General features: G+C 44.3%; 1 protein-coding gene across 1 annotated transcript; it reads right to left on the minus strand.

The window, feature by feature from the left end:
* Positions 1-26,934: 26,934 nt before the first annotated feature.
* On the minus strand, positions 26,935-36,085 carry LOC308358578 (ribonuclease P protein subunit p29-like; the record flags this gene model as incomplete). Its single annotated transcript, XM_080828815.1, has 7 exons — positions 26,935-27,029; positions 28,006-28,107; positions 30,457-30,518; positions 30,684-30,761; positions 31,444-31,664; positions 33,238-33,290; positions 36,079-36,085. 7 exons carry the CDS (start codon positions 36,083-36,085, stop codon positions 26,935-26,937), a joined length of 618 nt encoding a protein of 205 aa, XP_080684941.1.
* Between the last annotated feature and the right edge of the window lie 36,004 nt (positions 36,086-72,089).

Raw genomic sequence — 72,089 nt, forward strand, 5'->3', positions numbered from 1 at the left:
CTGGATCACCACAGTCAGGGTTCAGAACCTCTCTGCCATTCCTGAAGAGATAATTTAGTGTCCTGGACTCTGGCCCCTGCCATGTTCTAAATCAGTGATTCTCCATAAGTGCACCCAACTTCGGACAGCAAGACTCGAAGAGAGCATGACCCAGACATCTGACATCGGCTACTTGGCCTTTGAGTTCAGAAAGTGCAAACAAGCACCCCCCAAAAGTGTCTGTTTGACCATGTTGGGTGTAGAGGCCTTGAAGTGGCAGGCCCTGCAGGGGTGCTCAAGGGACTGAAGGAGAAGTCAGGAGTGTCTGCCCCCACTCTGGGACTGTGTGTCCCGGACCAGGCAGCACATCTCTGAGCTTCCTGCCCCTTTGCTCACTATTGGCAACCCCTTGCAGGGAATGGAATATCTGTCCATTATCCTGGGAAAAGGGGAGATGAAGCTCGGACCTGGAAAGGCCCCTCTGAGGGCTGTAGTGAGCTTCCTATTTCCAGGCACATGAAGACCCCAAGCATGGTCTTTAAGGCTGGTTCCCTGGCCAGGGCACTCTGCCCAGACACCACTCCTAAAACAGGGTTTCTGCACAATTACTGACCTGCACTTGGCAACACTTTCTGCAGGGCAAGAAAATGTGTGGAAAGGAAGCAGAAAACAGCCATGTCACCCTCTGGTCCATCAAAGAACCTAGCTTCCCACCTGCTCTGAATGACTTCATACAAACCCAGATGGGGAAATAAGGCTTCATCATGCAAAGACTACTTACTTCCAACCTCATCTCAGCCCAGGCAGACCAGCCCAAGGCAGGAGCCCAAGGCTCTGAGGACCCGGAGGGCCAGCAGGTGTCCTGGTGTGTGGGAGGGCAACATGAGAGGATGTGGCTCACATCTGGCTGGGAACAACAGCTTCACACCACAGCAAGACGTAGCACTGTGGCTGCCTCAATGCAAGACAGAGCTGGTTTACTTTCCATGTGAGAATCATTTTAGACTTTAGAGCATCAATAGACTCTTGTGGAAGAAAGGTTTGTCACCCCAACTCCTGAGTCCTTGCTGGAAAGCCCACCCTCCTGACTTCTCCAGGATTGCCAGATTGAGGAAGGAAGTGGGTCCTGCTTCCCCTCCCACTCCAAGCTCGCCTTTGTCTGTGAGCAACAAGGAAGCCAGGAAGGAGGGAGGAGGGAGAAAGAGTACTGTGATGGGGACAGACCTCAGAGGATGGGAATGGGGTCTCCCCTCCCCACTTCACACTTATTCAGTATCAGATTTTTCTACAACACGGGCTCTGGTCACAGAAATCCCATCTGCCAGCCACAGGGAAGGCAAATGCCAACTTGAAGCCCTGGATTCTTGCAAACACCAGGCTGGTCTGCTGATGACAGCAAGGTTCTAAGGAAGAGGGAGATGAGCCCATCCCTGGGACTGCAGCCTGGCTTCTTGAGATGGACCAGATTGTGAGAGAGCAGGGAGAGGAAGGCTTCAGAGCTAACAGAGACCCACATGCACCCAGTTAAAAAAAAAAAATTAGAAAAGCAGAGTCTCTTAAGGAGTCAGAGTGATCTTGCTCACGTGCCATCCTCAGTACTTTCTACTTCTCTGCTGGAATTTATGAAACTCCTCAGTGTGGCCTGACTCTTGCAAGCCTTGTGTGCCCACCTCTGTAGCCCTGGTGCAAAGGTCCCATGTGGACCCCACCAGCACTCTCAGATTAGCCCCCAGACTTTTTAATGAGTGAAGTGTTGCCAGTATTTAAAAATAAGATTTCACATCCATCTGATTCCTGATGTCTCTTGAAAAATCAAAAGAGCAAGTCCCCTGGACCATCTTCGTAGCCACAGAGGCCAAAGCTGAGCAGCTCCTGCCTTCTGTCTGTCATAGGCCTTGGCAGGGCAATCTTACCTGACCAGGGACCCATAAGTAGGTCATCTGCAACCTCTCAAAGTCCCCCTGCTTCCTCTTTTAAGGGCTAAAGAAGCCACCAGTTCCCACTGTAGGAATTGTCCCATCCAGAGATCCCTGACATCCATTCCTGATCATCTCTCAACTTTCCCCACAGGGTGAGGTCAGGGGTGCTGACTCACCGGGTATCCTAGGACTCTGTCCAGTATTTGTAATACCTGTTTCCCCACCCACGCATCTGGGATGCAGAGGAAGGTGACGCACACCCCGGGTTACTGAGGAAGGCAGGGACAGGCAGGTAACTGTGGAGCTCATACACGCACTGGAGTCCCAGGCCCTGGGTCCGGCTGCTTGAGTTGTAACCCCAGCTGGGCTGCTTCAGCTTACTTCTGGTGTGAGGTCAGCCTCTCCGTGCCTCGGTGTCTTCACATGGCAAATGAATACCTTAGCGACGTGGACTCGGCTCCCCAGCCCGCGGACCCCCAGGCACTGTGCCCCAGCACCCCGGCTCACCAGAGCCATGGGGGCACCGAGCCCTTCACCTGCTGGGACGTGGCCGAGGGCGCCAGGGAGACCTGAGCCTGCTCTTCCCTGGCCCCCGGCCCCTGCCCCGCCCAGGGTCTCCTGTCGGCGGGGCCACCCAGCGTGCAGGCTCTGCCCCACTGCCTTCAGCTTCACCTGCGCTGGAGGCCTTCAAGTCGCCACTCACCACCTGGCCCTCGCGGCCTTAGCTGGTGTCCCCGCCATCGCTGCCACCACCGCTGGTGACACCCTCACAGCCACAGCTGCCACGTCCTGCTGCTCGGGCTTCCGCTGTCTGGCCCGCTCTCGCTTTGCTGGGTTGGACCCCGAGGTGGACCGAAGTCCCCGTGGGACTCAGGCAGCGCTCCTGCACGTGCACCGCCAGCCCTCTACCACAGCCCGCACAGTTTTAATGGGCCTTCCCATGCGCCGTCCTCAGTTCCCGGGAGAGGCCTCTCTCCCTTTGCCCCTTGAGTCAGGATCTCTGACTTTTAGGCCTGCGGAAGCTCCTCCTTCCTTCAGTGGGCGTGGTAGGCAGCCCAGCAACCTGGGGAAATCCCTGGGGCAAAGTTAATGTGTCCTGAATGTATGGGCCAAATCCCATATAAACTGGCATAAGGTGGCTGCACCAGGTGCCCCTGGGTCAGTAGTTTGAAAGGCTGTGTGCTGGCTTTACTCCTTGCGTTCCAAGGAAATGGGGAGGCCCAGCTTCCAGGACAAAGCTGAGGTTGGGGAACCTCTTGGGAGGGGGCAGATGTGGGGATGAGGCAGGGAATATTTTAGAGGGAGTGTGGAGAAGATTCCCTCCACTCCCATCCCACCCCGACACACAGGCGCACACACACTAACACTCAAGGGCCTTGAACCATCTCAGATCTGAAAAAGGCTCTGGGGGCTTTCCATGGAGTGTCAGGGTCCAGACTCTAACCTGGGTTCGGCTGGCTCAAAGCCCTCGTTGTAACCAGTACTCCGCCTGGCTTTCCTGGATGTCGTGCGCACCCAGAGGATGGGCCTCTTTCAACTGCCAGAGTCATTGTTTCGTTTTCTTCTTTTCCTTTTTTGGAAGGGAAAGTACTTTGAGAGTATATATGCCACACACACACACACACCCACACACACACACACCATATATTTGTACATATATATACTACAGTATATGCATGCCCTAGTAATGTGGTTTTTTAAGATATATATTTGCTGACTTACAAAAAGTTGTACATATTTAATATATACAACTTGATGATGATGTGGGAAACAAAAGCAGGAGAAAAATTAGTAAATGTCATTACTACCTACAGCCCAGGCAGGCAGAATGTCTTTCCTCTAGAAAAGGAATGTCAGCACTTCACTAAGAGCAAAAAGCACCCTTAGCTCAACCCCAGGGCCCTGTAAGTCTACTTTAACATACAAAAATTCCTTGGGAAACTTCTTTTATCTCTACCCCTCAAGATATATGTTGTCAATCATCCCCCAAGCATAGGGCCCCGCATACCCATCTGAAGGGACTCATGACTGAGTTTTTACTAAATTGTAATAGAAGACATTTCCTCACAATAGCTAGCCCCCTCAGGATCATGGAAACCTTGTTTCTATATTACTTGGGAGGCTCACACTAACTCCCTCCCAACTTGAAAGTATATAATGAGCCACTCCTCATCACCCCAGTGAAGCTCTTCCTGCTCATGAGTCCTGTCCCCATGCTTCAATAAAACCACCTTCTTGCACCAAAGATGTCTCAAGAATTCTTTCATGGCCATTAGCTTCCAACCCTAATGTCTTGTCCTACATCGATGAGTTTGGAGATAAGTATACACCTGTGAGACCATCAACACAATTTACACCATAATCATCTCCATCATTCCAGAAGTTTCTTCCTGCCCTCTTTATTATCATTATTGCTTGTGGGTGTGTATGTGCGTGTGTGTGTGTGTGTGTGTGTGTGTGTTAAGAACATTTAACATAAGAGTTACCCTCTTTAATATGCATTTAGTATACAACAGTATTAGCTATAGGCAGTATGCTGTGTAGATACGCACTTATCTTCCAGAACTGGAACCAAAAGTATTAGCTATAGCTGTATGCTGTGTAGATAAGCACTTACTTATCTTCCAGAACTGAAACTTTGTACTCTTTAACTATCATCATTTTGTTACTTCCCTTTCCCTCCTGTCCTCATTGTGAGAAAGGGGCTCAAGCATTAACAAGGGTTCCCTGGGCACAGTGAATCACCTCATCCATTTCCAAATAGGAGTTTTGCTTCAGTTTGGGTGACAACCATCTCCAGCTCAGGCCTGGGGGAGATTTTCCCATTTCTCTGCGGGCAGCTCCTTCTGGAGGCTCATTAAAGAATTGGGCTGCTGACTCCCCCAGAGGTGGGAAGGGGAGCACTGGTAGACAGGAAAGATGCTGGAAAGGAGAGAAACTACAAAGTCAGGGCCCTCCAGAGAAGGGGAGCTGTAATAAGTACAGCAAATGTTGCAACCTGTCAACAACCTGGGACCTTCATTCTGATATGAATGATGTCATAAAATGGACGCATACACCAAAGCCCATGGATGTAACACATGATACCACAGTCTCCTAGTGACAGCCAGGCCTCTTGCAGCATGGTCCTGTGAATGACAGGTGCACAGTAGGGTCCCCATCATGGTGACTGTGCACTGACCCAGCATCCAGACAGTGCTCTCATGATGCTTACCGTCTTGAGGTCTGGCTGAGTGACCTCAGGAGTGTCATTCAGTTTCTCTAGGCCTCAGTTTGCTCATTTGGGAAATGACGACAACAATCGTGCCTTCCATAGGGTTATTCTGAAGATTAAAGGAGGTAATATGTAGGGATCTAGATTATTTTTGTTTATATCATAGTGTGTGAAAATGAAAAACATCTCCAGAGTCCCAAAAGTGAGCCTCATGTCCAGAGAGGCAGGAAATCAGATCCCACCCCCACTTTCACAACCCACCATCCATAATGCACCATTCTGGGGGACCAAGAATCCCGCAGCATGCGGGGCTGCGTTCACAGAGCCAGCGGGGACTTGGGCCCATACATTCACCAAACATTAACTTAGCACCTTGAGCTTCCCAAGGTCCCCGGGCTCTCTCCTGGGCCTGCTGAGGGGAGGGAGGAGCAGCCCTAGCCCTAAGGGTCAGAGATCCTGAATCAAAGGCCAAACGGAGACAGGGTCCCCAGGAAGCATCTGCAGGCTTGAGGAAGATTCTAGGTGAAATGTACATCTAAAATGTGTGTGGGCTGGGGTAGAGGGCAGAGGCTGGATGTGAAGAGTGTATCCTAGGGGCCATGGGGCCCTCTGAGGCCAGAGCCTGGTTCCCCCTCACCTTTTCCAGAGTTCCAGTCAGCAGCTCCTAACTTACATGGCTTTTTCAGGATAATCCCACTCAGCCCCAGGGCTGGATAATGCCACACATGGGTCACACACACAGAAACCCCTGTAACCTCTTAATTAAGAATATGAGTAAACTAGATACGACTTTGAAAACTAAAATCTTACAGTCTGTTCTTTTTACTTTAAATTACCTCTAAGAAGGCAACATAGTCTGGTGCTTAGGGGCCCCAGGAATCCGGATCCAGACTTGCAGCAGGTCATTTTTCCCCAAGGCAGCCAGAGAGCCAGGTTTGGGGGCTAGAGAGGCCCACCCATATAGTGGGCCTAGGACCCACTTCCTTCCTTGGTCCCAGGGTGGAGGAGGTCTCCGCAGCCCCCAGTCTCTTCTCCAGGATGCATGCCATCTTTTTGGTATGTGAAATGTTCAGTGCAGTGGGAGGCACCTATCGGGCTTCATTAGTTTGCTAGGGCCCTATAACCAAGGACCACAATGTGGGGGGCCTAAAACAGGACTTTATTGTCTTTATTGTCCAACAAGTCTGCAGGCCCCAGCTCCCTCTGAAATCTGCGGGGGAGAATCATTCCTTGCCTCTTCCTAGCTTCTGGGAGTGGCCGGCAGTCCTTGGCAATCCCTTGGCTTGCAGCTGTGTCTCTGCATCTGTCATCACATGCCATCACCCCATGTGTCTGTGTCTGTGCCCCAGATTCTCTCTGCTTATAAGGAGACCAGTCATACAGGATTGAATGCCCACCCTGCAGACCTCATCATAACTCGATTACACCTGCAGACTCTATTGTCAAATAAGGTCACATTTACAAGTACCAGGGGTTAGGACTATAAATATCCATTTGGGGTGACACAATTCAACGCAAAACACCAGGAAGTCAACAAATGCCAGCCATGATGATAAGCACGTGAGTATGCACACGGTCCATGCTGGCACAAGGAAACTAGCAGGCTCAGCACAGGCTTGTGTCAAAGTCGCTGTGCACAGAGGGACCCTCGGGACGCCTGCCTTTGGTCTTGGAGGAGCTTCATTCTGCAAGGACTGTTGCCAGACAAGCTGACTTTGGGAGTGGTAATGAGCCTGTTCCGGCTTCATTATTGTTCTTCTGAATGTTTAAGTTTTTCTCTTCCTTGGTGTTTACATCCTTCAGATATTTGTAGACAGCTATCCTGCCCCTTGGTCATCACTTAGTGCATCTCTGCATATTTGCCATGGTGTGTTGTTATTATTATTAATGTTGTTCCTATGTCCTCCCTGCATGCTCACTTGGTCCCTCAGCCACCATCACTGCTGCCTGAATTTCCTGCAGGTTCCCAGCCCTGCAAGCACCGAGTTACTGGGATGGAGCATCAGAAGTCAGAGTCAGGTGTCAGGGGACAGCTCAAAGGCCTTCTGGCCCCCTTCTCCTCTGTCATTTTTGTCAGTTTCCTTTACGAGCTAAGTAAAACACAGAGTGCTTACAGTGCCAATGCAGTTTCCAGACAAATCCCCTGTCCCTGCTTCCATCTGGACAGTCCCCAATTTCCTCAGCTATGAAATGAGGATAAGAACCCTTTCTCTCAACACCCTGGGATTGCTGTGAGGACAGATGAGACCAGAGTGGAAAGTGCCTTGTACACTACAAAGCAGAGAAAGTTGCAGTACCAGCAATGCCTTCAGTGCACGAGTGGATCTCTGCAGAATGTTCCAGGATCTGCTGCTCTAAAAGCTAGAGATTCCAAATTAGAATTTACAAAATGAACTTGATAGAACTGAGATTCACCCTAAAATCTGTTTGTTGAAAGAATAGAGAAGTGCCCTACTTCAAAATCTACCATCAGATTTTAGTATTCCAAATCAGTGTGGAACTCAGAGCTGGATGGGCCCTTAGAGACAACCTGGAGATGCCCTGAGGGGGCTCTGGAAGGTTATGCTGCTATAAAAGACTTGAAAAAAAAAAAAACCCACCTTGTCTTCCTTCTGAAATCTCACTGAAGAGTTCTCTGTATGTGGAAGACTTATTTCCAGTCTGACAAGAATGATTTTCAATTAGCAATAATCACGCCTCGGATAAACCTCATTGGCTACGATACTGCCACTGCGCAAAGCTAAGAATGATTTTCAATGGTTCGGTTGAACATGCAATTCTCACGCAGGTATTTCTATAATTATCCTATTTCAGTTAGAATACAGTTTCTGGAACAATGGGACTCTTATTGTATTGTCATTACTGTTATAATAGATGTTTTATTACAGAAAATGATGGTAGCGTCACTATTATGATTCTGGAGTTTTTATTTCAAACTGCTCATAGGATGGAAATTCCTTCTCCCCAGTAGTTTTCACTTTAATGCTGCTTTGGTTGTTTTTGTTTTCTGTGTTAAACTTTGGTGTGTCTGGAATTTTGTTCAATGGAACAATATGGGGTGTTGGTTGTTTTTCTGTTCGTTTGCTCCGTACAGACTGTGGCCGAGTCCCCCTGGTGTGTGTTTGTTTCCGTGTTGTTGGCATGTGGTGCACACAGTTTCTTTAACCTGCCAGCTGTGTTGTTGTACACGTGTGTGTGCTTCAGTCTGCTCAAGTTGCCATAGACTGGGGGGCTTAAACAACACAGATTCCCCACAGTTCGGGAGCCTGGAAGCCCAAGATCGAGGTGCTGGCAAGGCAGGATTCATTCAGAGACCTTCTGGCTCACAGCCTGCCATCCTGCGGTGGGCTCGCAGGACTCTTCTTTGTGTCTGTGTCAGAGAGGGAGGATCCAAGCCTCTGGTGTCTCTTCTGAGAACATGAATCCTATCACATCGGGCCCCACCTTAGGACCTTTTTGAACCTTAATTACCCCCTTATAGGTTCCATCCGCAAAGACAGTCACACTGGGTCTAGGGCCTCAACATGAATTTTGGGACACAATTTAGTGGATAGCACTGAATTTATTTATTTATTGTTGAAGAAATACCCAGAGATCTCGTATTGAATGAACCTGATAAACAATATTTCAGGAAGGAGTAAATAGTGTTAGTGAAGATAGAATAGAGACCTTGAAACTTGGGGCATAGTTCAGTTAAGTAATATCCTATTTCAGATGGTAGTCCACTGTGGGGAGAAGAGTGGAGGGGGGAGGGGCCTTAATTCACTGCTCTCAGACCCTCTGCTGTTGGAAGCCCAGCCTGGATCTGGAAGCATGTTCCTTGACTGCAGCGCAATGGTCTTAGCTGCCAGGAACTCACCACCTCCAGGAAGGCCCACAAATTTTGGACATCAAATCTAGCTTTAGACCCAGGGGACCTCTCCACAATGAAAAGATTTAAGGACCATGAAAATCCCCAAATACCTGCCCACACACTCCCACACTATCAGACCACCTCTGAGACCAGCAACCATTTCCACATGTCCCTGGTGAAACACTCTCAGCTTAGAGCTCAGAACTGCTGTTGGGGGCACAGGTCCTGGGCCCTTGGAAGAGCCGTGGCTCCCCAATCACAGTCTTTCACTAGACAGAGCTCAAATCTTCTAGGGGCCCTGGTTCCCAGATGATTTCTTGGGCTCCCCAAGAAATAGAGGGAGGAGAAGACTCTCCATGGTTAGTTACACTGTTAGTAACAGAAGCAGAACAAAACCCCAAACCTCTTGTCTTCTTGGCCTCTGTTCTCCCCATAGCACACTCTCCATCAGGGAGGATGGGGGACACTGTCATGGGGCTGTTGGGAGGGATGGAGCAGGGAAGCCGAGGTGGGTAAAACACAGGCACACATCATGAATATGGGCACAAGGAGACAGGAGAACATTCCGGGAATTCTCCAACATGAAAACAATCCCATATTTGGAGCTTCTAGAAGAGCACCCTGGAATTCACAGAGCATTCCCTTGAGGTTCAGCAGTGCTGGGAGGTACCCGGGCTATCACCTTCTCTTCCATATCCATTCCCATCTCACAGCTGGCTGTCCACCCCAAAATGTCAATTGTCTTGGGGGAGCACATGCCTGACATCAGGATGGAAACCAGAGGGGACTGGGTCTTCTTGGCACACATCCCTTTCCTTCTTTGAGAATGCAGACTCACCCTAATACCATGGGTGTCTATCCACTGGGATAAATGATGCCCCACTCTCCTCAGTGCTCAGGCCCTGATGACGGGAGTTTGGGGTGAAGGTCTGGGAAGATTAACAACTACCATCTCTGGCAGTTTCTGTGGGTCAGGAATTCCGTGATGCAGAGAGGGTGTCCAGCACCCCCAATAGCCATTTCTACCAGCTCCCCCTCCTCTGACCACAACCAAGCTTCCCACCTATACCAGGCCTCAAGCACTCGTTCCCCCTTCCTTGGTTGAAATTCTCACCCCAGGATTTTCTTTTTCAGTTGCCATCAGGCTTTGCTATGGAGTCCAAGGTTGGAGCCTGCCCAGGTCAGTGGACAGCGGGGCCCACAGAGTCCCGCCCTGGTAATCAGAGGCCCATGCCTTGGTGGCCTTGGTGGTGGCCCTGTCAGAGCCTGGGATGCATGGAGAGTGATCTGAGGAGCCAAGGGATTTCTCTCAGGTAAGCTCCTCAAAGCATCTCCAGGAACCTCAAAGACCAGAGCGCCCACACAATGGGACCAAAGCAGCTTCCAATAAGGAAGCAGACAATCTGTGGAAGGCACAGGAAGGGACCTCAGCTCCTGCACTCCCATGGTCCGGGGCTGGGGGACCCGCATTGCTTCATCCTAAAAACAAAGGCCCTGGGCCCATCTGCTCTGGGCCGGGGAGGGAGCTGCACTGGTTCCCACCTCAGCAAAGCAAGCAAGACAAAGGGTCCAGCCTGGCCAGTGTGCACCTGACAAGCAATGAAGACCCAGTGGAACGTTGTGTGTGGGATTGTAAAGGAATGTAACCTCACTCTCAAGGCCCCTCCTTTTCAAATAATTTGCATGCCATTTCACTAAAAATGAATTGTGGCTGAATTTTTATTTGATTTAGATGACATAAAGCCTTCCTTCCCTTTATTATTGAAATAATTCAGCCTGGAGCAGGATGCACAGTGGGCAAAGGGATGGTCTCCTCCCAGCCAGATCCCAGCTTCAGTTCTCTGAGCCAGATAGCCAACTCCTGCTGTCCACCTCGGCTGTGGGAATAAACTAGACCACCAAAGCTCTCACTTTGTTCAGCCTACCTTTCTTGCAGGGAAAGCTCCAGAATCTGTGTAGGCGGCTCGGGGGCAGCCATGTCCTGGGAAGGAGCTGGAGGCTGAGGAGCTTCTCTGAAGTGTATTTGCAAAGTGAGCGCACTGCCAAGGCTTGATGTTACAACTTTTAAAAAATGTAACACTTTCTAAAGTTCCTTTTCTAAATTATATACCAGACCAAGGAAATGTCAATAGTTGGATCAAGAATCGAAACCAACATCACCTTATCTGTGATTATTGCTGCGTGATGGGTTAATTCAAAACTTAGTGGCTTAAGACAATAATAAAGGGCTTATTCATCTCATGGTTTCTATGGCTCAATTATTTGGAAATGCCTTTCCTGGGCCGTTCCAGCTGGCATTCTGTCATGAGGCTGCTGTCATTTGAAGGCTTGACTGTGGCTGGAGGAGGGGCTTCCCCCATGGCACACTTACATGGCTGTTGGAGGCATCTGCTTCTCCACACAATGGGCCACTCCAGAGGGCTGCCTGAGCATCCTCATGATGAAGCAGTGGGCTTCCTCCAGAGCAGATAATCCAAGACTCAGAGAAGAAGCCACATCTCTTTATGATCTAGCTTTGAAAGTTTCACAATGTCACTTCCTCAACATCATGGTCATGCAGCCCAACATTTGTCAATACGGTAGCCTGCATTCCCATCACAAAGGTATGAATCCAGTATGTGAGGATCACTGAGAGCTCTCTTGGACACTGGTCACCACAAGTGATTATCGTTAATATGATTTTGCAGGGGCGTTTGGAGGCTCTGGAAAATAGTACTACATAGCTAAATCCACCATTCTTTTTTTTTAATTTAAATTCAGTTAATTAACATAGTGTGTATTATTAGTTTCAGAGGTAGAGTTCAGTGATTCATCAGTTGTTTATAACACCCAGTGCCCTCCTTAATGCCTGGTGCCAAGTTATCCCATCCTTCCCCCTGCCCTCACCTCCAGCAACCCTGTTTGTTTCCTACAATTAAGAGTCTTTTATGATTCGTCTTCCTTTATAATTTCATCTTTTATTTTTCCCTCCCTTCCTCTATGATCCTCTGTTTTGTTTCTTAAGTCTCACATATGGGTGAAATCATATGATAATTGTCTTCCTCAGATTGACTTATGTTGCTTGGCATAATACTCTTTTTTTTTTTTTTAGGAAGTGTTGGGTTTATTTTATTTTATTTTTTTAACTTTATTTTATGTTTTCAGTGTTCTAAGATTCATTATTTATGCATCACACCCAGTGCTCCATATAATACATGCCCTCCTTAATAACCACTACCAGGCTCACCCAACCCACCACCACCCTCCCCTCCAAAAACCTCAGTTTGTTTCTCAGAGTCCACAGTCTCTCATGGTTCATCTCCCTCTCTGATTTCCCCCAACTTCCTTCTCCTCTCCTTCTCCTGATGTCCTCCATGTTATTCCTTATGCTCCACAAGTAAGTGAAACCATATGATAATTGACTCTCTTTGCTTGACTTATTTCACTCAGCATAATCTCCTCCAGTCCCACCCATAATCCATAATACTCTTTAGTTCCACCCAGGTCATTAAAAATGGCAAGATTTCTTGTCTTTTCTTTTTGATGGCTGAGTAATATTCGATTATATATATCACATCTTCTATATCCATTCATCTGTCAGTGGACATCTGTGCTCTTTCCATAGTTGGACTATTGTGGACATTGCTGCTATAAACATTGGGGTGCAGTTGCCCCTTCCCATCACTACATTTGTTATCTTTGGGGTAAATAGTAGTGCAAGGGCTGAGTTGTAGGGTAGCTCTATTTTTAACTTTTTGAGGAACCCCCACGCTGTTTTCCAGATTGACTGTAGTAACCTGCATTCCCATCAACAGTGTAAGAAATTTCCACTTTCTCTGCGTTCTCACCAACATTTGTTGTTTCCTTTCTTAATTTTGGCCATTCTAACTGGTGTAAGGTGGTATTTCATTGTGGCTTTGAATGGCATTTCCTTGATGGCAAGTGAAGTTGAGCATATTTTCATGTGTCTGATGGCCACTTGTATGTCTTCCTTAGAGAAGTGTCTGTTCATGTCTTCTGCCCACTTCTTGACTGGATTATTTGTTCTTTCCATGTTGAGTTTGATAAGTTCTTTATAGATTTTGGATACTAGCCCTTTATCTGATATGTCATTTGCAAATATCTTCTCCCATTCTGTCCCTTGTCTTTTGGTTTTGTTGACTGTTTCCTTTGCTGTGCAAATCTTTTTATCTTGATGAAGTCCCAATAGTTCATTTTTGCCTTTGTTTCCCTTGACTTTAGAGACATGTATAGCAAGAAGTCACTGAGGCTGAGATCAGAGAGGTTCCTGCCTGTGTTCTCCTCTAGGATTTTGATGAATTCCTATCTCACATTTAGCTCTTTCATTCATTTTGAGTTTATCTTTGTGTAAGGTGTAAGAGAATTGTCCAGTTTCATTCTTGTATATGTATCTGTCCAATTTTCCCACCACCATTTATTGAAGAGATTTTTTTCAATTGGATAATCTTTCCTGCTTTGTTGAGATTGGTTGCCATAGAGTTCAGGGTCCATTTCTGGGCTCTTTATTCTATGCCTTTGATTTATGTGTTTGTTTTTGCGCCAGTACCATGCTGTCTTGATGATTACAGCTTTTTTTTTTTTTTTACCTGCACAGATAACTTTTATTTTATTTTATTTTTTTATTTTCAGCATAACAGTATTCATTGTTTTTTCACCACACCCAGTGCTCCATGCAATCCGTGCCCTCCCTAATACCCAACACCTGGTTCCCCCAACCTCCCACCCCCCCGCCCCTTCAAAACACTCAGGTTGTTTTTCAGAGTCTGTAGTCTCTCATGGTTCACTTCCCCTTCCAATTTCCCTCAACTCCCTTCTCCTCTCCATCTCCCCTTGTCCTCTATATTATTTGTTATGCTCCACAAATAAGTGAAACCATATGATACTTGACTCTCTCTGTTTGACTTATTTCACTCAGCATAATCTCTTCCAGTCCTGTCCATGTTGCTACAAAAGTTGGGTATTCATCCTTTCTGATGGAGGCATAATACTCCATAGTGTATATGGACCACATCTTCCTTATCTATTCATCCGTTGAAGGGCATCTTGGTTCTTTCCACAGTTTGGCGACCGTGGCCATTGCTGCTATAAACATTGGGGTACAGATGGCCCTTCTTTTCACTCCATCTGTATCTTTGGGGTAAATACCCAGCAGTGCAATTGCAGGGTCATAGGGAACTCTATTTTTAATTTCCTGAGGAATCTCCACACTGTTCTCCAAAGTGGCTGCACCAGCTTGCATTCCCACCAACAGTGTAAGAGGGTTCCCCTTTCTCCACATCCTCTCCAACACACGTTGTTTCCTGTCTTGCTAATTTTGGCCATTCTAACTGGTGTAAGGTGGTATCTCAATGTGGTTTTGATTTGAATCTCCCTGATGGCTAGTGATGATGAACATTTTTTCATGTGTCTGGTAGCCATTTGTATGTCTTCATTGGAGAAGTGTCTGTTCATATCTTCTGCCCATTTTTTAATATGGTTGTCTGTTTTGTGTGTGTTGAGTTTGAGGAGTTCTTTATAGATCCTGGATATCAACCTTTTGTCTGTACTGTCATTTGCAAATATCTTCTCCCATTCCGTGGGTTGCCTCTTTGTTTTGTTGACTGTTTCTTTTGCTGTGCAGAAGCTTTTGATCTTGATGAAGTCCCAAAAGTTCATTTTCGCTTTTGTTTCCTTCGCTTTTGGAGACATATCTTGAAAGAAGTTGCTGTGGCTGATATCAAAGAGGTTACTCCCTATGTTCTCCTCGAGGATTCTGATGGATTCCTGTCTCACGTTTAGGTCTGTTATCCATTTCGAGTTTATCTTTGTGTACAGTGTAAGAGAATGGTCGAGTTTCATTCTTCTACATGTGGCTGTCCAGTTTTCCCAGCACCATTTATTGAAGAGACTGTCTTTTTTCCACTGGATATTTTTTCCTGTTTTGTCAAAGATTATTTGACCATAGAGTTGACGGTCCATATCTGGGCTCTCTACTCTGTTCCACTGGTCCATGTGTCTGTTTTTATGCCAGTACCATGCTGTCTTGGTGATCACAGCTTTGTAGTAAAGCTTGAAATCAGGTAACGTGATGCCACCAATTTTATTTTTGTTTTTCAACATTTCCTTAGCAATTCGGGGTCTCTTCTGATTCCATACAAATTTTAGGATTATTTGCTCCAGCTCTTTGAAAAATACTGGTGGAATTTTGATTGGAATGGCATTAAAAGTATAGATTGCTCTGGGCAGTATAGACATTTTAACGACAGCTTTGTATCCTTACACCTTTTATAGCCTAAACTCAGGCATTGTGATTCCCCCAGATTTGGTTTTCTTTTTCAACATTCCTCTGGCTATTCAGGTTCCACACAAATTTTAAGATAGGTTTGTTCCAGCTCTGTGAAAAATGTCGATGGTATTTTGATAGGGATTGCACTGCATATATAGATTGCTTTGGGTAGCATAGACATTTTAACAATATTTATTCTTCCAATCCATAAGCATCAAATGTTTTTCCATATCTTTGTGCCTTCCTCAATTTCTTTCATAGGTTTTCTGTAATTTTTACAGTACAGATCCTTTACCTAATTGGTTGGGTTTATTCCTAGGGATCTTAATGGGTTTGTTGCAATTGTAAATGGGATCAATTCCTTCATTTCTCTTTCTTCAGTCACATTGTTAGTGTATAAAAATGCAACTGATTTCTGTGCATTGATTTGTATCCTGCCACATTGCTGAATTGCTGATGAGTTCTAACAATTTTAGACTGGAGTCTTTTGGGTTTTCCTCATAGAGAATCATGACATCTATGAAGAGTGAGTGTTTGATTTCTTCTCTGCCAATTTGAATGCATTTTATTTCTTCTTGGTGTCTGATTGCTGACACTAAGTTTTCTAGTACCACGTTGAACAGCCGGGTGACAATGGGCATCCCTGTCGAAAAGCTCTCAATTTTTCCCCATTGAGAATGATATTCACTGTGGGCTTTTCATAGATGGCTTTTATATTGAGGTATTACCTTCTATTCCTACCCTATGGAGAGTTTTCACCAAGAAAGAATGCTGTATTTTGTCAAGTGATTTTTCTGCATCAATCAAGAGCATCATAAGATTATTTTCCTTTCTTTGATTAATGTAGTGCATCACATTGATTGATTTGCAATTGTTGAACCACCTTTGCAGCCCAGGAATAACTCCCACTTGGTCATGGTGAATAATCTGTTTAATGTACCATTGCATACTATTAGCTAGTATCTTGATGAGAATTTTTGCATCCATGTTCATCAGGGATATTATAATGTGTAATTCTCCTTTTTAGGGGGGTCTTTGGTTTTGGGATCAAGGTAATGCTGGCCTCGTAGAATGAGTTTGGAAATTTTCCTTCCATTTCTACTTTTTGAAACAGCTTCAGAAGAATAGGTATTAATTCTTTAAATATTTCATAGAATTCCCCTGGAAAGCCATCTGGCCTTGGACTCTTATTTTGGGGAGATTTTTAATTACTCCTTCAATTTTCTATTTCTTCCTGTTTCAGTTTTGGATGTTTATAAGTTTCTAGGAATGCATCCATTTCTTCCAGATTGCCCAATTTGTTGGCATATAGTGGCTCATAATATGTTCTAATAATTCTTTGTATTTCCTCAGTGTTGGTTGTGATCTTTCCTTTTTCACTCATGATTTTATTAATTTGGATCCTTTCTCTTTTCCTTTTGCTATGTCTGGTTAGGGGTTTATCGATCTTATTTTTTTGCTACCCCAGCTTTCTTTTGAGGTCCATTAACATTATAAATGGTTTCCACCCCCTCATTCTCATGTGGGAAGGGTCTTTGGGTCTAAAATTAGTCTGTAGTAGACAGCATATCAATAACCCTTGTTTTTTTTAATCCAATCTGACACCCTGTGTCTTTTGATTGGATCATTTAGCTCACTTACTTCAGAGCAATTATTGAAAGATATTAAATTAGTGCCATTGTATTATGTGTAAAATCACTGATTCTGTATGTTGTCTCTGTTCCTTTCTGGCCTGTTACTTTTGGGCTTTCTCTTCACTTACAGGATCCCCTTTAATATTTCCTGCAGGGCTGGTTTAGTGATCACAAATTCTTTTAGTTTCTGTTTCTCTTGGAAGCTCTTTATCTCTTCTCCATTCTATTCTGAATGACAGCCTTGCTGGATGAAGTGTTCTTGGCTCCCTATTTTTCCCATTTTTCACCCTGAATATATCACGCCAATCCTTCCTGGCCTGCCAGGTTACTGTAGATAGGTCTGCTGCCAGCTTTATATTTCTATCCTTGTAGGTTAAAAACCCCTTGTTCTGAGCTTCTTTCAGGACTTTTGTCTCCGAAATTTGCAAGTTGCACTCTTACATGTTGAGGTGTTGACCTATTCTTATTGATTTTGTGGGTGTTCTCTGTACCTCATGGACTTGAATGCCTAAATCCTTACCCAGACCAAGGAAGTTCTTACCTATAACTTACTCAAATAAACTTTCCGCTGCCCCTTCCTCTGGGACCCCAGGTATTCTAATACTGTTTTGTTTTATGGTATCACTTACCTCTCAAATTCTTCCCTCATGATCCAGTACTTGTTTATCTCTCCTTTTCCCAGTTTATTCTCCATCATTTTGTCTTCTATATCACTCATTCTCTTCTGCCTCATTTATCCTAACAATTAAAAACTCCATTTTTTAAAAAAAGATTTTTACTTATTTATTTGACAGAGATCACAAGTATACAGAGAGGCAGGCAGAGAGAGAGGGGAGGAAGCAGGCTCCCTGCTGAGCAGAGAGCCCAATGCGGGGCTCAATCCCAGGACCCTGGGATCATGACCTGAGCCGAAGGCAGAGGCTTTAACACATTGAGCCACCCAGGCGCTCCTAGAACCTCCATTTTTGATTGCACCTCAGTACTAGACTTTTTTTATTTTGACCTGATTAGATTTTAATTCTTTTATTTCTCCAGAAAGGAATACTCTAGTGTCTTCCCTTTTTTTTTTTTCAAGTCAAGTCCAGCTAGTATCTTTATAATCATTGTTTTGAATTCTAGTTCTGACATCTTACTTATGCCATATTGATTAAATCCCTGGAAGTCATTATTGCCTCTTGTTCTTTTTATTGGGGGGCGGTGAGTTCTCCCATCTTGTCTTAATGTCCAGAGGAGAAGAGATGAGAGAACAAAATACAAAAATAACAACAATGACTCCAGAAATATATACACTGAACAGGAGACCAGAAACCAAAAAAAAAAAAAAAGAAAAGAAAGAAAAAAAAGGGGAGAATAAAATCAAACAGAAGGTGTTCAGAACAAAACAGTAAACAACATCTTTGGCGTATTTTAGTCTGTTTGTTAGAACATAGATACCAAAATTGTAAGGAAAGAAAAACTTATACATATACAAATATAAAATTGAATATTAAAGAAAACTAAATAAAAAGTTTATATGATAAAAAATTAGTTAAAAAAGAAAAAAAATTAAAACTGAAAGACCAAAGCATCGTGAGAGAAAAACAGGAATACTATATACTATTTTCCTCTAGTGTTGGAGTCTTATACTTCTGTGTCATTGGTAAACTTGGTCTTAGCTGGATATTCCTGCTGGTCTTCTGGGCAAGGGGCCTGTTCACCCATTCTCAGCTGTCTTTGCTGAGTTGTCCCACCCATGTCAGGGGGCTGGGTTCAGTGTAAATGGCTCTGGATTCCTCTATGTAGCTTCTGCTCCCTAAAGGATTTCAGCATGAATTTGGAGGATGAAAACGATAGCGCCCTGATCTCCAGACCCAAAGCTGAACATTTCTGCCCTCCACTCTTCAGTGAGCCCCCATAGAAAAGTAGTCAATCACTCTTTTCTCCCTGGATTCCTTCCACACTCTTCACCCAGCCTGTGACTGAACGTTATGTCAGGAATGCCACCCCGTCTTGAGTCTCCAAACTTTACAGGGCCCTGGGTCATGGACTCCTACCATTCTTCCCAACTGAAGGTGGGAGAGCTCTCACTGGGGTTCTGCCACTTGGTAGGCTCCTGCTTGGAGAGCAGTTGCCTAGCCATGGAGCTAAACATGGTTTATGGTGGTAACAGCAGAAAGCTCACACCTAGGGTCTCTGTGTGCATCCAGCATCCCTGATCTGATGCTTGGGGACACTGCTGTACTCAGGCACCCATGTTCTTTTTGTGACCTGGGGGATCATGAGACCACACTGTCCCACCTGGGATTTCACCCAGCTTCACCACCTGAGTTCATTTCAGGCAGGGACATTCCCCACTGGAACAGACTTCTAAGAGTTCCAGTTCTGCTTTCTGCTGTTGATATCACTTTCTGGTATGACGGTTACAGAAGCTCCCTTTCCCTGTGGGTTATCTTCCAATATATAGCCTTGGATTCACTTTTCCACACCTCCTCTTTGCAAAAAGTAGTCACTTTTCTATTTGTAGAATTGCAGCAATTCTTTTCTTAGATCTCTGGTTGAGTTCACAGGTGTTTAGAATGATTTGATAGCTATCTAGCTCAATTCCAGGGACCGGAAGAAATTAGGGTCCCTTACTCCTCTGCCATCTTACCTCTCTCAAGAAAGTAGCTATTTAAAGCAAAAAAACACAAACAAACAAACAAACAAACAAACAAACAAAAAAACAATAAGGCACTACAGAATTGTCCAGTTGGTAGTTTTTTATTTCTTACCTAGAACATCCCCTTTACATCCTCAGCAGGACAGGGCAGGACCCTATGAGTCTTGTTAATTCTCTGACTTTACAAGAGGATCTAACCATACCAGGTCTGAAAGCTGTTCCTGCTTAGGCCTGGGAGGAACAGGGACCGAGACACATCTCCTTTTCCATTACTGGTAATTGTAACTGGTGTTTGGATGCACAACTTTACAGAACAGAACCTGCTGAAAGCTTTAAAGCCCAGCACACCGAGGGCCCTCACAGCATGGACTGGAAACCAGCTGCTCTGTGGCCTAAGCAGTCATCAGGCACAGGACTCCAAGGTTCCAGTATGCTGGGCAGCGACAGCTGTGGGAAGGTAGAAGCAGCATAGGGAGACACAGCAGCAGGTGACCAAGCCTTGTCCTGGGCCAGCTGGAAGCAGAATGGAGGCTGGCCCCACCTGTAGTGGCTGGGGTCCTCAGGCCGAGGCTGGGCCTGCTCTGCAGGTGGTCCTGCTTGGCTCCTAGCATGTCCCTTTTTGCACATTTGTGTCACAGGGATGCCACCCTACACCTGCCTGCCTCACTGAGTCTGCCTGCCACTCAACTTTCAACAAAACACTGGAAACCCCTACTGTGCGCACAGCTTCAGGGTCCAAGGAGAAGAGTTTGGATGAAGGTTTCAAAGAAGTGCTCTGGCTTCCCCAGCACTTGACAGCAGCTGACTTGTGTCATGGATAGTCCCACCTTGTCACCATCAGTCTGTTCATGTACCCCAGACACGGAGCCCACTTAGGGGGCAGGGACTGAACACAGTTTGATCAACATGTGTCACTGCAAAGCCAGCACAGGGCCTAGCATAGGCTTACAGAGATCTTTCTCTTGTACAGGATAGTCAGTGTCACCAGATACAAAGGTGTTTGAGGATCAGGTCTGCTTTTTTTGCCCAGTGTCTGGTGAAGTGCTGCATTCCTAGGGGAGACCTGGGAGCTTGGGGAGAGAATGGAGGCTCTGATATGCCTCCTGGTACTGCATGACCAGATGGTCTGAATCAGTAAGTGGGCCCAGCAAATGGGTCACCTCTGATCACCAGCCTTAGGGCCTCTGCTGACAGGACTTAAAACCTCAGATTCTTTTCAGATTCCAAAGATTCTCTGAGATTCTTCCCCCTTCCCTGTCCAGAAAGACTCATTCCTGATGGTGTAGCCTTGTCTGCTCCCTACCAGGCAAGCTCTAGATCACGGTCACTCATGCAGCTCTCAGCCTCATCCCCCTGAATGAGGCTCACAGTTCCAGAAGGTCACTGTTCCTGGCCTCCAGTCTAGGCTCACCATAAATTATCAATTTTAATTTCATGATTTTAAAGATATCAAAAACCTGTATTTGTTTTTTTTTTTAAAGTCCTTTTGTGAGTCTCCTTGAAGATGTAACACATTTAGCAAGAGTATAAAAACAATATCTATAAACACAGAAAGACTCAAAAATGGATATGGTTAAAGATCTGATGAGAGGTTATAATATAGCTGGCAAGGAAATTCAGTTATTTCTGTGGCACACAACACTTCAATAATCACCATATCAAGTGAGGACCTTACACCAGAAGATGTTAAAACTTTAGGAATTGTATATAATCTCTAGCTTACGGTATTTACCCAAAAATAACCTAAAGTTTATTATTTGTTTGACAGTGCTCTCCAAGTAACTTAACATACCAAATAAATAAGCCCAGCTGGTCAAAAAGACTTTATTTACAATTTAAATCTGAGATGTGTGTTTAAAAAATCCTTAGAAAGTTTTTAAAGCACAAGCATAATAGGATTACAGATCTTTATAAAACTTAAAACTTAATTAATTTAACTAAGGTGACAGTAAGAGAGTCCAAAGGTAAATAGGTAGGGTTCTATAGTTGTTAGCAAAGCTTAGCTCCTTTAATATGGAGAAGTTTTAACTAAGTAAACAAAACCTGATGAAGATAAAACATAGAATCTGGTTTTCCTGAGCAGATAGAGAAAAAACCCTTGTTTGCATTTTATCAAGAGCAGACCAATAATCCACAAAGCTTGACTTCTGAACAGAGAGAAAAGCAGAATTTTAATCTTATACCAACATACTTTTAAAACCCATTAATTTAAACTTTAGTCCATCCTAATGGCATATGAACTTCCTTTCCAAATATTTCCCTTCACAAAACCTTCTACCACTTTCCTTGCATTCAGATTTTATCCCAAGCCATTTCTCTCTGAACAACCAGTCTCATTTTACAACAAAATTACTTTCTTTTTTCCTTCAATAAAAATATACTTCCATTCCTTACATCTTTCTTACACACACAGAGTTGCTTCCCTTATTACACTTAGCAGAATCTTAACTCTTAGAAGCCTTTGTCCCCAGGGAAAACTAAGTAGGAATGAATTGCGAACTGTTACACCAGAATCTTTAGATGGCAAACTTATGAATCAATTAAGCACAAATCATGTTTTCCAATAGACTTAAATATCCTTTGTTTCTCTATAATAATCAGCCAAAAATACAAACATACTTTCAGTGATCAGTGCTGTAACACTCCATTCCATTTGGAAAAGACCTAGATGTCCAAGAATTCAATCCCATTTATCATCTGTTCAAAACTTTAAAGTTTCGGGGCACCTGGATGGCTCAGTGGGTTGAGCCTCTTCCTTTCGCTCAGGTCATGATCTCAGGGTCCTGGGATCAAGCCCCACATCTGGGTCTCTGCTCGGCAGGGAGCCTGCTTCTCCCTTTCTCTCTGCCTTCCCTTTCTGCCTACTTGTGATCTCTCTCTATCAAATAAATAAATAAAATCTTTAAAAAAAAAACTTTAAAGTTTCACGTTACCAAAGACATTGAAAACCACCCTAACAATTATCCAGGAAAACTTTCAGGCAAAATTAACCATCATTGTAAGTCATCTTTTTTATTGACAAATTGCAACAGAGATAACACAAGCTTATTTGACCTTCAGCAAACCTGGGTACAATGTTTCATATTTAATGCTGAATATATATCTAACTTAATTAAACCAAAAAACTTAAATGAGTTTAAATGCTGCATGTTTCACCTAGGTCCACTTAAAGATAAATAATGAATCTTGGAACACTACACCAAAAGCTAATGACATACTGCATGGTGACTAACAGAATAAAAAATAATTTTTAAAAAGATAATCAATTTGTTCCCCATTGTCAATTTTCACCTGGGACATGTAGGAAATTGGAAGTGAGTGGTGTGAAGTCCAGGGGGTGGTCTGCACTCCTAGACAGCAAGGTGGGGGAGGAAGAGCCAATGGTGCCAGAGACACTGAGGATGGTACAGCAGCCAGGTAGGCAGGCCGCCGGGAGGTGATGCAGAATCCAGAGGTGGGGGAAAAGGCAGAAGAGGTGAAGTGGCCCATGGAAGGCTAGAGGCAGATAAAAATCTGGATAGCAGAGAAAAGGGTCTCCCAGTTCTAAAGTATGTCAGCCCTGGCAGAGGAGCAGATGCAGGTTTGGGGTTTTTATTTTTCCCCCAATGAGTGGAATTAGGACATCCATGTCAGTTCAGAGAAGACAAGGAATTTTCCTGAAACAGAGGGAGTTTTGGCAACTGCTTGGGAATATTCTTTAAAGTCCCTGTCCTGAGGTAAACTAAACACAGTTATTCCCATTAACCAGGGAAGTGAGGGAGAGGCCTCCACATCTACTAGGAGGAACAGTGAGAGAGACAGCCACTCTGACAGGGAGGCTAGTGTTTCCTCCCACAACCTGGGTTTATTTGGAGGAGGCCTGTTTACATAAATACCATCCAGTATGTCAGAGTGGAGTTTGATGTTCTGGTTACTAACCAAGCATATTCTGCAAAAGGCTCTTAGATCCAGGTCCTGATTTAGAACCCAGAAGACTTGGATGGACCTAGGGTAATTCCATCCATTTGCCCTGAAGCCTTACTCCCAGGAGACCTCAGAATGTGACTGTGTGTGGACACAGGCCTTTAATAAAGAGACGATTAAGTTAAATTGAGGCCATTGGGGGTTCTAATCCAATCCGACCGCTGTCCTTATGAGATTAGGTCACACAGAGAGAGAGACACCAGGGATGTGTGTGCACTGAGGAGTGACCATGTGCCTGATCTCAGAGTTCCAGCCTCCAGAACTGCAGGGACATAAATGTCTGGTGTTTAAGCCACTCACTCTGTGTGCGGAGGCTTGGTGGCCTGAGGTAATACAGTGACCATGTGTACACACACCAAGCCCCAACAACGACCCCCTTGCACACACGCACACACATTGAGACCCCAAACTCTCACTGGCCCTTCCATGCATACACACGCACATATGCACACTCACCACTTACACACACTCGGGCCCCTCTCCATTCTAACTGGATGCTGGGATTAGGTCAGTTTTAGGCCATCTCTCGATTCTTATTCATGGTTGGATCAGTGAACTCATCGCCACGTAATTGATGTGTCTTCATTTGTCCAACAGGAACCTAAGGTGCCTTCAGGGAAACAGCCACAATTCACAGTCTTGGAGTGTTGGGAGTACAAGAGCACACGTCTCCCCAAAGGAGCTGCTCTGGGCACCCACAGCTGCTGCATTAGCACAACTCTAGGGGGTCTGGACTGTGCGACCATTTTCAAAAACCAACTGACGAACCAGAGATATAAGCAATAGATTACTGAACTTATGTGGAACTTTTTAAATGTTATGTTGATAATTCAGCAGAAGCTCCACGAGCCTGCAGATCCCTGGGGTCACAAGGCCGTTAGCAGCAGCATGGACACTGAGAAGTGCTGGATAACTGGGAGTTCTGCTTACGGGCCTGTCAGATGAGCTCCTTTCCCAGGGTTTCATGCAACCAGATTAAACTAGGTATTAGCCAGAGGGAATCCAAAGATGAGGCATTCTTGATTCATACATCCACACCATCTTTTTTCCAGTAGCTGGGAAGTTAAAGTGTCGAAGTCACCAAAACTTGCATTGACATGTTTGATAGTCTCCAAATATTCCTTCAGGATCAGGCTGGGCACTTCTCATAGCAGCCACCCACAAGCAGGCCAGGTCCCACCCGGGTTGGTCATCCCACTCTCTGTAGATGACAAAATGTTCTGGAGCAGTGGCCTATATGGCTATAGACTGTGGGAGCTCAGAAACCAGGAGGGCTAGACCTCCTTTCCCAAACCAAGCTTAGGTCTTGACCTTTTTGCCTCTCAGGGTTGGGGGTGGTGGTGTGCTCTATTCAGGAGCTGGAACCTGACCCACATGAGACAATGGGGCCCAACCTCCAGATCAGATCTGTGGCTATGCCATGTCTGGCTGGGCCCTCTTACCAACCCTTCTCAACCAAACCCCTCCTCCATCCATCTGGGGCCCAAGACTCCACGGTGGGGTGACCTGAACCTCAGGGCTATTTCTGGACTCCCAGGATATATGGGATAAAAGAAGGAAATGGCCCCAACTGGAAGTCTTCTGTGACTAGGGGATCAAATTATTTGTAAAGACATTCTCCAAGCAAAACAAAAATGTCATAGCCAAGAAGAGTTCTCCCTGCCCATTATCCTGATGCTGGCATCTTTGGGGACATCTGCCCCAGCCTGATTTCAATGTTCCCACCTACATATGAGCCTGAGGAAGAGGCTCACATGAACACTGCACCTTGTCCCTGCTTTCCAGACTAGGACGAGTGTCACTGCTCCTTCCTCCCCTGCAGGAAGGGGGCTGTAGTGTGTCCAGCTGGTTTTTCACTGCGCACAGGGGTGAGCCTGCTACAGTGTCCATCCTTCGCACCTCATCGTACACAGGAGACAGTTCCTCCACACAAGCACCAAGAGGTGGTGAGGCCCTGGGCAAGCAAGCCCTGAGGCTGAGTCCCTTGTAGGAAATTCAGGTCGTCAGAGCACAGGGCTCAGTGGCTAGGCCTGGTGCCCTGTCCCAAGCGGGGGTGGGACCTGAGACCTGCAGCACAGGTAGTGATCGCTGCAGTGAGAGAGCAACTGAGTCGACCCTGGACCATCCTGACGAGCCAGGGACCCCACATGGATGGATGCAGGTGCACCGAGTGAGGGCTTCCTGCTCTCCCATCAGAGTCAGAGCTTACATTCCCCTCCCACGGCCTTTCTCCTCCAGTACAGGGGCCCAGCGGGACATACGGACAAAGCCAAGTGTCTGGCACCACTGCTTCTCCTGCAGTAAAAGAAAAATCTCATGGGTTTGCTGCCGGTTTGTTCCCAGCAACGTTTCTGCCCTCACCTGGTTGGTCGGCAAACACTGACTTCTCAAAGGAACGGGCTGTTGGTCCTTCCATGGCACGTGGCTTCCCCACCACCACGCAGTGGAAGGTGGCCCATGCCCTATCCCCACTCAAGCCTGCCTGTGAGAGCCTCACCTAGTGTCTGGTAGGCACACGGCACACAGGCCGAGTCAGACTGAAGAGCCAAGGTTTCCAGTGGCAGCACAGAGCGAGGGCCTGTTGGGGACCGGGACTCTCCCAGGATGTGAGAGCTTGGGAAGAGCTGCAGTCTTGTTCCCCTTCAGCCCACCCTGGAGCCTAAGAGCCACAGGGAGGAGCAGGCACTATAGGTCCAAGCTCCCTGTACTGAACAACCACTGCAAGCACCAGCTTACCTGGCATCCTGCATCCGGGCCCCAGTCCCGTACTACTTCTCAGAGCCAGTGAGCCCAAAGGCCCTCTGCGACTTCACCACTCACTCTCCAGCTTTCTGGAAACAGCAGTTAGGTCCAAGAGTGCCACAGGGGACGTGACTTAAACTAACATGTCAGATGCGCCAAGCCCCTACCCTTGGCAAGCAGGTACCTGAGGGCAGCTTCTGTCTACACTGCAGAAGTGGGGTCGCCTGCCAGGGACAGCCTCCAGCCCACCTCCCTTCTGGCCCAGTCAGGCTGGGCCACAGGGCTCGGTCCTTCATCAGGACCCTCTTACCGCTGACATGTGCATTTTATTATTACATAAACAATGGATTCATCACAGAACACTCAGGAGACAGAGAAAAGGATGAGAGAGAAACAAAAACCTAATAATGCCACCAGTCAGGTCAACCTGTGCTGATCCTGCCAGGATTTTCTCTCACAGGAGCAATGTACACCTGTCATCACCTAGAAAGACACCCCTCCGTTCCCTGACTTTGCTCAGTAAGGCACATTTCTTCCCGGATGACGAACTGTACTTAACTCCGGTGTTAACGGGCTGGGGGTGATCTAGAAGCAGAACCAGCTCAGCCGTGTCTCCGCTGAAAGGTGGGCACGCAGGTGTCCCCGGTCCTTGGGGTCCCAAACAGCCGTCTCCACAGCAGAGAGCTCACAGGTCAGCTGTTCCTTTTGCTTTGAATTTCTTGGCAGATCACTCACTTGACCGAAGCTGGAATTTGCTTCCATAAACGTAGGAAATGAAGCCATCGATTTCCACTGCAAACACACAGTTTAGCTTGGGGATGACTGAAAACAAAAACAAAAACAAAAACAAAAACAACAACTGGAGAAAAAGGACAAGGCAAAAAAAAAAAAAAAAATCCTGACAGTTAAGCTCACGCTGAAGCACAAGACCTTCCTTAAATGTCTGATTTAGAACGTAAGCTAGTAAGGAGCGGAGAGTCCGCAAAGTTCAGCAGCACCAGGACGACAGGGCGTTTTTCTGCCATAAGACCGATGTATTCAGATTTTAAATATAACAACACTAATTTTCAGAGTCAAAGGCTCTAAGCCAAACTCCCAGAAAAAGTGCAAAAAATGGGTCTCCCCACATAGTTTTCAGACGGATTCATGGCTTTATGCCGAGAGTGAGGGCACCCAGACACCACTTACTGAGGTTTAAAATGAGACAAGAACATACAAGGAAACAGAAGGAAGCAGCAAGAAAAAACAAAGTCTAAAATAAAGGAACGAAAACCTCCCACTGTGGTTTTGCAATCTCAGATTTGTGGGTAAGGGGTGTGGAAATGTCGACAGCGCAGGTGCTTATGCTTGTCTCTGCCAGAACAATTAGCTCTGGCACACCCAGTGGGTGAGGCTGCACCTGCTTTCCTGGAACCCAAAGGTTTACCGGAAGGGGCCAGAGCCTGGAACCCCAGGGACAAGCACTAAGCTGGCTCTCCTCAGGGTCTGCATAGCTCCACTCCTTGGGGCAGGGCAAGTTGGGGCAGGGGAGGGTCTCAGTCATGGAAAGAGACCCTCATATCTGGAAGCGCAGCCCAGCAGCCCTCCCTCCAGTCCTATCTGGCTGAGCTCCAGATGCCCTGGAGAGAGCCGTGAGGGCAGGGGCGTTCTCGGCAGGTGGCAGGTGTGGGATGCACGGTCAGCAGGGATCTGCAATCTGTGCTGACCTAAGAGGCCAAATGGACCCACTGAAGCCATGAGGAAAGGGCCGACGAAGCCAGGGAAGCCACAGGCCACACACCCTGAGACAATTCCATACCTTTCAGGGGGTCTTCTTTGGTGAGGATTTTGAAAACGTGCTTTGTTTCCTGTAAGAGGATTCCTGTAACACCCACATAGGACGGGCATTTGGATTTCGTGACTGCAAAGGAAAAGGGCATTCAATGCCTCAGCCTTGGGGGCGCTGGGCAGCCACAACCAGCTAGGTGGGGGGGGGCGCTGGGGAGTGTGGGGCTCCTCAGCTGGACAGGGACCAAGCTGGATGAGAGTCCGGGGTCCCAGTCCCTTGACTATGGCTCTGTAGCCTCTGGGCTGTTCTGACAAGACGTCCTTTGGAGGGCCTGCAGCCACAGGGGTATTGGGAAGGACTCTGGAGCCAAGAGGTCACGTGTGTGTCCAGCAACACCAAGATTCACAGGTTGCTGGGATGGGGCCACGTCTTGGTGATGGGATCTGAAGGAACAGCAGTGCATCACATCCTTCCCACGACCCACCAAACTCTGGCCAGAATGGGATCTTGCTACAGGTGGTGAAGCAGTGACTGAGGTGAACTGTCACCACAGGCAGCCGGCCCCTCGGCTCTCCTGACCCATGTCCCCGTGTAGCCTGTAGACAAGTCACTGAGCACCTGCCACGTGCCTGGCACCGTCCGAGGTTGGTGCTGGGCGCGAGGGTGAACAAGACTGTTCTCGGCTCTGCTCTCAAGGAGCTGATGTTCTAAAGGTAGGAGGGGAATGTGTGCCACATCAGACAACTGCATTTTCTGATCATGGTAACTGTTATGAAGAGAATACACAAGGTCATGGGAAGAAGGTTCACTGTTAGTCATGGTAGGTCCTTGAGGGAAGTGACTTGTGAGTAGGGACCTGAATACTGAGAAGCAGTCAGTCTGTGACACACAGAACTCTGGAAAGAGGGAAGGAACAAAGGCAGAGGCCTGACGTGGGGCCATGCCTGGTGTGTGAGAACCAGAAAGCAGGCCGATGTGGTTAGACCTAGTGCTCAGTAGAGCCAGAGGGGCCTTTTATTATTATTTTTTTATTTTTTTATTTTTTTTTAATTTTTTAATTTTAATAAACATATAATGTATTTTTATCCCCAAGGGTACAGGTCTGTGAATCGTCAGGTTTACACATTTCACAGCACTCATCATAGCCCATACCCTCCCCAATGTCCATTTCCCCACCACCCTCTCCCGTCCCCCCTCCCCCCTGCAACCCTCAGTCTGTTTCTTGAGATTGAGTCTTTTATGGTTTGTCTCCCTCCCAATCCCATCTTTTCATTTTTTCTTTTCCTACCTCCCCCCAACCCCCCCCCACTTGCATCTCCACTTCCTCATATCAAAGAGATCATATGATAGTTGTCTTTCTCCGATTGACTTATTTCGCTAAGCATGATACCCTCTAGTTCCATCCACGTCGTCGCAAATGGCAAGATTTCATGTCTTTTGATGGCTGCATAGTATTCCATTGTGTATATATACCACATCTTCTTTATCCGTTCATCTGTTGATGGACATCTAGGCTCTTTCCACAGTTTGGCTATTGTGGACATTGCTGCTATAAACATTTGGGTGCACGTGCCCCTTCGGAGCACCACGTTTGTATCTTTAGGATATATACCCAGGAGTGCAATTGCTGGGTCGTAGGGTAGCTCTATTTTCAGTTTTTTGAGGAACCTCCACACTGTTTTCCAGAGTGGTTGCACCAGCTTGCATTCCCACCAACAGTGTAGGAGGGTTCCCCAGAAGGGCCTTTTAGACCACAGTAAGGAAGCAGAAGACAAACATGGGCCGAGTTTTGTCCTAAAACCTACCCTCAGGTTGCCTGGTTGGGGAGAAGCAGTGTGTCAGCACAGAGAGGGCTAGGCAGCTTCTACCGGAATCCAGGGGTGATGGCGGTGGCTTGGATTCGGGTGCTAGGACATGCTGAAGGATGCTGCTGAGGGATCAGGGAAGAAGAAAGGTGTTACCACCCAGGTTTTGGGCCTGAACAACCACGGTAAACATTGGTACCATGAATGGAGCTGGGAACACCAGGGCAGGGGCTGATGTGAGGAGGCCAGTGTTGTTCTGGGTATGGAAAGGTTGTGATGCCTGCTGGACAGGGCGGCTGGATGAATGACGATGGTCAGGGGAAGGTCTGCCCTGGAGATGACACTGGGTTCTGGGAATCTGTAAGTGAGACTGGAAACTTTGGGGAAATGGGTGAAAGGGACTCTCCGCTCAGGGCTGGGGACACGTGCAGCAGCTGCTGTGCCCCCTGGGAGAGCAGCAGGGGTCCCTGTGTAGAAAGACACATGAAGACCATTGAGAGTGTATCCAAAAAGTGGCCAGAACTGGCTCGGGTAGCTAGTCATCTCCCACCCTCAACGTTGGTGATCTGGAAACATCCATGTGACAAGAGTGTGTCTAGCCCTGTGGCACAGAGCCATGCTGCCACTGAGTGATGCTGTGGGTGTTCAGGGGACTGTGGGCTCGTAGGCAAGGTACCTGAAACGAGAGCCCCGTGAAGATCTGCCTTCAACAGCTTGGCCTGAATCATGTGCGGCTGCCTAGAAGGTAAGCAGAAGGCCTCAGTGTTGACCATGAGCGAGAGTTCTGAAGGGGCACACAGGTCTATGAACTTCTGCAGCCAGCTGGCTCCAAAGGCTTCATTCACAGTCATCGTAAGCCTTGGGTTCTTCCCCAAAGGGCAGGGCTGCAGACATGCAACTCACGTGTCTGGCTTGAGACCACCACACAGGTCCCGGAGGTACTGCTTCCAGAGTTCATGCAGAGGGAGGAAAAGACTGTATCTGTAGCAAAGGTAGAAAGAAGTAAAGAGTTAGGCGACCTGAGCTTGGGATTGTGACATCAACAGGGCACAGAGGGCAGCCTGATGCCAAGGACCCCTACCTGGGTCATGGGGAACTGGGTGTGGATCCTAGTTCCACAGCTGATAACCCGACAGACTGACATCTGCTTCCCCTTCCTGAACCTGTTTCCGCTGCTAGAACCCTCCTGGTGCCGCTCCATCCTTCCTGCTGGCTACATGCAGCCTGGATGGCCGGCGCTCCAGCTGAACCCTCAGACCATGAGGTGCCCTACACAGATGGCGGAGCAGCCAGGTGCTCCCAGGGCAGCACCGCCCGAGTCTCTGCCACACCAGCCGGGGGCCCTGGGGGTGCTCATCTGGACGGCTTTTCACGAACTAAACTTAAGTCTTGCTTCACCATTGCTCCCTGAGGAGAAATTCAGGCTAGGTTTGTACTTGGTTTTCACAGCAAGGCACAGACAGTCAAACAGCAAGAGCCTGGCTGTGCCTTGCTGTGAAAGCCAAGTGCAAACCCAGCCTGAGTTGGTAAAGGGAGGCTGCCCCCTTGTGGCGGCAGTGGGAGAAGCTCCCTTAACTTCAGGGGAACTGGGTCTCCCAAAGCCACACCCACTCCAGGAGGAGGAAGCTGCCTCAGGGAGAAAGGCAGGAAACCCCTGGCATACCTCTGCTGCTCTGGCTTAATGTCAAAGAGGTGCAGCTCCCTCCTCTGCCTGGCAGAGAGGCCCTTGGATTTCTTTCTCTTCTTGTGCTTCTGGCGACTGGCGTACTCCAGGACTACAACCTTGCGTTGCAGCTGTTCCTCACGGGCTTGCTGGCTCATGTGGGGCGTGCTGCGCTTCAGGAAGGCCCTCATGAAGGCCTCGGCCTGCTGGGCTACCGGAAGCTACATGGGGACAGGGCGGCAGGGTGCCCACTGTTCTGGTGGGGGCAGTCCCAGACCCCAGGCCCTCCTAGACACGGCAGGTGGCATGCCTTCCCTGACCCATCTGCTTCCCAACTGAGCCTCACACAGCCTCTAGTCTGCTGAAGGTGAGCTCCCCACAGCTGTCCAGATGTGAAAGTCACCCTCAAATACCAATTCAGACGCTGCACAAACCAGCCACATCAAAATTCAACTTCCTACTCTACCTCTCTGAGGTTATTTTGAAGGGATTAAAAAAAAAATCCCCAAGACCCTTTATATTAGGAGGAAAAGACTTCTCTGATCCCTGGCAGGGTGGAAAGCTCAAGAAATGTATGCCAACAATATTTATTCAGTAACGAACAGATGAAGGCAAGCTATGGCCTCTGAAGTAATTATCCGTACACTTGTGAAAATGGTACCACCTTGTGCCCCAGGCTGGGCCACGCCTTGGGGAGCAGGAATCTGACATGATGCCCACGTGGCAATCCTCTTTACTTGGGTTTGACCGCATGGATGTGTCATGGCTACTTGCTAGGTCTGTCTCTGCAGCACTTGGGGAAAGGAAGTAGCAGTGCATCTCAGCGTCCTGGGCTCACTCTCTTCCAAGAGAAGAACAGCACTTGACGGTGACTCAGTACAGACTCCTAGGACATGTGGGCAAAAGAACTGCCTTGATTGTGTGTAATTCTTGAGAACTCCGAACATCACTGCCTGTCATGTGGGGAGTTCCACCGGTCTACTCCTCATTCAGCTGCCCACGTCCTAGGTCGGCCACAGCCCAGGCAGCACTGTCTACGTAGGTCCTGCCTCTTGGCTGGGGATTTCCTGACCCCCTGCTGCACTAAGCAGGCTGTAAACCCTGTGAAGCTAATGTGTCAATAATCACACTCTTCCTTATGGAGAAGTGGGGCCTGAGAAGGGATGATGTGATACACAATCTTCAAGGCAGCTCAGCCAGGAGGGCAGTCAGCTTCGACTTTGCACCTTAGATACTAACTAAAGATTCATTTTTGTCATTATTATTACTGTGACAGGACAATTACTTACTTTTTAAAAATACCTAAGTCGCCTTCTTCATGAAGAAACCAAATAAAAGTGTATCGGTCTTTCAAAATCTTGATTTCCTGTTAACTCCCTCATTAGGAGTCCCCAGTGGAGCTTCTGCCAAACGGACAAAGCATATTGGCAGCATCCAGATATAATCCAGAAAATCCACTTAGGAAATGTGATTGCCTGCCCTCTTCAACAGTGAAGTGGGCCCCGTGACAAAGCCAAATGACAGTGCTCACCAGGGCAGGTTTTAGGTGGGCACAGCCAGTGTCCCCTACACAGTGGGAGAGGACACAGGATCAAGAGGCCCCAGTTAACCAAACAAAATAGAGGCCAGCATCTGGAAACAGGCCATCAGAACAAGAGATCTCAACGGGGCCTAACACATCTACTGGAAGCATGAGGAGTAAGACATGGGAAGGACATCTAAAGCAGTGCTAGGGGATCGAGCCATCCTTGTCATCACCTCTGCTGCTCCCAGACTTCCTGCCATGCACTGTACCTGAATGTCGAGCTCTTTGGCCTCTTTCTGAGAAAAGGCATGGTAGATCACACCTGGGGAATTCAAACAAACAAGAAATGGCCAATTCAGGTTGGGCATGACTATAAGACTCATGACTTTTCTAACTATGAAACTATGGTTATTTAGAGATCAGAGAAGACAGGGATGCTACAGGGAGCACAGTCTTCTAAGCTTTCTTGGATGCCTCTTATTCTACCCTCTGGCCACCCATCCTAGGAGTTCCAAGAGTGTGCTTTCAAACAGTGCTTCTTGGGATGCCTGATTGGCTCAGTCAGTTGAGTGTCCAACTCTTGATTTCAACTCAGGTCATGATCTCAGGGTCCTGGGATTGAGCCCTGTGTCTGATTCTGCATTCTAGGTGAGTCTGCTTGAGAATCTCTCTCTCCTTCTGCCCCACCACTTTAAGGGCTCTCTCTCCATCAATTAAATAAAGAAATCTTTAGAAAGAAATAAAACCAAATCAATGCTTCCCATATATTAGTTAATGTAGGAAACTAATTTCTTATTAGACTGTAGATACCTAGGCCCCACACCCAGGTCTGGCATTTCTTTTTCTTTTTCTTTTTTAAGATTTTTAAAGATTTATTCATTTGAGAGAGAGAGAGAAGAGGACGTGTACACAAACAGGGTCAGATAGAGAAAGAGGAGCAGATCCCCCACAGAGTAGGGCTTCTGAGAATCAGACTCCCCACTGAGCAGGGCATCTGATGTGGGGCTCCATCCCAGGAACCTGGGACCATGACCTAAGCCGAAGGTGGAGGGTTAACCCACTGAGCTACCCAGACGCCCCCAGACCCTGCATCTCTAACAAGTTTCAGATGCTCCTGCAGGTCAGTAGACCACACAAGAATTCAACTGATTTAATCTGCCACAGGTTAGGGGCTTGAACAGTCGCTCTCTAAGTCCAGCCGAGTAACTCACATAAATGTTATATCACAGAGCTTCCCAGGATGCAGATGGTAGCAAATATTACATTTTGTTGACTGTTAAATGTTAAAAAAAAAGACTTTTCACATTTCAATATTTATGAAATGGGGGTTTATCATACAATAGATGGTGTCCCACACTGATGAAACACAGTAGGTCTTTCTTCAAGCTCAAAATATATATAGATCAATGTGGTTTCAACCTCTAAAAACTCCACATGCCTGTTTCTTACTTCATGTGTGTAAAGGAGAAAAACGTGGTTCTGGGGAGAGAGTATGGGTGTAAATAGAATAAGTATAAGACAAAGGCCTGGTATAAGGGTCAAAGGACTAGAAAATCTGGTTCACATGACACTCTGTAAATTCCATCCCAGCTCGCTTGTATTTCCTTGAGTACATCTGAACAAGCAGGCCAAAGTGTTTATATTATGTAATATACACAGTATATTGTATTATATACATATCATATTATTATATGATATACAGAGTCTTGTTCTCCTTCAAATGCAAGAGTGGCATTAAAATCTGTTTCTAAAGAGCAACCCCAGGAATGACTTTGCTTCACCTGTCACGGGTGCTTCGATTAGATTTGGAAGTCTTTTCTGGAACAATCCACATCTAACAGTTACTGAGCATTCATTACTTGCCATGCACTTGGCTAAAAGCTACACATTTTATCTCATTATATTTTCTGAACAATCTTTTAAAGCAGACATTATTCCTATAATGCACATGAGAAAACTGAAGCTCAGATTTGCTGAGACCCATAACTTGATTACAGAGAGAGGAAGTGGCAGAGGTGGAAATGAATGTACCGGTCCAAAAGCCAATTTTCATGGTGTCTACACTCCCCTGCTTATAACTTCCCCGGTTGCTTGCTCCCTTCCTAGGCATAGCTCTTCTCTGCTCAACTCCCAAAGTCCGGAGAGGAATACCATTCCTCAGCAGGCTCCCAGCGCTTTCCACCAGACAAGGGTCATTCACAGAACAGCTGCCGGGGCAGGAACCACCATCAGCACCTCACAGAAGGAGAAACCAGGTCAGAGAGAGGATCAGGGCCTTAACCACTGTCAGCAGGTGGCAGGCAGTGGCCAAATCGGCCCAAGGCCCTCGGCCCTCCTTTAGCACACTGAGTGGGCCGCATGGGGGCCTGCCACCGGCTCCAATATCAATCTTCAGTGCAGAGACTGTGCCAGGCCAACGGGGACTCCAGGCCTCGGTTTCACTTATGTCAGGGGGGACAATTCCCTTAGCAGTTTCAGTCAGTCTCTGCTGTGAACCAGTCTACCTACCAGCACCAAGTTCCTGACCCTTTACATTGTAAGGGCTTCTTTAGCCAGAGCAGCTCCATCCTGACCCTGCCCATCCCTCTTCAGGGCTTACTTAAAAACAAGTTCCGGAAACCAGTTCCAGGTAACAAAGTCCAAATACAAGGGTGGGTCAGGCCAGGTGGAGGTATTCAATCAGTGGGGTCGCATACTGTCTCCTAGCTACCAAGGAGTATGGGCCCCACCCTTTGGGTGCCCTTTGGGCACCAATTCTGACCAAGGTGATAGGCTAGTTCAAATATCTACTATAGGGTAAACTGTAATTCAATTGGTCACGTATGTGTGACCTAGCAGGATTGTGCAGCTTTCTCTGTGTTAAAATCTCATTGGCCACCTGTGCATGGCCAGGCCCAACCACATGACCTTTGCCCTTAAAAGCTAGTCTGTAAGGCAGAGGAATGTTGGCCTCTTTGCAAGAGACGGCCCTGGCCAGTCAGTTAGATTCTTGATGCTTGGCGCGAAATAAAGCTTTGCTTGACCTTCACTTTGTATCAGTCTGGCTCCTTTGACCATGGACCCAACAACATCCACCCCTCCCCTACTCACAGGCCTTCAACCTCGCTTACTCTTCATCCTCCAGCCGCTTCCAGTGCGTTCTGATGACGTTTCCGGTGGGCGACCCTCACTCTTTACCTCTCTTCACTTTTCTCAGCAGCGCTTGGCCATCAAAACTTCTCGTTAAAGTTTGGGCTGGAGGGAGGTACTGTGACCAATCTTGTGCACCATGCTAAGTCACCAGACTGAGACTCTGCAACTCTCACCTGGAGTCGCTGGTGCACTGGCTCACAGATGGCGTCGTCTGTGACGTCACTGACGCATGCCCTGGGTGGTGGCTCCGCTACACCAGAGGCAATGACAGTCTTCACGGTGTCTCTGCTTCGTGGGGCTTTCTCAGCTCCCGTGTACTGTAGGTGGGGGAAGGCCAGAAACCTCGGGTTATGGTTAGGGCGTGTGGACTGCTTGTGAAGAGCTGGAGTAGGGTGGGGCCAGCCAACCCAAAGAGGACTCCGGGGACTTGGGGTATCAGGGAAGTACGGAAATGGGACAAGGGTGGTGGGAATGAGGTCCATGGAGTCGATCATCAGCCTTCTCTACAGAGTAGCTGAGGCACTGAAGTTGGGATGGACGGCTTAGGCTCTAATTTTGTCCTGCTGCTAAACTAACTATGTGACCTTGCTTAAGGCACTTCCCATCTCCAGCGTCCCTTTTCCCATCACTGTGAGTGGGTTGGGCCTGATAGTCTGAACGTTTTCTTGAGACCCAGAATGCTAGTTTCTGTCAGGAAGTCAAAAGGCAAGCATCTGATGCCCATTGTTCTGGGGAAGGGTCAAGAATTGTGGCTGGAAGGCCAGAGCAAGTGCAGATGTCTCCAAAGTGACCTGGTGTGCTTCACTGTGCAGCCTTCATTTGTGCGGAGTGTGGGTCAGGAGAGCAGGATAGCCCCTCCACTTTAAGTCAGTGGGTCAAACATCCAGTAAGGTATAAAGTCCTTTTAAGGGAGCGAAAATTGTCTAGGAACCCTGAGGTTTTATGTCCACAGATCCTAGTTTGGGAAACATTGATTTAATTGTTTTTGGGTGGTGACCTTGAGCCATTTTGATGTTAAACATAGGACTGCAGGCCCTGGAATTCATTGGCTATCATGGGACTTGTCCCAGTGAACATGAACCTTGTATGTATATTAACATCAAAGTGGAATTACATTTAAATGATTGCATTTGGAGATGCCAGAGAATAGTTAGGAGTCTATGGGACTAAGCTTGAGAAACTGCTCTTGGGGACCCATACCATGTGAACTACCAAACGTGAGCTTTAAAAGAGCAGCATGAGACAGCAGAAGATAGTAAGAGCCAACTTCAGAGCTATAGTCTAAAGTGGGCCCTTTTGAGAGAACCTTTGTGATTATGACGACAAGAGGGAGGCAGACCTCTCCCTTCTTGAGAGCTGCTTTTTTAAGGGTTATTAGTACTCTTTATCTCCCAATGTACCCATTCTGAAATAGTCAAGTCAGCTTTGAGGACTGCCTGTCTTCCATGGAGTTCCCTGCTTGTGGTGGGGTGAGCACTGAAAACTGCAGTTACTTTACAATTTACTTTACTTTACAGTACTTTACAATTCCATGATCACTAAATGGTTTTTTAAAAAACAAACAAACCACTTTAGTATCCTTGGGAAATAAATGTATGAAGATTGGTACCTGTCCTTACAGATATTGGTATTATTGTGATTGTTATTTACAATAGTAAAAAGCTTGGAAACCACTCCAACACAAGACTGGATTAAATAAATGAACTATGTGCTAATTCATTAAGTAGGCTAATTAAATGCATTGCAATCACAGGGTAAGCTTCAAAAATTCAGATTCCTCAGCATCCCTGGAAATTCTTATTTAGCATTTGGGTTCTAAGAATCTTTATTAAAAAAAAATGTTCCCAGGTGATTTTGTGAGTAACTAGTTTTGGGAACTATTGTATGGTACATTTATAAAACAATATGGGACAGAGACAAGATGGCGGGGAAGTAGAAGGAGGCACCATTTCAACCTGTACACTAAAGTGAGCTGATTACCTAGTAAAGAACTCCAATCACCCATGAAATCAGCCTGAGATCAGAATTATACATGTCTGGATCTCTACAGGGGCAGAAGATGCCAGTGGGCAGTGTTTCTGTGTATTTGTGTTTGTCCTGATAGTATATATCTTATATTTGGGGTTCTTTTTGACGAGGTTCTTCTTTTTTTTTTTTGCTTATATATATATACATTTTTTTCTCTTGTCATATACTTTTATCAGTCCTTTTGTTTGTTTGTTTTTGTTTGTATACTTCATAAATCTTACCTTGGGGCCCATTTGGGCTGAGCCTTCTCTTTTAGCTTCCCTTTTTTTCCTGTCTCTCTCTCTCTCTATTTTTTCTTTTTCTTTTTTTTTCTCTCATTTGGGTGGGGAATCCTGATTGCTCAGAAACATTAAAGGGTGCACCTTGACTGCACCACGGTAGATACATCCAGCTACATACATTCAGCCATCTCTCACCAAAATGACTAGGAGGAGGAATGCCCAACAGAAGAAAAATACATAGGATGGGCCTTCTGCAACAGAGCTTATGGCTATTGACATAGACAATATGTCAGAAAGGGAATTCAGGCTAACAATTATCCAGGCAATAACTAGGTTGGAGAAAGCCATGGATGACCAAACGGAATTGATTAGGGCAGAACTGAAAGCCACCAGGGATGATGTTCACAATGTTAGGGCAGAACTGAAAGCCACCAAGGATGATGTTCACAATGCTCTCAATGAGTTCCAATCTAATCTAAATTCTCCAAAAGCTAGGGTAACTGAGACAGAAGATAGAATTAGTGATCTGGAGGACAAACAGATAGAAAGAAAGGATCAGGGGGAAGCCTGGAACAAACAGCTTAGAAGCCACAAAAACAGAATCAAGGAAATAAATGACTCCATGAAACGTTCCAACATCAGAATTATTGGAATCCCTGAAGGGGAGGAGAAAGAAAGAAGTCTAGAAGGTATAGTGGAATAAGTTCTACATGAAAATTTTCCCAATCTCGCGAATGGAACCAACGTTGATGTACTAGAGGCAGAACGGTTTCCCCCCAAGATTATAGATTCTCTAAAGTCCTCAAGACACCTAATAGTAAGAATGAAGAATTATAATTGTAAGCAGGACCTCTTGAAGGCAGCTAGGACAAAGAAGCTCCTTACATACAGAGGAAAGCCCATCAGAATAACGTCAGACCTGTCCATAGAAACCTGGCAAGCCAGAAGGGGATGGCAAGACGTATTCGGGGCACTAAATGAGAAAAACATGCAGCCAAGAATACTTTATCCAGGAAGACTGACATTCAAAATGGATGGAGAGATAAAGAGTTTCCAAGACCGGCAAGGCTTAAAAGACTATGCAACCACCAAGCCGACACTGCAGGAAATATTAAGGGGGGTTCTATAAAAGAGGAAAAATCCTAAGAATAGCATTGAACATAAATATAGAGACAATCCAAGAAAGAAAGACTTCAAAGGTAACACGATGTCCATAAAAACGTATCTCTCAATAATCACTCTCAATGTGAATGGCCTAAATGCGCCCATAAAATGACACAGGGTTGCAGATTGGATAAAACGACAGGACCCATCCATATGCTGTCTAAAAGAGACCCATTTTGAACCTAAGGATACACCCAGACAGAAAGTGAAGGGATGGAGAAGCATCTTTCATGCCAATGGACCTCAAAAGAAGGCCGGGGTAGTGATTCTCATATCAGATAAATTAGATTTTAAACTAAAGACTGTAGTCATAGATACAGAAGGACACTACATAATTCTTAAAGGGACTATCCACCAAAGTGGCTGCACCAGTTTGCATTCCCACCAACAGTCTAAGAGGGTTCCCCTTTCTCCACATCCTCTCCAACACACGTTGTTTCCTGTCTTGCTAATTTTGGCCATTCTAACTGGTGTAAGGTGGTATCTCAATGTGGGTTTTTTTTTTCTTTTCTTCTTTTTAATTAAATTTTTTATTTATTTTCAGCGTAACAGTATTCATTGTTTTTTCACCACACCCAGTGCTCCATGCAATCTGTGCCCTCCCCAATACCCACCACCTGGTTCCCCCACCCTCCTACCCCCCGCCCCTTCAAAACCCTCAGGTTGTTTTTCAGAGTCCATAGTCTCTCATGGTTCACCTCCCCTTCCAATTTCCCTCAACTCCCTTCTCCTCTCCATCTACCCTTGTCCTCTATATTATTTGTTATGATTTGAATCTCCCTGATGGCTAGTGATGATGAACATTTTTTCATGTGTCTGGTAGCCATTTGTATGTCTTCATTGGAGAAGTGTCTGTTCATATCTTCTGCCCATTTTTTAATATGATTGTCTGTTTCCTGTGTGTTGAGTTTGAGGAGTTCTTTATAGATCCTGGATATCAACCTTTTGTCTGTACTGTCATTTGCAAATATCTTCTCCCATTCCGTGGGTTGCCTCTTTGTTTTGTTGACTGTTTCTTTTGCTGTGCAGAAGCTTTTGATCTTGATGAAGTCCCAAAAGTTCATTTTCGCTTTTGTATCCTTCGCCTTTGGAGACATATCTTGAAAGAAGTTGCTGTGGCTGATATCAAAGAGGTTACTGCCTATGTTCTCCTCGAGGATTCTGATGGATTCCTGTCTCACGTTGAGGTCTTTTATCCATTTCGAGTTTATCTTTGTGTACGGTGTAAGAGAATGGTCGAGTTTCATTCTTCTACATATGGCTGTCCAGTTTTCCCAGCACCATTTATTGAAGAGATAGTGTGGAGATTCCTCAGGAAATTAAAAATAGAGCTTCCCTATCACCCTGCAATTGCACTACTGAGTATTTACCAAAAAGATACAGATGTAGTGAAAAGAAGGGCCATCTGTACCCCAATGTTTATAGCAGCAATGGCCACGGTCACCAAACTGTGGAAAGAACCAAGATGCCCTTCAACGGATGAATGGATAAGGAAGATGTGGTCCATATACACTATGGAGTATTATGCCTCCATCAGAAAGGACGAATACCCAACTTTTGTAGCAACATGGACAGGACTGGAAGAGATTATGCTGAGTGAAATAAGTCAAACAGGGAGAGTCAAGTATCATATGGTTTCACTTATTTGTGGAGCATAACAAATAATATAGAGGACAAGGGGAGATGGAGAGGAGAAGGAAGTTGAGGGAAATTGGAAGGGGAGGTGAACCATGAGAGACTACGGACTCTGAAAAACAACCTGAGTGTTTTGAAGGGGCGGGGGGTGGGAGGTTGGGGGAACCAGGTGGTGGGTATTAGGGAGGGCACAGATTGCATGGAGCACTGGGTGTGGTGCAAAAACAATGAATACTGTTACGCTGAAAATAAATTTTAAAAAAAAGGGATTATCCACCAAGATGATCTAACAATTATAAATATCCACGCCGCCAATATGGGAGCAGCCAATTACATAAGAAAACTATTAATCAAGATAAAGAGCCATATTGATATGAATATATTAATAGTAGGAGACCTTAACACGCCTCTCTCAGTAATAGATCATTGAAACAGAAAATCAATAAAGAAACAAGAGCATTGAAAGACACATTGGACCATATGGCCCTCATAAATATATAGAAAACATTCCACCCTAAAACAACAGAATACTCATTCTTCTCAAGTGCACATGGAACCTGCTCCAGCATAAACCCCATACTGGGTCACAAATCAGGACTCAACTGATACCAAAAAGCTGAGATTATTCCCTGCATATTCTCAGATGACAATGCTTTGAAACTGGAGCTCAATCACAAGGAAAAGTTCAGAAGGAACTCAAACACCTGGAAGCTAAAGACCACCTTGCTTAAGAATGCTTGGATCAACCAGGAGATCAAAGGAACTGAAACAATTCATGGAAACCAATGAGAATGAAGACACTTTGGTCCAAAACCTGTGGGATACAGCAAAGGCGGCCCTAAGGGGGAAATCCATAGCCATCCAAGCCTCCCTCAAAAAAATTGAAAAATCCAGAATACACAAGCTGTCTCTACACCTTAAAGAACTGGAGAATCAACAACAAATCAAACCAACTCCACACGTAAGAAGAGAAATAATCAAGATTAGAGCAGAGATCAATGAGGTAGAAACTAGAGATACAGTAGAACTTATCAATGAAACTAGAAGCTGTTTTTTTGAAAGAATCAATAAGATTGATAAACCACTGGCCACACTAATCCAAAAGAAAAGAGAGAAAGCTCAAATTAATAACATTATGAATGAAAAGGGAGAGATCACAACTAACACCAAGGAAGTAGAAACAATCATCAGAAGTTATTATCAACAGTTATATGCCAATAAGCTAAGCAACCTAGATGAAATGGATGCATTCCTGGAAAACTATAAACTCCCAAAATTGAGAGGCGCGTGGGTGGCTCAGTGGGTTAAAGCCTCTGCCTTTGGCTCAGGTCATGATCTCAGGGTGCTGGGATCCGGCCCTGCATCAGGCTCTCTGCTCAGCAGGGAGCCTGATTCCTACTCTCTCTCTGCCTGCCTCTCTGTCTACTTGTGAATTCTGTCTGTCAAATAAATAAATAAAATCTTAAAAAAAATAAAAAAATAAACTCCCAAAATTGAACCAGGAAGAAATTGACAACCTGAATAGACCGATATCTAGTAACGAGATTGAAGCAGTGATCAAAAGCCTCCCAAAAAACAAGAGCTCAGGACCTGACGGATTCCCTGGGGAATTCTACCAAACTTTCAAAGAAGAATTAACACTTATTCACCTGATGCTGCTTCAAAAAATTGAAGCACAAGGAAAACTTCCAGACTTTTTTTATGAAGCCAGCATTACCCTGATCCCCAAACCAGGCAAGGACCCCACCAAAAAGGAGAATTTCAGACCAATATCCCTGATGAATATGGATGCTAAGATTCTCAACAAGATCCTAGCAAACAGGATCCAACAGCACATTAAAAAGATTATCCACCATGACCAGGTGAGATTCATCCCTGGGTTACAAGGATGGTTCAACATTCACAAATCAATCAATGTGATAGAACAAATCAATAAGAGAAGAGAGAATAACCACATGATCCTCTCAATTGATGCAGAAAAAGCATTTGACAAGATCTAGTATCCATTCCTGATTAAAACGCTTCCAAGTATAGGGATAGAGGGAACATTCCTGAACTTCATCAAATCTATCTATGAAAGACCCGCAGCAAATATCATCCTCAATGGGAAAAAGCTCGCAGCCTTCCCGCCAAGATCAAGAACTCGACAAGGATGCCCACTCTCACCACTCTTGTTCAACATAGTATTAGAAGTCCTAGCAACAGCAATCAGACAACAAAGAGAAATAAAAGGTATCCAAATTGGCAAGGAAGAAGTCAAACTCTCTCTCTTTGCAGATGACATGATTCTTTATATGGAAACCTGAAAGACTCCACCCCCAAACTACTAGAACTCATACAGCAATTCAGTAACGTGGCAGGATACAAAGTCAATGTCCAGAAATCAGTGGCTTTCTTATACACTAACAATGAAAATACAGAAAGGGACATTAGAGAATCGATTACATTTACTATAGCACCAAGAACCATAAGATACCTCGGAATAAACCTAACCAAAGAGGTAAAAGATCTATACTCGAGGAACTACAGAACACTCATGAAAGAAATTGAAGGAGACACAAAAAGATGGAAGACCATTCCATGCTCTTGGATTGGAAGAATAAACATTGTGAAAATGTCTATACTGCCTAAAGCAATCTATACTTTTAATGCAATTCCAATCAAAATTCCACCGGTATTTTTCAAAGAGCTGGAGCAAATAATCCTAAAATGTGTATGGAATCAGAAGAGACCCCAAATCGCTAAGGAAATGTTGAAAAACAAAAATAAAACTGGCGGCATCACTTTACCTGATTTCAAGCTTTACTACAAAGCTGTGATCACCAAGACAGCATGGTACTGGCATAAAAACAGACACATAGACCAGTTGAACAGAGTAGAGAATCCAGATATGGACCCTCAACTCTATGGTCAAATAATCTTAGACAAAGCAGGAAGAAATACAGAGTGGAAAAAAGACAGTCTCTTCAATGAAACTCGACCATTCTCTCACACCGTACACAAAGATAAACGTGAAATGGATAAAAGACCTCAACATGAGACAGGAATGCATCAGAATCCTAGAGGAGAACTTAGGCAGTAACCTCTTCGATATCAGCCACAGCAACTTCTTTCAAGATATGTCTCCAAAGGCAAAGGAAACAAAAGCGAAAATGAACTTTTGGGACTTCATCAAGATCAAAAGCTTCTGCACAGCAAAGGAAACAGTCCAAAAAACAAGGAGGCAACCCACAGAATGGGAGAAAATATTGCAAATGACAGTACAGACAAAAGACTGATATCCAGGATCTATAAAGAACTTCTCAAAATCAATACACACAAAACTGATAATCATATCAAAAAATGGGCAGAAGATATGAACAGACACTTCTCCAATGAAGACATACAAATGGCTACCAGACACATGAAAAAATGTTCATCATCACTAGCCATCAGGGAGATTCAAATTAAAACCACAGTGAGATACCACCTTACACTTACACTTACAAGTGCAGTTAGAATGGCCAAAATTAGCAAGACAGGAAACAACGTGTGTTGGAGAGGATGTGGAGAAAGGGGAACCCTCTTACACTGTTGGTGGGAATGCAAGCTGGTGCAGCCACTTTGGAGAACAGTGTGGAGATTCCTTAAGAAATTAAAAATAGAGCTTCCCTATGACCCTGCAACTGGGTATTACCCCAAAGGTACCCATGTAGAGAAAATAAGCTCCTTCTGTACCCCAATGTTCATAGCAGCAATGGCCACGGTCGCCAAACTGTGGAAAGAACCAAGATGCCCTTCAACGGACAAATGGATAAGGAAGATGTGGTCCATATACACTATGGAGTATTATGCCTCCATCAGAAAGGACGAATACCCAACTTTTGTAGCAACATGGACAGGACTGGAAGAGATTATGCTGAGTGAAATAAGTCAAACAGGGAGAGTCAAGTATCATATGGTTTCACTTATTTGTGGAGCATAACAAATAATATAGAGGACAAGGGGAGATGGAGAGGAGAAGGGAGTTGAGGGAAAATGGAAGGGGAGGTGAACCATGAGAGACTATGGACACTGAAAAACAACCTGAGTGTTTTGAAGGGGCGGGGTGTGGGAGGTTGGGGGAACCAGGTGGTGGGTATTGGGGAGGGCATGTATTGCATGGAGCACTGGGTGTGGTGCAAAAACAATGAATACTGTTACACTGAAAAGAAATAAAAAAAAAACCAATATGGTAGAACTTCACATAGCCATTAAACAAATTACAATTTTTAAAAGGTTTACAAAATATTAACACAAAACTAAATATAGACAAACAGGATTGAAAAGACAATATAGAGGAAGTTTTTAATGGCTGCATTAATGAGCTTATAAGAGATTCTTTTGTCTATTTTTTAAATTTTATTCAGAGAAAATAAGGCTATGTTAATTTTTTTCTTTTTATATCTATAAATTATAAACTTTCAGACATGGCTACACATTTGTTTTCCCACTAGGTGGCTTTGTGATAGCTGCATAGGAAATCAAAATTCAAGGGCATTATTGAAATGATCATCCCCTTCCCCTCAAACAACTTGTGAAAGATTTCAAAAGTGCAGAAAATGGAAAGAATTCTATAGTGAACACCCATATGCTTTTAAGTTCTATAGTTTATATTTTGCTTTCATTGGACAGGTTTCTTTTGATTGCTGCTTTAAGACAGTCAGGCTGTTAGATTGAGTACTCAAAATTTTCGTATTTAAGCTGAAAAGATGAAACCTCAACTGCTATTAAATAAGTGCTTTTCTATGAAAGTTAGGGCCTGGTGCGCCTGGGTGGCTCAGTCATTAAGTTTCTGCCTTGTGCTCAGGTCATGATCCTGTAGTCCTGGGGATGAGCCCTGCATCAGGCTCCCTGCTTTGTGGGAAGCCTGCTTCTCTCCATCCCATTCCCCCTGCTGTGTTCCCTCTTTCTTTGTGTCTTTCTCAGTCAAATAAAGGAATAAAATCTTTAAAGAAAAAAAAAGTTATGACCTGCCTTATAAATAAATACACAAATACGGCATAGAGTGAGATGATGCCTGTGTTACAGGAGAGCCTGTGACAAACAACACAGTTGGACAGGACAGCCATCATTATCTGCAGTCTCATAAAACTGGCATAGTCCCTGTGGCTCAAGATTAAGAATGTCTCTCACCCCTTGATCTGTATGTTGGTCCAGACGTGGCATATTGATAAGTGGTTGTGGGAGGGGACCTGGACACAGTGGCACCAGCAATCATTCCTTAGGCTTAATAGTGCTGTGGGAGATTCTCTGTGTGACAGAGAGTGAGGAGAGTAGGCAGTAAGGTTCCAGTTCTAACACTGGACATTCCTGCCCAAGAAGCCCTTTCCATCTAGGTGACTGCTGTTCTGGCTACAAGAATCAAAGAGTTGATGCTCACAGAAGGATGACATACCAACCCCTCTGGTCAAGAGACACTTGACCAGAGCTCTAAGCCAATTTAAAGCCAACAATTTACAATTTCAGACAGCAGGGACTACAATGCTTAGCATGTATGGCCAAATATGAGTTTCTGAAACCCAGGTTTGTCAGTCTTTCAAAATCCAAAGTCACTCTTCAAGGCCACCTTGATCCCAGATGTCTAAAATGCAAATTATAGGGGCACCTGGGTGGTTCAGTGGGTTAAGCCTCTGCCTTCAGCTCAGGTCATGATCCCAGGGTCCTGGGATCAAGCCCTGCATCGGGCTCTCTGCTCAGCAGGGAGCCTGCTTCCCTTCCTCTCTCTCTGCCTACCTCTCTGCCTACTTGTGATCTATCAAATAAATAAACGAAATCTTTAAAAAAAATTTAAAAAATGCAAATTATAGATTCTTCCAGTTCCCTGAAGATGTTTCCTTTTCAGCTGAATGCACTGAGGAAAGCTCATTTTTGCTTTTCATGGTAGAGTGTCTGAAGAGGAGGGTTTTTGGGAACCTAAGAGATCTCTTTCACTGGGCTCAAGTGGTAATTGCTGAGTCATTTGGAGGATTTGTAGGGAAATCTCTGCAGGCTTCATGGAGCATATGTCTATGCAGCTCACACTCCCCCTCCCCTGTTCTGACCTGTGTTCAATGTTAGGGAAGCAGCCATGGACTCCAGGCCTAAGAGCTATGTGTTAACATGCATGAGTCCATTCTGGGCCAAAATACGGGAAAGTGGGTGGGAGAAAGGAGCTAATTCCAAACTGGAATTAGGACAATGCTAGAAACCTGGGTTTTCTGCTATTTGAGTCCCAAAGCCCTGCTGGAGGTAGGGGAGAGACTTCCTTTTCAAGATATTTGAAGTAAGAAGGGGACCTGAAACTCTTTAAATATCTGATTTAGTGAAGAGGTCAGGCCCTCAGCATAGCTGCCTGATGGGAAAATGTGTGATCTTTCTGAGCGATGGGTCTACCTTTTAATTGCCTTCAGTCTCTGTTCTTTAATACACAACATACAGCTTAAAATTCGTTAAGCAGTATATCTGCAAAGAAGCAGGAACTGTCACCCAAAATCAAGAGAAGAAATGTCACCAGAATATGCCAGAAATGTCACCTTTACAACACTGTTACAGGAGGAGGAGTCTTAGGTGTCAGCATAGGACAATCCTGAACTCACCTGTTCCCATGGACACACTGAATCTATACCTACATATAGAAGAATTCTTCCTGAAGAAGCAACCAAGGGCAGATGGAACAGCTGCTGCACAATGAAGGATAGAGGGACCACATAGAAAATGGCAGGAGAAATGGAGACATAGTAATGTTGGGGACCCCACTCATGATGCCTTGAACTATGGTAGAGACAGCACTGAGGGACCCAGATGCAGATTTGCCAGATCTGTGGCAAAGCAACACCTCCCCACCACCAAAAAAAAACAGTGGTTTCAAGAGCAATTAGACAATAAGTAAGGAAACACGTTTACTAGGACTAGAGGGTCCACCAATGTTGGGGAGCAACTTCTGGAACTGTCTCTGGGTTTGGCAGCACTGGCAAGCACCACTGTTACGTTTCCTCTCTGTTGATAGCACAGATGGGAGCAGGGCCCAGACATTCTGGCTGGCCCACCATCTCAGTGAGCCTTGGCCCCTAGCCTAGAGTGGCCCTAGCCATTCCCCCTAAGAGGCCTGCCTGCCCATGCTCTCCCCAGCTCCAACCATCCCACCAGGGTGCCTGTGGCATATGATACCTTGAGGCCCACTGGCCCATGCCCACTTCAGCTGCAATGGTCCCACCAGTGCACCCCCTGCATGGAGGGCCCCAGACTGTATCCACCTCAGCTCTAGCCATACTGCCAGGGTGGTACCAACCTGGAGCATCCCAGGACTACCTGGGTCATGCTTGCTCCACTTTCAGCTGTTTTGCCAAAGTGGCTCCAGTATGGAGTACCTTAGAACTCATACTAGCCCCCATACTAGCTCCAGATGTTCTGTCAGCGTGGCCCCATGGAGCATCAAAGGAGTACCTGGCTTATCCTTACTCCTATTTTTCAGCTGTCTTGCCAGGGTGGCTCTGAGTTAGAACCCCTGGAACCTTTTGGCTCATACTTACCACAGCTCCAACCATCTCAGCAGGGTGACCCTGGACAAAGTGCCCAGAAACCACCAACCTCTGCCTATTCCAGCTCCAGCCAACCAGACAATGTTGCCAGGCATATGCAATCTACACAGGGGACATTCCTACACAAGGATACTCCTTCAAAACTGGTAGAGTTAGCTGTTCCGCTTAGTTCACAGAAATAAACACAAACAAAATGAGGAGACAGAGGAATATGCTCCAAATGAAAGAATAAGGCAAAACTTCAAAAAATGAACTAAATGATACAGAGATAGGCAATCTACCTGATACAGAGTTCAAAATAATGGTCACAATGATGTTTACAGGACTGTAGAGAAGAGTGGATGAACTCAGGAAGGACTTCAACAAAGAAAGGGATAGGCAGTATTAAAATAAACATCAATCAGAATTGAATAATTCAATAATAGAAATTATTTAGAGGGAACATACCTCAACATAATAAAAGCCATATATGACAAAGCAACAGCTAACATACTCAATGGTGAAAAACTGAAAGATTTTCCTTTAAGATCAGGAATAAGACAAGAGTGTCCATTCTTGCCACTTTTATCCAACAGAGTACTGGGAGTCTTAGCCATAGCAATCAGACAAAACAAAAATAAAAGGAATCCAATTTGATAAGAAAGAAGTAAAACTGTCACTATTTACAGATGACATAAAACTATATGTAAGAAACTCTAAAAACTCCACAAAAATATTAGAGATAATAAATGTTTTCATGTAGTTTCAGGATGCAAAAATAGTATACAGAAATCTGTTGCACTTTGACACACTAATAAACTAGCAAAAAGAAATTTTAAAAACCCTATTTATAATCACACAAAGAAGAATAAAATACCTAAGAATAAGTTTAACTAAGAAGTTGTAAGACCTTTACTCTGAAAACTATAAGCCTTTCATGAAAGAAACTGAAGGTGACAGACAAATGGGAAGGTATATACGCCATGGATTGGAAGAATCAATATTCTTCAAATGTCCACACTACTGAATGTCCACACTACTGAAAACAACCTAAAAATTCGACTCAATACCTATAAAACAAAATAGTTGTTTTTTCACAGAACTAAAACAAACAATCCTAAAGTTTGTATGGAGCCACGAAAGACACTAAATAGCCAAAGTAATCTAGGGAATGAAGACAAAGCTGGAGGTATCACAATCTCAGGTTTCAAACTATATTATAAATTTACAGTAATCAAAACAATATGGTAGTGGCACAAAATAGACATAGATCAGTGGAACAGAATAGAGAGCCCAGAAATTAATCCACACTTATATGGTCAATTAATCTACAAAAAGAGGGATAAGAATATACAATGGGGAAAGAGTCTCTTTTCAATAAACAGTGCTGGGAAAATTATACATATTTGTGTATGTACACCACACACAAAAATAGATTCAAAATGGATTCTAGATCGAAATGTAAGTCCTGAAACCTTAAAAGTCCTAAAAGAAAACATAGGCTGTAATCTCTTATAAATCAGTCATAGCAGTATTTTTCTGGTTCTGTCTCCTCAGACAAGGGAAACAAAAGCAAAAATAAACTATTGGGACTACATCAAACTAAAAAGTCTTTGCATAACAAAGTAAACTATCAGTAAAATGGAAAAGCAACCTACTGAATGGGAGAAGATGTTTGCAAATGATCTATCTCATAAGGGCTTGATTTCCAAAATATGTAAAGAACTCATACAAGTCAACACCAAAAATACAAATAATTCAATTAAAAATGGGCAGAATTCCTGAATAGGCATTTTCCCAACTAGATATACAGGTAACAAAAAGAACTGCCTATGTTCTCCTCTCAGGATTTTGATGGATTCCTGTCTTATCTATTCGGAGGAGCTTCTGCACAACAAAGGAAACAGTATAAAACTAAGAGGCAATCCACAGAATGGGAGAAGATATTTGCAAATGACATTACAGATAAAAGGCTGGGATCCAAGATCTATAAAGAACTTCGCAAACTCAACATCCAAAAACACACAACACAGTCAAGAAATGGGCAGAAGACATGAACAGACAGTTCTCCAAAGAAGACATACAAATGTCCAACAGACACATGAAAAAATGTTCAACATTACTAGCCTTCAGGGAAATACAAATCAAAACCGCGTAGAGATACCAGCTTACACCAGTTAGAAAGGCAAAAATTAACAATGTAAGAATCAACAAAAGTTGGCAAGGATGTGGAAACATGGGAATCCTCCTACACTGTTGGTGGGAATCCAGGCTGGTACAGGCACTCTAGAAAACAGGATGGAGGTTCTTCAAGATGTTAAAAATAGAGCTACCCTAAGACCCAGCAATTGCACTAATAGGTATTTACATAAAAGATACAGATGTAGTGAAAAGAAGGGGCATATTCACCTCAATGTTCATAGCAGCAATGTCCACAATAGCCAAATTGTGGAAGGAGCTGAGATGTCCTTCAACAGATGAATGGATAAAGAAGATGTGGTCCATATATACAATGGAATGTTACTCATCCATCAGAAGGGATGAATACCCACCATTGCATCTGTATGGATGGAACTGGAAGGGATTATGCCAAGTGAAATAAGTCAAGCAGAGAAAGACAATTATCATGTGGCTTCTTTCATATGTGGAACATAAAGAATAATGCGGGAAGGGAGGGAAAACTGAATGGGAAGAAATCAGAGGGGGAGACAAACCATGAAACTTTGGACTCTGGAAAACAAACTGAGGGTTACAGAAGGGAAAGGGAGGGATGGCTTAATTAGGTGATGGGTATTAAGGAGGGCAGATCCTGCAATAGCACTGGGTGTTATACGCAGCTAATGAATTGTTGAACACTACATCAAAAACTAATGTACAATATGTTGGCTAATTGAAATAATAATAACAAATAATAATAAAAAGAAATACCATAGGACACAGTTTTCCACTTCTGGGTGTTTATCTAAAGAAAACAAAGACACTAACTGAAAAAGAGATATACACACCCCTATGTTTATTGCAGCATTATTTACAATGGTTAAAATATGGAAGCAACTCAAACATCCATCAGTCAATGAATGGATAAAGAGTATGGTCAAGTTGAACTTTGAACAATGCAGAGGTTAGAGATGCCGATTCTCTGCATTGTAGAAAATGTGCACATGTACTCTTTGCAACCCCAGAACTTAAATACTGAAGTCTACTGTTGCCCAGAAGCCTTGCTGATAACATAAAGTCAATAAACACATATATTCTAAGTTATGTATATTATATACATAGCGAAGTCAGACCTCATTAATGAGGAACTGTTCCTGCTTCTCAGTGAAGCAATAAGGAGGACAAGCTCTACTTTATCCTGGTGCTGACCTACAGAGCAGTCAGGGCCTGGTTGGGGACATCAGCCATCTTTGTGAGCTTTAGGTGTTCCTCTATTTGTCACAGTCCTCTGGACTCAGTGGAGACACCCAGGAGCTGTGAGGGTATCGATGGCAGATCCATCTCTAGCACACTCCTGGAGGTCTGCTGGTCTTTGCTTTTGGTGCATTGATGGCTGTGAGGGAGACCCCCACACCTGGCTCACAGCCAAGAGCAGAGCCCAGCCCATCTGACACAGAGTTGGGTGGTGGGAGAACATGAGAAGGTAGATGGTCTGAGGTGCCGAGGACAGGACAAACTTCAGATTTCCAACAAACATTGAGTCAGCTGTGAAATCTCTTTTCCTATATAATGAGGTTCTTTGATGCCTGAAGAAGAACTGGCTTTGATATTAAATCAGCCATTTAGGCTAAGACAGGTTATATTGGCATCTGTTATTTATTGGTTTACATTTTGGGGAGGGGGAAGGTTTTAGAATGTTAGATATAACACTGATAGAGCATGCTGTCTTGGGTCCTCAGCTGCATACCCCAGTGTGTCACGAGATGGCAGCCTAACACAAAGATTGAGTCAGTGGCCTGCAGCCTCCTCCAGAGTCTTGGAGTCATTTTCCTCCAAGCCTGTCAAAAACTGGGTTTACCATCCACTTCAAAGAATTGCAGCCTGGATACTAAAAACCACGACCATCCAGGAGATGGGTTCTCTCTAAACAATGTAACTTGATTCTGATCAACACTTTCCCTGCCAGAATGGATGGTGACCAAGTTAAGTGGTTTAAACAAGATAGAGATTAAAAGGAGAGAAGAATGATGAAACCCTGGGGAAGAGGCGTGATTATGGCTGACATTCAGAAATTAATGGTACAGCAGGTGAGGAGCAATTCTGCTCGCTGGATTTCGGGTAGATTGCAGCGAGTTCTAGGTGGGGCTGCTAAGAGGAAGGTGAGGGAATTTCCACTGCGGTGGGGTTTGTTTGTTTTTGGAAGTGCCTTTTTTTCTTTTACTGCGAAATGATTTTCTGTCCAGTGTCCTTGTTATTACCATGGAGAGAGACACTCCTACCCACAGAGTAAGTGATACAACATGAGGCAGTGATGTATAGATATGGGCTTAAGAAGTGTCCTTTTCTGTGTTCATGAAGACAAAGGGAGCTCAAGCTACTTAGCAAAATTGCTACCAATTAAGTTTTATTATTATTTTTTAATTTTTTTTGATGTTGGACTATCTGTGACATTTGTTTATGACAGCTGGGTTAGGAAGAACTTGATTGTAGTTTTCTCTCCTCATCAAGGGACAGCAAGTGCTTATGGAGGGGAGGCAGAAGGTGGCGAGGGCAGTGGAATGGAATGCTACCATTTGTTATTCCAGACTGCCCGTGGGAATTGTGGGATCCACAGTGTGGGAACCCCAAGGAGATGCAGAGAGTGTATTTGAAGGGATGCATGAACGACTGCATGTTTGCAATCCACTGAGAGGCACAGAGAGGGGCCGCCTCATGCTTAGGCAGAAGAGATTACTTCCTGAGCAGTGGGAATCCAGGGGCACCATAAAATGCCCCTGTGGGCACCCCCACTCATATAGTAACAGGCATGCTCCTGCTTGGAATTCCAATGAGGAGTCCTTCCTTCAGGGGAGCATTGCTTTCTCCAGAGCATTATCTTAAAATATAAACACTAATTGAAGGTAGCAAAGAAACTTTGCCATGTGATAAGTGAGCCCCTCACCTGGCATCTGAGCCTGGTCTAAGGAGTCAGAATGGGATGGGGGTGGGGGCAAAGGAGGAGATAAAAAGTGAGTTGGCTCATTTCACCCTTTTGCCATCACAGTTAAAACGTACTTAGAATTTCATCTGTCGGAGCACAGTCCTGAGAGTTTGACTTATCTTGGTTGGCTGTAACTGGGGAGAAGTAAAATGTTTTCCTTCTTTATTATTTCCTGGCCTTCCTTCCACTGAGGATCTTGATAAAACTGTATGCAAAACCACTAGACGTGGAGGTGTGGGGAGCCTTCCTGTGCCTGCCTCTTCTTGTAAAGTGGGCCACCTTGCTTCACCTATCTATGCCAGGCACTAAGTTCTGTTTATCCAAAGGCTGACTTCTTTAGGAGGGATCCCCTCCCTCTTGGAGACACACATGATTTCCTTGAAAGAACAGAACACAAATTTCTCATTGTGCATGAAAGTTATCTGTTATTATGCAGAGTCCTGATAGAGAACCAGTTCTGAGGTATAGGTGTGCTGCATTGGAAATATATAATTTCATTCTGATGCCAAGTCCCTTCCTGTATTTTTCTTTCATTAGGTAATTGATCAATAACATTGATCAGAAATATTATGCCTTGTTAGTTATATTCTCAGATGAAGATCAATTAAGTTAATTTTTAGTACATCAATTCCTGCATCTGGCACTAATTGGAAGGGATAAAGTTGTGCAGTGTGTTACTAGATGAGATCTGGGGCAGCCACACCTTCAAAAGGTTACCAGGAAATTTGATTTATCAACTTATAATAAAATGGAAATTGTACCTGTTGGATGGAAGTCTAAAACTGTTCCAGTCCTCTAACATGAATACTATTTGATGATCCCTAAGTATCCTTTCCGAGAAGGAAAAATCAGAGCTGGTAGCAGCCCCTTCTCCTTGTACTGCAGATACGAGCTTCCCCCACCTTCCCTTCCAGCATAAATTTTCTTTTCTAGACCCCATATCTTGCCATCATTGGGGGAAAAACTTTAAGTTGAGAGATGACAATTAGCTGTGTCAATTGCAGAGAAAGCCAGAAATCATCTACCAGCAAAGGCTTTTGGGGTCAGAGTATAATATATGGCCTTTTTATTTTTTTTTATTTTTTTTATTTTTTTTTTAATTTTTTTTATTTTAATAAACATATAATGTATTTTTATCCCCAGGGGTACAGGTCTGTGAATCGTCAGGTTTACACATTTCACAGCACTCATCATAGCCCATACCCTCCCCAATGTCCATTTCCCCACCACCCTCTCCCGTCCCCCCTCCCCCCCGCAACCCTCAGTCTGTTTCTTGAGATTGAGTCTTTTATGGTTTGTCTCCCTCCCAATCCCATCTTTTCATTTTTTCTTTTCCTACCTCCCCCCAACCCCCCCACATTGCATCTCCACTTCCTCATATCAAAGAGATCATATGATAGTTGTCTTTCTCCAATTGACTTATTTCGCTAAGCATGATACCCTCTAGTTCCATCCACGTCGTCGCAAATGGCAAGATTTCATGTCTTTTGATGGCTGCATAGTATTCCATTGTGTATATATACCACATCTTCTTTATCCATTCATCTGTTGATGGACATCTAGGCTCTTTCCACAGTTTGGCTATTGTGGACATTGCTGCTATAAACATTCGGGTGCACATGCCCCTTCGGAGCACCACGTTTGTATCTTTAGGATATATACCCAGGAGTGCAATTGCTGGGTCGTAGGGTAGCTCTATTTTCAGTTTTTTGAGGAACCTCCACACTGTTTTCCAGAGTGGTTGCACCAGCTTGCATTCCCACCAGCAGTGTAGGAGGGTTCCCCTCTCTCTGCATCCTCGCCAGCATCTGTCATTTCTTGACTTGTTCATTTTAGCCATTCTGAGTGGTGTGAGGTGGGATCTCATTGTGGTTTTGATTTGTATTTCCCTGATGCCGAGTGATGTGGAGCATTTTTTCATGTGTCTGTTGGCCATCTGGATGTCTTCTTTGCAGAAATGTCTGTTCATGTCCTCTGCCCATTTCTTGACTGGATTATTTGTTCTCTGGGTGTTGAGATTGATAAGCTCTTTATAGATTTTGGATACTAGCCCTTTATCTGATATGTCGTTTGCAAATATCTTCTCCCATTCTGTCAGTTGTCTTTTGGTTTTGTTAACTGTTTCCTTTGCTGTGCAAAAGCTTTTGATCTTGATGAAATCCCAATAGTTCATTTTTGCCCTTGCTTCTGTTGCCTTTGGCGATGTTCCTAGGAAGAAGTTGCTGCGGTTGAGGTCAAAGAGGTTGCTGCCTGCATTGTCCTCAAGGATTTTGATAGATTCCTTTCGCACATTGAGGTCCTTCATCCATTTTGAGTCTATTTTCGTGTGTGGTGTAAGGAAATAGTCCAATTTCATTTTTCTGCATGTGGCTGTCCAATTTTCCCAGCACCATTTGTTGAAGAGGCTGTCTTTTTTCCATTGGATATTCTTTCCTGCTTTGTCGAAGATTAGTTGGCCATAGAGTTGAGGGTCTATTTCTGGGCTCTCTATTCTGTTCCATTGGTCTATATGTCTGTTTTTGTGCCAGTACCATACTGTCTAGATGATGACAGCTTTGTAATAGAGCTTGAAGTCTGGAATTGTGATACCACCAACTTTGGCTTTCTTTTTCAATATTCCTTTGGCTATTCGAGGTCTTTTCTGGTTCCATATAAATTTTAGGAGTATTTGTTCTATTTCTTTAAAAAAATGGATGGGATTTTGATAGGGATTGCATTAAATGTATAGATTGCTTTAGGTAGGATAGACATTTTCACAATATTTGTTCTTCCAATCCATGAGCATGGAATATTTTTCCATTTCTTTGTGTCTTCCTCAATTTCTTTTATGAGTACTTTATAGTCTTCTGAGTATAGATTCTTTGCCTCTTTGGTTAGATTTATTCCTAGGTATCTTATGGTTTTGGGTGTGATTGTAAATGGGACTGACTCCTCAATTTCTCTTTCTTCTGTCTTGTTGTTAGTGTAAAGAAATGCGACTGATTTCTGTGCATTGACTTTATATCCTGACACTTTACTGAATTCCTGTATAAGTTCTAGCAGTTTTGGAGTGAAGCCTTTTGGGTTTTCCACATAGAGTATCATATCATCTGCAAAGAGTGATAGTTTGACTTCTTCTTTGCCGATTTGGATGCCTTTAATTTCTTTTTGTTGTCTGATTGCTGAGGCTAGGACTTCTAGTACTATATTGAACAGCAGTGGTGATAACGGACATCCCTACTGTGTTCCTGACCTTAGCGGAAAAGCTTTCAGTTTTTCTCCATTGAGAATGATATTTGCGGTGGGTTTTTCATAGATGGCTTTGATAATATTGAGGTATGTGCCGTCTATCCCTACAGTTTGAAGAGTTTTAATCAGGAAGGGATGCTGCACTTTGTCAAATGCTTTTTCAGCATCTATTGAGAGCATCATATGGTTCTTACTCTTTCTTTTATTAATGTATTGTATCACATTGATGGATTTGCGGATGTTGAACCAAACTTGCAGCCCTGGAATAAATCCCACTTGGTCGTGGTGAATAACCCTTTTAATGTACTGTTGGATCCTATTGGCCAGTATTTTGGTGAGAATTTTCGCATCTGTGTTCATCAAGGATATTGGTCTGTAATTCTCTTTTTTGGTGGGATCCTTGTCTGGTTTTGGGATCAAGGTGATGCTGGCCTCATAGAATGAGTTTGGAAGTTTTCCTTCCATTTCTATTTTTTGGAACAGTTTCAGGAGAATAGGAATTAAATCTTCTTTAAATGTTTGGTAGAATTCCACTGGGAAGCCGTCTGGTCCTGGACTTTTGTTTGTTTGGAGATTTTTGATGACTGTTTCAATCTCCTTACTGGTTATGGGTCTGTTCAGGTTATCTATTTCTTCCTGGTTCAGTTGTGGTAGTTTATACATCTCTAGAAATGTATCCATTTCTTCCAGATTGTCAAATTTGTTGGTGTAGAGTTGCTCGTAGTATGTTCTTATAATTGTTTGTATTTCTTTGGTGTTGGTTGTGATCTCTCCTCTTTCATTCATGATTTTATTTATTTGCGTCCTTTCTCTTTTCTTTTTGATAAGTCTGGCCAGGGGCTTATCAATCTTATTAATTCTTTCAAAGAACCAGCTCCTAGTTTTGTTGATTTGTTCTATTGTTTTTTTTAGTTTCTATTTCATTGATTTCTGCTCTGATCTTTATGATTTCTCTTCTCCTGCTGGGTTTAGGCTTTCTTTGTTGTTCTCTCTCCAGCTCCTTTAGGTGTAGGGTTAGGTTGTGTATTTGAGACCTTTCTTGTTTCTTGAGAAAGGCTTGCACCGCTATATATTTTCCTCTCAGGACTGCCTTTGTTGTGTCCCACAGATTTTGAACTGTTGTGTTTTCATTATCATTTGTTTCCATGAATTTTTTCAATTCTTCTTTAATTTCCTGGTTGACCCATTCATTTTTTAGAAGGATGCTGTTTAGTCTCCATGTATTTGCGTTCTTTCCAAATTTCCTCTTGTGATTGAGTTCGAGCTTCAGAGCATTGTGGTCTGAAAATATGCAGGGAATGATCTCGATCTTTTGGTACCGATTGAGACCTGATTTATGACCCAGGATGTGGTCTATTCTGGAGAATGTTCCATGTGCACTAGAGAAGAATGTATATTCTGTTGCTTTGGGATGGAATGTTCTGAATATATCTGTGATGTCCATCTGGTCCACTGTGTCATTTAAGCCCTTTATTTCCTTGTTGATCTTTTGCTTAGATGATCTGTCCATTTCAGTGAGGGGAGTGTTAAAGTCCCCTGCTATTATTGTATTACTGTCGATGTATTTCTTTGATTTTGTTATTAATTGGTTTATATAGTTGGCTGCTCCCATGTTAGGGGCATAGTTATTTAAGATTGTTAGATCTTCTTGTTGGACAGACCCTTTGAGTATGATATAGTGTCCTTCCTCATCTCTTATTATAGTCTTTGGCTTAAAATCTAATTGATCTGATATAAGGATTGCCACCCCAGCTTTCTTCTGATGTCCATTAGCATGGTACATTGTTTTCCACCCCCTCACTTTAAATCTGGAGGTGTCTTCGGGTCTAAAATGAGTTTCTTGTAGGCAGCATATTGATGGGTTTTGTTTTTTTATCCATTCTGATACCCTTTGTCGTTTGATTGGGGCATTTAGCCCATTAACATTCAGGGTAACTATTGAGAGATATGAATTTAGTGCCATTGTATTGCCTGTAAGGTGACTGTTACTGTATATTGTCTCTGTTTCTTTCTGATCTACTACTTTTAGGGTCTCTCTTTGCTTAGAGGATCCCTTTCAATATTTCCTGTAGAGCTGGTTTGGTGTTTGCAAATTCTTTCAGCTTTTGTTTGTCCTGGAAGCTCTTTATCTCTCCTTCTATTTTCAATGATAGCCTAGCCGGATATAGTATTCTTGGCTGCATGTTTTTCTCGTTTAGTGCTCTGAATATATCATGCCAGTTCTTTCTGGCCTGCCAGGTCTCTGTGGATAGGTCTGCTGCCAATCTAATGTTTTTACCCTTGTATGTTACAAACTTCTTTTCCCGGGCTGTTTTCAGGATTTTCTCTTTGTCGCTAAGACTTGTAAATTTTACTATCAGGTGACGAGGTGTGGACCTATATTTATTGATTTTGAGGGGCATTCTTAGCATTTCCTGGATTTTGATGTTTGTTCCCTTTGCCATATTAGGGAAATTCTCTCCAATAATTGTCTCCAATATACCTTCTGCTCCCCTCTCTCTTTCTTCTTCTGGAATCCCAATTATTCTAATGTTGTGTCGTCTTATGGTGTCACTTATCTCTCGAATTCTCTCCTCGTGGTCCAGTATTTGTTTGTCTCTCTTTTGCTCAGCTTCTTTATTCTCTATCATTTGGTCTTCTTTGTCACTAATTCTTTTTCTGCCTCATTTATCCTGGCAGTGAGAGCTTCCATTTTTGATTGCACCTCATTAATAGCTTTTTTGATTTCAACTTGGTTAGATTTTAGTTCTTTTATTTCTCCAGAAAGGGCTTTTATCTCTCCGGAGAGGGTTTCTCTAATATCTTCTATGCCTTTTTCGAGCCCGGCTAGAACCTTGAGAATTGTCATTCTGAACTCTAGATCTGTCATGTTACCTATGTCCGTATTGATTAGGTCTCCAGCCTTCAGTACGGCCTCTTGTTCTTTTTTTTGAGGTGAGTTTTTCCGCCTTGTCATTTTGTCCAGATAAGATTTGCTTTCTCCTGCTGTGGAATTCCGCTGTTCTTGGTGACTGAAGTTGGTTTTGGATGGGTTTCTTGTTGATCTTCTGGGGGAGGGGCCTGTTGTAGTGATTCTCAAGTGTCTTTGCCGCAGGCGGAATTGCACCACCCTTGCCAGGGGCCGGGCTAAGGAATCCGATTGGGTTTGCTTTCGGGAGCTTTTGTTCCCTGAGCGCTTTCCGTAGAGTTCTGGAGGACGGGAATGAAGATGGTGGCCTCCCAATCTCCAGGCCGGAGGAGCTGAGAGCTTGGGGTTCCACTCCTCAGTGCGCTCTCAGAGCAAAGCGCCCAACAGCCCCACCTCCCTGGCTTGCGGTCGCGCCTCGAGGAAAGCAGTCAATTGCTGGAGCTGGAGAAAAGCACCGATTTTCTTTTGTCTCCGTGGCCTCTGGCCGCGCTCCGAGCCCACCCAGCCTGCGACTGGCACAAGGTAACCCCGGGCTTAGAGCTCACTCCTCAGCTTTGCCACTGTAGCCGGCTTCCCCGCTCTAATACCTGCGAGCTCTGCGGCACTCAGACACCCCCAGTCCTTCTGTGACCCCGCGGGACCTGGGGTTATGCTGACCCCGCCTGGGTTTCCCTCCAGTTTAGCCTCTGGAGCGATGTCTCCCAGTGGAGCCGACTTTTAAAAGTCCCGATTTTGTGCTCCATTGCTCCGACGCTTGCCGGGTGCCGGCCCCTCCCCCCGGGGTCTATCTTCCCGTCGCTTTGGATTCACTTCTCCGCAGGTCCTACCTTTGAGAAAGTGATCGATTTTCTGTTTCTGGAATTGTTGCTCTTCTCTTCGATTTCCCGTTGGATTTGTAGGTGTTCACAATGGTTAGATAAGCTATCTAGCTGATCTCCTGCTACCCGATGTCGTCTCAGCCTGCTACTTCTCTGCCATCTTGACTCCTGTCTCCAATATATGGCCTTTTTAAAGTGACTTTTTTGTGTGTAGTTTTTGGACAGCTGGCCAGGAAGTGGGTCAGAGAAGCACTGGCTCCTGGGTCCTGGGAATCTGGAGTGTCAGAGCTGGTGCTGCAGTTGCTGCCTTGACCTGCGATGGACAAAGCAACGCAGAAGAGAAGGATCCACCACAAGTAGAAGGCCCAGTTGGGTCATAGACTTAACTCTGGTCTGGATTCTCAGGCACTGATCAGGAGAGATTCCTTACTGGTGATATCTCTTTACCTGTGACTTCTTTACAGCACTTGTCTGATATTGAGTTGTAACGGCAGAATGTTTTATGACTGGGCTTGGGGCACCTTAACATTTCCTTTTTCCAACTGCCTATTTGACTTTAAAACAATTCAGGTGGTTTTCAGCACAAATTATTGTTATGATAACCAAGTGTCATTTAAATGGAACCAAAAGGTCAAGAAATTAGGTTTAAAAGAAATCCAAAGAGAATATAGTCAGATGATTTGACCAATTTTGCCATCAGGGTACATTGGTTCTTAAGAGGAGTAAGGAGAGTACCTGCTTCCTTGAGATTTTATAAATGAAGGAACCAGCTACCTACTCTAGGTGATGTTGCTGTTCCCCATTCAGGGGCAAGAGGCTGAACTAGTTGGTGTTCAAGGTTCTCTTGCCTTGAGGACTTGAGTTGTCCATGAGTGTTGTATGATAAATGAGTAGGTTTTGTGTGCACTGGGAGTTGGGGGGTCAAGACTCCAGACTAAATTGTGTCTCTCCCACCCAAGATTCATATGTTGAAGCTATAATACCCAACATCGTGGTGTTTATAAATGGCACCTTTGGGAAGTAATCAGGTTTGGGTGAGGTCATAAGCATGGGGCTCTCATGATGGGATTAGTGCCACATAAGAAGAGACACCAGAGAGCTTGCTCCCTCTCTTTATCATGTGATGACACATTGCAAAGGCAGCCATCTTCAAGCCAGGACAAGGATTCTCAGCAGAAAACTCAATCCTAGTCCCCTGAACCTGGACTTCCAGCCTCCAGAATGTGAGAAATTAAATTTCAGTTGTGTAATTCACCCAGTTTATGAGATTTTGCTGTTATGGCAGCCTGGGAAGACAATGCCCAAGAAGGTTCAGACTGCTGTGTCTGTAGAGGGGACTGATAATCTGTGTCAGTAGGTTCTTTGTTACAGGTGGTGGGCAAGGTTGGTTAATCCCTCCAGGCAGCTGTCCTGGAGCCTTCAGTGGACTCCCAGTCTTGGGAACTTCTCTAATTTTGGTGGAACACTCCAGGTTTCCTCCCCCTTCTGCCCTTAGACTCTTACTTAACTCCTACTAAGAAAAAAAAAATCAGAGAATTCAATTTTGTCCTTCAGAGATTTCTGTATATCTTGAAAAATATCAGAATACCCTCCTATACTCCCAGTAACACACTTTTATGGCTAAAGACATGTAATTTTGCTGCTCAAGAACCAGCAAGGTAAAACCTGGAATTCAGGGGCCTCCCATCAGGAACTGTACTCCATTTGCCAGCTCACAAGTTGGCCTGCCATTTTCATGGATGCTGATTGAACACACGGAGTCCTGGGTCAGAGGCCAAGGACTCCATTCTCATAACAATAACAGTAACCCATAATCAACATTTTCTGGTACTAGTTCAACTCAACTCCACAAGAGAGGAATCCTTAGGACCTCTGAATTTTTGTAATGGAAATTCAGCATACCTGTCTTTCAGTCGAGGGAGAGAAAATCTATTTGTCTTTCAAGGTTGTTCACTGCACAAACATGCTTGAAAAGATAGTTCAGAACAAAGATCACAAGTGCCTCTGTTCACAAGATAGGCAGAAACATGAGATATCCATGAAAAACTGTCTCCCAACATCTCCATAACCCATGTCCCAACTTACCTGTCTTTACCCTCGCCTTACACTACATGCTCAGTCATGACAAGCTGCTTGTCTCCCTGCCTCATCGGGCTGCTGATTTGTGATGCTCTCTCCCTCCCCAGATGCTTCTTGCTCATTCTTTAGGGCTCAGCATGAGTGCATTGACTATGCACTGTGTTAGAAACCCTCCCTGGCGAGCTTTCTATGGAAGACCACGAATTCCTTGACAAGAAATATAGGGTGTGGCACACTTTTCCAGAGTTTAGTGCCCCTCCCTGGTTTACCATCATTGCCACTCTAAAAGATTGTAGGCAAATTCAGATAGGAGTGTGGTTCATCCTTCCATGGGAATCTCTCCTTCCCTAGCCAACTGCAAGCTCCCTGAGGATGGATCTCTGTGTTGGGCACCTTGGCAGAGTGGCCAGCAGGTATTGGACACAGACTAAGTCCTCCCTGATGGGTGAGCTGTTTGACGCTGTGACTTGGCAGGGATGGTGCTGGCGGAGCAGACACATGCTGCTGATCTGTGCTATGCTGAGGTTCTTTCTCAGACATTGAGGTAGCCTGCTGGACACAATTCTCTTAAATTGTATTGACCTGTGGACTCTTTCAAGTAGCTATAATCTCTGCAAGAAGCAGCCCCTACAATACACCAAATTTGTTGATATCTGGGTTTAGATGTTTTCTATTAATTAAAAAGCTGCATTTTCTCATTTTGAATTATAGTTCCCTCAAATAAGTGAAACCATATGATACTTGACTCTCTCTGCTTGACTTATTTCACTCAGCATAATCTCTTCCAGTCCTGTCCATGTTGCTACAAAAGTTGGGTATTCGTCCTTTCTGATGGAGGCATAATACTCCATAGTGTAAATGGACCACATCTTCCTTACCCATTATAGAAGGTAATTTCTGGGAGAAGGAAACACAGGTGTTCACGAATCATCTCCCCTACAGAGGACAGAAATTCAAGTTCATCTGGCAAATGTTTATTGAGCATTTATAGTATGTGGGGAAATTAGGAGGATAGAAAGTGAGTGTTAATGACAATCTGGTTCGTGAACTCTGGAAGTTTCTATCCAACAGGATGGATTGTGGCACTGAGAATAAGTCCTACAAATACTGGGTAACCAGGAAACAAGTCTTGTTTGCCTTCATCTGGAAGTGGAGCTATATTATTTATTTTACTGCATAACAGATGACTCCAAAACTGTTAAGAGAATATTTGTTATCTCCATTTCTGTGAATCAGGAATTTGAGAGTCGGTTAACTGAGGAATTCTGGTGCTGGGTTCATCATCTTGTAGCCCAGACACCAGTCACAGCTTTAGTCAATTGAAGGACTGACTTGGGCTGGAGGGTCTGTTCCCAAGAATGGTTTGTCCACATGGATATGGTCAGGAGACCTTGGTTCCTTGCTATGTGTGTCTTTCCATGGGACTGTTTGACTATCTTTCACAAAATATCAGCTGGGTTCTCCCAGAGTCAGTGAGAAAGCAAATGAGAAGCTACAGTATCTTTTATGACCTACCCTCCAGAGATATCATCATGTCTTCAATATGCTATTGGTTGCACAGGTCAGTCCTCCTCAATGTGGAAGAGACAATACCAGAAGACATCGATAATTGGGCACCATTTTGGAGGCTGGCTACCAGGGTTGTATCCTGCTAGCAAAGGGACCCAGGATTCCCAAATATCCCTCTGTCTGTTCTCACTCTTGAACAAACTGAAGCCTCTGTGGAGACTACTGGAACCTCTGCCTCAGGCTGCAGGCAGCAGTGGGTGCTCTGAGTCTGCTCTGGAGATATTGCTCGTGTCTGCTTGTGATCACAGAGATGCCTCTGTTTTAAAAGAATTTTCCTGGCTGGGCAGTGAGAGAAGCAGCAGGTGGCTGTGCACTCTGCTTGTTGGGTCCGTTATCAAAGGAAAGAAACTGAGACAAAGTGAAAGTTATGCAAAGCCTTAATCTATGCCAAGCACTGGAAGTTAGACTGACTGGCCAGGGGAATGAGGCTGAGACAAAGTGAAAGTTATGTAAAGCTTTATTCTATGCCAAGCATTAGAAGTCAGACTGACCAGCCAGGGCCGCCTCCAAAGAGAGCAATGACCCCTTGGCCTTACAGGCTAGTTTTATAGGGCCCAACCGCAGACCTCTACATATGTGGCTTTGGCTGATTGGATGTTTCCACCTGTCTGGCCTTGTTTTAGGTGTGTGTTTTAGCAACAGTTACCTGGAACCGATATCAATAACTGTTGAGGCGTTTATTAAACAAAATGGCCTTGTTTTAGGTGTGTGTTTTAGCAGCAGTTACCTGGAACTGATATCAGTAACTGCTGAGGCATTTATTAAACAACAAAATGTCTACCTTGGCAACATGGAGGCACTATAACTAAGTAGGCTCAGGCAGGCCCTAGGTGTTTAACAGGTTTTAGTGTGGAATTGGCCCCAATACTCCCCCCTTTTCTTTGGAGATTAGTCAATTCTTTGACTCTTTCTGAACTGCAAACAAACCAGGCTCTGGTGGGGGCCTTAAGGAAGTTAGTGAAGACAGTAGGGACTATTATGGTCCATTGGGCTGTTTTAGGCCAATGAGGTGTTCCTTGGCTGCTGCTGAGTAGGAACAGGGTTATAAGTTATGAAACCCTTTTGAGTCTTAGTTTTAGTCCACAGTTGGTAGGGTCCACCGGCAGTGGCTCTTATTTCTGGGGGGTGTTCTTGCTTTCGGCTTGTTTGGTGTGACACGTGTGAATCCAGGTCCTGATGTCTTTTACTTTTACTGCCGTGGGGGTGGTCAGGATGACAGTGAATGGTCACTTTCAGTGAGGCTTCAAGTTTATATTCAGTGGCAGTGTATCCAAACCAAGTTTCTGGGTTGGTAAGGATGTGGTTCCATCTCCATCTCCGTCTCAGTGTAGGCAGCTCGGATCCCTGTGTGGGATCTTTTTAAGATAGACTTTGTGTCTGCAGTGACTAGAGTACAGACTGATCAGTCATTTTTGTTAGGGTAACCTTTTGTAGTCATGGGCAGAGTGGAGGGGTCTCCCGAACATTATTTTAAATGGGGTAACCTTGTTTAAGTAGGGTGTACATCACACCCTAAGGAGGGTGAAGGGAAGGAGATCCACCCATCCACCGTCAGTTTTCAGAATTAACTTTGTCAAGGTTTCTTTAAGAGTCTGGTTCATTTTCTCTACTTGTCTGGAACTTTGGGGCCAGTAGGCACAGTGTAGTTTTCAATTAGTGCCCACGGCCTTGGCCAATGCCTGTGAGACTGAGCTCACAAATGCAGGGCCATTGTCTGACCCGATTATGAGAGGCAACCCAAACCTAGGAATTATTTTTTCTAGTAGCTTTTTGGCTACTATTTCTGCCATCTCATGTTTGGCAGAAAAAGTCTCTACCTACCCTGAAAAGGTATCTATAAAAACTAACATATATTTGTGTCCAATGGGTTCTGTTATTATCCCTACAGAATATTTGGCACAATCATCTAAATGAGCTATTGTGTAACTTCTCTGAAGTTTATCTCAAGTTGTCTAGTTTAGATAAACATTTAAGGACAACAAAATCTAGAACTTAATATTCACAAAGGTGTGTTACTGAAACAATTTTTCTTTCTAAAATAACCCTCATTTTCAGACATAGCCAAATCAGGATTAATTTAGTTGGAAAACAAGTCCAGTTTTAACAAACTTGGCCTAATTATTTAAATAAGCTCAGCAAGAACAGTGAGTGATCATATCGATCTTTTAGTATCTGCTTTGCTGGAACTTTTTTTTTTTTTAAGATTTTATTTATTTATTTGTCAGAGAGAGTGAGCACAGGCAGACAGAGAGGCAGGCAGAGGCAGAGGGAGAAGCAGGCTCCCTGCTGAGCAAGGAGCCCGATGTGGGACTCGATCCCAGGACGCTGGGATCATGACCTGAGCCGAAGGCAGCTGCTTAACCAACTGAGCCACCCAGGCGTCCCTTGCTGGAACTTTTTATAAGAAATCTCTGGGTTGAACTTGTAATAGCCTCTCCAAGCCAGAAGCCAAGCCAAGTACTTGCCATCAGATATGCATGCCTGCAATACCAGTCAATTTGGGCAAATTCCTCTCTCTGTGGTCCGCAAAGTATCCTGAGGTTCCTGCACCTGCCAGGAAGTGACATTCTTTACTCACCTGGTGAGGCTGCTGGGAACTCTGTAAGCAAGGTATCAGGCCAACAATTTCAAGGTGCTTTATGGCTCCAGGTTTTATAAAGTCAACCTTAGTTCCTTTAAGCTGTCTGGTCATATCTGAGTCTTTCTCAAATATGATATTCCAGTCAAAGCCTTGGTAAAATAAACAGTGTTTCCAATGGTGTCCTGTTACAAGGAGAAGAGATTCTTATTGAAATTATGCAAATGACTGATTGCCATGGAAGAAAAAATACTTGCTGAGGCCTTTTGAGTTTTAGAGGATTCAGACTCTCTCTAGAAAAGTTGAATGCTTTGATTTATTTACAAACGAATATTTTTACATTTCTGTAAGTTACAGATAACTTAAGAAAAAGTTTCCCTGGTCTGGAAGAGCAAACATCAGTTTGTTTAGTCCCATATTACTAATTCTGGTTTAGTCTGAGTGCAGTTTTTACTTAGTTCTGGAAATTCTTACCCATTTTAGTTCTAGAATTTTTAACATATCAAATACCTGTATTTGTCCTGAAAGTCATTTATATGAATCTCCTTTCTTTTCTTTAAAGATTTTATTTATTTATTTGACAGACAGAGATCACAAGTAGGCAGAGAGGCAGGCAGAGAGAGAGAGGAGGAAGCAGGTTCCCTGCCCAGCAGAGAGCCCGATGCGGGGCTCGATCCCAGGACTCTGGGATCATGACCTGAGCGTAAGGCAGAGGCTTAACCCACTGAGCCACCCAAGCGCCCCTATATGAATCTCCTTTAAGGTAAAACTTCTTTTACAAGAGAATTAAAACAATTATAAATGACAAAAACTCAGAATAGATATGGTTTTACAATTTAACTGGCAAGAAAATCAGGTTACTTTCATTGACACACAGTGTTTACCCAAATGTAACCCAAGGTTTATCATTGGTTTAGAAGTACTTTCTGAGTAACTTAGCAGACGAAGGAAAATTCTTTTGAGTCAAAGAGATCTCATTTACAATTTAAATCTTGTTGACAATTGCTAAAATCTAAGTTTTAAAGCACATGACTAAATAGGATTACGGATGAAACAAAACATAGAAACTGGTTTCTCTGGGCAGGCAAAGAGAAAACCATTTATATTCTCTTCTTAACAGCAGATCAATTAATCTAAGAAAACTTTGTCTTTTTGAACAGAGAGGAAGCAGATTTTTTTATACCAGTGTTTTTAAGTTTACATAATAGTCAACATTTACTTGAGTGGATCACCAATATAGATTTGCTATGACACGGGGCTTTAGTCTTTCTTTCTTAAGAACAGAAACATTTTGCAGGAAAAGATTTATTAGTCTTTTTTCCCTTCTCGTGTATACATCCATCAAAACTGACTAACATGGTTAAATTTCCAACATATTTTATTGTTCTCTTTCAAACCTATAAACCAAGGCAAATAAAGGTCACTTTCCCCAAGCCTTCTATGACTTACAAAATACCCTCAAGTTTAGTTTTTATTATTTTCTTTCATGTTCTGGGGCAATCAGACATTTTTATTTTAAGACAAAACTACTTACTCTCTCAGGCCCTCTTTTTTGTGTGTGTACAGTTTTTCTAAACTTACTATCAGTTATCAGTCAACTGCCTTTCCTCTGGTTTTTTAGACAACATTAAAACTTTTAATAAAAACCTTAACAGTGTTTTTCTTTTGGTAGTCTAGAATACATGGAGTCATTTCATTTGTATTTATCATTCTGATGTGCTACATTTTAAAATTCATTTTAATCTTAGTCTGTCTTGACTATACCTAAAATTTATTTTTGAAGATTTCCCTCCACAAACCTTTTACAACTTTTTTTGCATCTTGGTTTTGTCCCAAACCATTTTTTTTTCAAACAATTATCTCATTTAGGAGAAAATTACCTTTTATCAAAATGTATTTCCATTCCTTTTTTTAAATGTATCTCCTACTTTTTACATACACGGTTGTTTTTCTAACTTCCACCAGTCTTAGTTACAGTTAGCAGAATTTTTTATTCTTAGAAACATTTTAACCTCTAGTGATGGCTAAGTATTAACCAGTTGTGAACAGTTACAACAGAACTCTGTAGATGGCAAATTTATGAATCAGGTAAGCATAAAACATGTTTACCAACAGATTTAAATTTTTTTTGCAGTAAGAAGTCAAAAGCACAAACCTGGTTCCAGTAATTAATGCTTTAGTATTTTATCCTATTTGGTTAAGACCTAGATGTCCAACAAATTTAATTCCATTTGTCATCCAAGCAAACCTTTAAAGATTCAGGTTACCTAAGACTTTGAAAGCTACTTTAACAATTACCCATTAAAACTTTGAGACAGACAATTAATCATTAGTTCAGTTATTTCTTTATTAACAGATTTTAACAAATAACATGAGCTTATTTGACCTTAAGTAAACTTTGAAGTTTCACATTTACTGCTGTAACTCTAAAGACATGTCTATCTTAATTAAACCAAAAAACTTAACTTAGTTTAAATACTGATTTATGTTTCACCTGGACCCGCTCCACTTTTAGTGTTTACCTGAGACACGGGTGGGAAGATCTGGAGTGGGGGGTGTTATGTCCAGGGGGTGCTCTTTTTGTTCCTTGACAGTGAAGAGAGAAGGAGCCATGGTGCAGGAAGCACCAAGGATGGTCTAGAAGCCAGTTATGCAGGCCACACCCAAGCTGGTGCAGAAACAGAAGGGGGAGGCAGAAGAACAAAGTGCTGCCAGAAGGCCCCCCTAGCAAGGGGGAGGGGCTAGGCAGTCCAGGTCGGGCCAGAGAAGGCAAGGAATTCCCCGAAACAAAGGGAGTTTTGGCAGCTGCTTGGGAATATTCCTTAAAGTCTCTGTCTTGAGTTGAGCAAGGGAGAAGTCCCACATCTATTAGGAGGAATGGAGAGATGAAAGTCAGAGCCCCCTTACTCTCTGCTTGCCCCATTTTTTCAAACACAACAAACAACACAACAGACAACAAAAATACAAGACACAGATAACCACAGACCCAGCGGCCCTTACCCAGAACCTGCCACTGGTGGGGATTTTCTCAGTCCCCTGCAACCACCCGCTGGTGGGGAATTTCTCGGTCCCCTGACCACCTAGGGGGACTCGAACCCCTTGGTGATCTACCAGAAGAGGAATGGGGCATCCCCACATCCACTCCAGCCCTGGGGAGCATGGCTGCATCCAGCTTCTCCTGGTGGGCCATACCCTGGAGCTCCGCAACCAGACAGACAGACTGGATCTCACAATAAAATCTGGAGATCTTACCTCTGGAGGCTTTTCCCAGAAATTCTGATGCTGGCTCAGTTCTCATCGTTTGATCCCAGATGAGCCCCCAAATGTTGGGTCCGTTATCAAAGGAACGAGACTGAGACAAAGTGAAAGTTATACAAAGCCTTATTCTATGCCAAGCATTGGAAGTTAGACTGACTGGCCAGGGGAACAAGGCTGAGACAAAGTGAGAGTTATGTAAAGCTTTTTTCTATGCCAAGCATTAGAAATCAGACTGACCAGCCAGGGCCGCCTCCGAAGAGAGTGATGACCCCCTGGTCTTACAGGCTAGTTTTTTAGGGCACAACTGCAGACCTCTACATATGTGGCTTTGGCTGATTGGATGTTTCCACCTGTCTGGCCTTGTTTTAAGTGTGTGTTTTAGCAACAGTTACCTGGAACTGATATCAGTAAGTGCTGAGGCATTTATTAAACAACAAAATGTCTACCTAGGCAACATGGAGTCACTATGGCTAAGTAGGCTCAGGCAGGCCCTAGGCGTTTAACAGGTTTTAATGTGGAATTGGCCCCAACATGTTCACCCTCTGAACTGGCTCCTATGTGATGGCTCTCTTTTCTCCACTTTGCACCTTCAGTACAAAAGCTTCCTCAGCCCTTCATCCAAGGGATGGTGGTTCACCTCTCTCAAAAGGAAGCTTTTGCACTGCTGACCTGGATTGGTCTCAGCAAAAGTAAGATGTGTTTTCTTCTATGACACAAGGCAGTCAGCCCCCAAATGAAGTTTATTTCATAAAGGAGTTAGTTCCAGTCAAGTTCTTGAGATGGAATTATGGGTTCATTTGAAGCAAAATTGAAGAGGCAGCAAGATCAAAGGTCAAGCAGAAGCAAATGAACCATGTTTTCTAAGCAGATGTTGCACCATCTGAAAGACACAATGCTTCTAGAATGACAGTTTCATTTTCCAAGCTTGTGGATCACTGTCTCTCTCCTTCTCACACATACTGTGTAGGAGTACATTCCATCACAGATGCACATGCAGGCCATGGCTCTTTGTGTTTGTGTTCCATTCCTGCAGCAGACTCCCCAGAGCTGATGCTTCAGAGAGATTCACGTAGGGAACACTAATTGTTGGTGCCTCCCAGCATGCATTTCTCTCCCCTCTCCCTCCCAGGAATAAGGTGACTGTTCTTCATTCTAGCCCATGTGCATTCTGTGAAGGTGAGGTCATCCTGGCTCACACAGTCAGCATATTGGGTCCCTCTGGCCTTGGCGATTGGTTCCAAATGAGCCTATGATTCAGGCCAGGTCACATAGAACCAGGAGTCAACCCCAGAACTTTTGTTCAGTCCGTGAACTTGCTGCCATTAAGTTACCACAGGTAGCTACCTGTCCATCAGGTAACCTGGGAGGGCTCTGGAATGAGATGCAGCCAAATACAGCCCTATAAATTCTCTTTTGGTTTAAACCAGTTTGGATTGCCATGTTCTATCAATATGATACACTTCTGAATTGTAGAAATCAGGTGGTTGTACCTCTTCTATGTGGAACTTAATGCTTCGGTACGGATGCTATGGAAGATGGATTTCTTGTATCTTGTATCTTGTCTATGACACACCATTTGGGTGACCCAAGGCAGTCCTAAACTGTGGCCTTGAGCTCCACGTTCTGATGCCCACTATCTCAGTGCATTTATGGGACTTACTGCCACTGCTGCAGGGGGTAGGTCTCAGAGTTGCGATCTTAGGCTGCTAGAAACAAATTTGAGGCTTGTTTTCAGGCTGTCATAAGCTGACATGTAACCTGCCCATGTGTTGTCAACCTCTCTTGGTAAAGAGGGAGACCATTACCTGGATTTCAGACTTGCTCTCTCTAATCTGCTATTTTCCTGCTT

This window comes from Martes martes (assembly GCF_963455335.1).
Source record: "Martes martes genome assembly, chromosome: 17".
Lineage (NCBI taxonomy): Eukaryota > Metazoa > Chordata > Mammalia > Carnivora > Mustelidae > Martes > Martes martes.